The 71,250-nt window shown below is 44.9% G+C and overlaps 3 protein-coding genes and 3 pseudogenes across 3 annotated transcripts; 3 read left to right on the plus strand and 3 right to left on the minus strand.

Annotated features, from left to right (window-relative positions):
- Positions 1–867: 867 nt before the first annotated feature.
- On the minus strand, positions 868–3,827 carry LOC136578704 (perilipin-2-like; annotated as a pseudogene).
- A 2,272-nt stretch (positions 3,828–6,099) lies between these two features.
- On the plus strand, positions 6,100–12,414 carry LOC136578705 (perilipin-2-like). Its single transcript, XM_066578887.1, has 7 exons — positions 6,100–6,138; positions 7,051–7,246; positions 8,167–8,249; positions 8,383–8,635; positions 10,194–10,378; positions 11,723–11,857; positions 11,935–12,414. The coding sequence occupies exons 1-7, from the start codon at positions 6,100–6,102 to the stop codon at positions 12,310–12,312; spliced, it is 1,269 nt and encodes a 422-aa protein (XP_066434984.1). The 3' UTR covers positions 12,313–12,414.
- Positions 12,415–24,331: 11,917 nt separating this feature from the next.
- Positions 24,332–28,356, minus strand: LOC136578706 (perilipin-2-like; annotated as a pseudogene).
- A 1,038-nt stretch (positions 28,357–29,394) lies between these two features.
- Positions 29,395–36,007, plus strand: LOC136578462 (perilipin-2-like). Its single transcript, XM_066578553.1, has 7 exons — positions 29,395–29,418; positions 30,989–31,184; positions 31,734–31,816; positions 31,950–32,202; positions 33,784–33,968; positions 35,204–35,338; positions 35,414–36,007. The coding sequence occupies exons 1-7, from the start codon at positions 29,395–29,397 to the stop codon at positions 35,789–35,791; spliced, it is 1,254 nt and encodes a 417-aa protein (XP_066434650.1). The 3' UTR covers positions 35,792–36,007.
- A 25,357-nt stretch (positions 36,008–61,364) lies between these two features.
- Positions 61,365–67,545, minus strand: LOC136578707 (perilipin-2-like). Its single transcript, XM_066578888.1, has 6 exons — positions 67,516–67,545; positions 65,771–65,966; positions 65,139–65,225; positions 64,772–65,053; positions 63,112–63,296; positions 61,365–61,926 (listed from the first exon to the last, which is right to left on the minus strand). The coding sequence occupies exons 1-6, from the start codon at positions 67,543–67,545 to the stop codon at positions 61,774–61,776; spliced, it is 933 nt and encodes a 310-aa protein (XP_066434985.1). The 3' UTR covers positions 61,365–61,773.
- Positions 67,546–69,293: 1,748 nt separating this feature from the next.
- The window catches only part of LOC136578708 (perilipin-2-like), a 2,735-nt pseudogene continuing 778 nt past the window's right edge, over positions 69,294–71,250 (plus strand).

Raw genomic sequence — 71,250 nt, forward strand, 5'->3', positions numbered from 1 at the left:
CTGTTATGTAGCTTTTAATGTTCTGCCCAACAGAAATCGCTTTCTTCATTCTGCTTTGCTTAGATTCATTCAAAAACTGTAGGGTCAAAATACGCAGAACACCCGCAGAATGAATTCATTAACGGGTCTAGTTTTCAAAATAGGGTCATTTGTGGGCCAGTCAAGGGCTCTACCAGTGAGCAATGAGGCCTAAAATGCCTTCAAGCTAAATTTATGTTCTGAAAGCCACCAGCTGCTGCATTAATTTTGGGCCTGTTGTGCATACAGACATAGTAGGGCCACAAGGGGTATGTTTCTGAACATGGGAGGAAAATAATCTATTTTGGGGTGTAAATCATTTTCATGCAAAAAAAAAAAAAGCCTTTATAATGATGTATTTGCAAAAATATAAAACTGGGGTTAAAATACTCGTGACACCCTCTCAGTGAAGACATTAAGGGGTGTAGTTTTTAAAATGGGGTCATCATTGTGACAAGTTTTCGCAGTCTTGGCTTGGTGCAGGAAAACAGTGTTTCTCAATATGTTGACAAAGTTAAATTTCTATGTCTCCTAAATGGTTAAAAAAATAAGTTTCAAATATGCATCCAAAATAAAGTAAACAGATGTAATATATATATATATATATATATATATATATATATATATCTCTTATCAAAAAGGTGTGCAGTATTTTTGCACTATTTTGACATTTGCAATTGAAAACGTGAAAAAAAAATACGAGGGAAAAACTTTGAAAATAAATATGCCTAAAATGCTCAGATTAGTTGTATGTACACGGGTCAGACTAGTTGGTGCAGACATTTTATTAATGCAAAAGTGCACATGAATAGAGCGGTTACATGTCAGCGATGCAGGTTGTATCTGGGTAGAATATATGGCAGGGGGGGAAAAAAAAAAAAAAACAAAGACCCAAGAGTAAGACAAAGACCAGTGTTACAGCCCCCTGCTGTCATGTGTCCTGCTGCTGCTGTTACCGGCCCTCAGATGAAGGTGGAGAACAAGGAGTTGGAAGTGGAATGGTGATGGGCGATTGGGATTTGTCCATTTAAGCACGTTTCTTCACCTGAAGCCTTTTAATGGTCCTGGTTGGTAGAGTCTTCCCAATCAGATTCTTGCTCCTCTTCTCGGCTACCAGACAGTTGGAGGTTGAAGCCCCCTACCAGCCAGTTTAGGGAAGAGTTGTTCACCAAGAGATCCAGCACATCCTCCAGAGACCACTTCATGTTTATGAGCTACTCCTTAGTGCTGGTTAAGAGGCCAGCAGACATTTCTCTGAAGGAAGAGGCAGCATGGAAGGTCTGATAGACATCTGCAGCCATGGTGCACACACATTGAGATTCCTTCTGAAGAGTTTGTGGCAGACCTTGGACACTGGTGACCAGAGACAGACATGTGCTAGAGGAAAATAGACATGTGAAATTCCCAGGGTCCAGATGAGGCCAGCATACACTATAGGGGGATTAGCATTACCTCTGTGCTTTCATGGTCCCCACTAGCATCTTGTCCTATGCCTTTACTCCACTCCAGCCACTTATTGCACATCTTCTCCTGTGCAGTTTGGATTTTGCCTGGCATCATCCAAGTTTTTTAATGCATATTCAACCTTGAGGGAATAAGGTAATGTTATAATCACCATGTGTTCATATGAGAGATTGTGGAAGACAGCTGACATTATACAGATCATTTCAGTTACACCAATATGTATTTATCCCTTCACAATACGAGATATAGAAGCAGCTACAAACCTTCTCCAGGACTGACTCCTTTAAGTAAGAACATCCGTTACATTTTCTATAGGAGATATAGAAATATGGTGCCCTTAACATGCCATCTATGGAGGGACATCTATGGAGGGAAATGCTGCAGCATTTCTACAGAGCAAATTGATGCTGCTACCGTACATGAAAAGAGCATCTAATGCTAGATAGTCAAGCAAGAAAACCTCTGAACAACTGAGTCTATACAAGTGTGGAACTTTTTATGGTTAGGACTAGTCATTTTGTTTCAAGTGCAAGATATACAAATTCTTAACTGAAATCTAGACTGTATTACAGATGAATATACACACTTTTGCAGGAGTTTTGCTGACAAGGTTTCACTAGTTTTCAGACATCAAACAGATTCTTCGAGTAGATTTACTTACCAAGTCAACTGTGATCTGGAGCTGAGCAATGGCTTCCTGGCTTCTGCATTCATCATCCTTGTTCCGGGTCACAGCTTGTTGATAAGCACGTCTGCGGGCCTTGGTAGAGAGGGATCCCAGGCGGACATAGTAGCTGGCCTCATCTTGGGTCAACTCAATGTCTGCTTGTTTAGTTGCTTCCTCAGCTAAAATTAGGAGACATTACAGTTATGTCTATATAGATTCTTCAAGGGCTCCATCACTATACAGGTTTAGTTTTTCAATATAAGCATTTGTTAATAGTGGTGACAGTGAGGATGAGACCCTCCATCCATCGATCACCTACTTTGAGGCTCCATGTGCTGTAGGAGGGGCTTGGCGCTGCTCATAGCCAAAGAAGTGATGCTTCTCACACTTGTCTCTGCAATGTCACATACAAGTTTCAGATAGGTATGGTTGTCTTTTGTGGTCTCATAGGCAGAAGACACCAGATCATAAGTGGAGGTCACCAATGGGAGGTTCACCAACCTTACCAGCACATTCTAAGGGGGAACAAGACACACTGAAGTACAAGGAAGGGTTAAATGGAGTTTTCCAGAGAAATACTATTGATGAGGCATCATCAGGAGGAGTCATCACCAGTGGATCTGCCAGGGTCCATCACTCCGGACCCCTACCGATCAGCTGAGCAGGCGCAAGCTATCAGCACCCCAATAACAGAGGATGGAGGAAACCTCCGCCAATCTCCATTTAGGGGCCGGCACGGCTCGAATTCACTTATCCCATTGCTTACAGCATGCGCCTGTTCAGCTGATCAGTTGGGATCCCGAACAACCGACCCTGGCTTATCAATTAGTGATGTTCAATCCTGATGATAGGTCATCAAAACCGAGCCGATATACGTTCGTGAGAATGCAGCCTAAAAGCGTAGACCAGTCTAAATAACTACTTCCTTATATTTGATTAGATTTTATACAGTGGAATCTCCCAAGGTATAACCATCAAGATGAACATTCTGAGAAACCTGAAGATAAGCCAGAGTGTGTATGGCAGAGCTGACCACAAGGCCTGCAACAATCAGTATATGCCCAATATACCCATTTAATCCCTTCAAGACCAGACTTGCAACAAAACCAGTTGATGTATGGGAAAAAAAAAAGTTCTAAAGATTTCAAGTGGGTAGGAGGAGAAAAAAAAACAAAAAAAAAAAACCACGCACGTACGGCTTCCATTGCAGCCAATGGAAGCCATCTGTCCCGCGATATTCCACACTAGGCACTGCGGAGTATTGCAGGAATCTGCATTACTGCCCAGTGCGTCATGCTCTGCACTACAAGTGCACACTGACTCACCAGGTGAGACACTCACAGCAGATCCAGACAGGTGAGTATAAAGTCTCTGTGAGGCACCGGGTCTGATTCCACTGCAAGACCCGACCATGGGGATGAGGCCTAAGGTGCTTTCACAGAAACTGGAGTTACTCCTCAAGATGTACCACAAACAGCAGCAAATTCTGCAGATTACCTGTCAGCAGTATCAAAACCTAGTTAGACCTGCAGACTTTAGCATCCAATTCTGCAGATTTGAGTGCATCCTGCAGGATAATTCCATCCAGTGTGAAAGCACCTTCCAGAGAACAATAGAACGCTACCCCAGGAGTTTAAGGCTTTGCTTACAAAGTACTTACCTGTTGCTGCGGCTCCATTTCAGCCTTATTACTAGCATTAAGCAAGACAGTGTCAGACAGAAGACCTGATAACCTTCTGCAAGAAGCAGCCACCCAACAAGCAGCAAAAACCCTACAAACCACAGCCACCACAGCCACCACAGCCACCACAGCCACCACAGCCACCACAGCCACCACAGCCACCACAGCCACCACAGCTACCACAGCTACCACAGCTACCACAGCTACCACAGCTACCCTCAATCCCATATCTCCCCAGCCAAAAGCTTTTGCAGAAGGCAGGAATAACACCTCTTTGAGAGTTTAGGGACTTATAGGAGGCTAACCACACCCACTGGGTAATGGTCTTGTCAGGTGTGATGTCACTAGTGGGGCGGGGCCTCCCATTATTGTAGGACTCAACACATAACCGGAAGAATTTAAGGCTGAATTCAAACGACCATATATCGGCTCGGTTTTCATGCCCAGCTGATATACGGTATCCTCATCTGCAGGGGGCGGAGGATGGAAGAGCCAGGAGCAGGAACTGAGCTCCCGCCCCCTCTCTGCCTCCTCTCCGCCCCTCTGCACTATTTGCAATAAGGAGAGGCGGGATAGGGGTGGGGCTAATTCGCTGAGCGTAGCTCCGCCCCATCCCACCTCCTTTCATTGCAAATAGTGCAGAGGGGCGGAGAGGGGGTGGAGAGGAGGCAGAGAGGGGGCGAGAGCTCAGTTCCTGCTCCTGGCTCTTCCATCCTCCTCCCTGCAGATGAGGACACCGTATATCGGCTCGGCGTGAAAACTGAGCCAATATACGGTCGTCTGAATCCACCCTACGGCTAAGGGTACAAGAAATCCAACCTCGATGCAGTCGCAGCATTGCGGCAACCTATAACTGTCAAGTTCGAGAAAACTGCCTTACAAGATATGACGGATATGTCTGGAATGTGCAGTTACTTTGTACCCCACCAGTTACTGAATGGAGATGAGAAATATTGCAACTTAAAAAATGTGCATGTCATAAATGTCTCTAAATCCCGTAAGTCATGCCCACTTTTAAAGAGTAGCTGCAGCTTTCAGAAACATTTGATATGCCGTAGAGATATGTCGAAAGTTTTTTTCAGTGGGGTTTCAGCTGCTGAGACCCCTGCTGATCGCTAGAATGAGGGGGCTGCAGAGCTCCCCCATAGATAAATAGTTTTGATGTGTCAAGAGTTTCTGAAAAGTGTAGCTGCTCTTTAAAAACTGAAGTGCATGGCATAAATGGGGGGATTTATCAAATGAAAGCTGATTCACACATTTGGCGCAGCCTCACTGCAGAAGCTGGGCGTTATACAAAGTGTCTCCACATCTCTAGATGTATTTAACGATTGTGACATTTGATAAATTTGGTGCATTTTAAGCTGTAAAAGAGTAAAAAAGGCAGCCTTAGGGTGCATTCAGACGACCGTATATCGGCTGGGTATTGACGCCAGCCGATATACGGCGTGTCTCTCTGCAGGGGGAGGAGGCTGGAAGAGCTGGGAGCAGTGCCTTGAGCTCCCGCCCCCTCTCTGCCTCCTCTCCATCCCTCTCAGCCCCTCTGCACTATTTGCAATGAGAGGAGGCGGGACTAAGTTCTGGAAATTAGCTCCACCCTCATCCCGCCTCTCCTCATTGAAATAAGTGAAGGGGTAGAGAGGGGGTGGAGAGAAGGCAGAGAGTGGGCGGGAGCTCAGTGCACTGCTCCTGGCTCTTCCAGCCTCTTCCCTCTGCAGAGAGAGTAGCCGTATATCGTCCGGCGTGAATAAGAGGCCGATATACAGTCGTCTGAATAAGCCCTTAAACATCCTGTGATGATAAATTCCCCTTATGGATGTTTCGCACAGAACAGAACAGCGTTGTGGAATTTGTCCTCCTGATGAATATTCAGCACAAAATTTGCGCTGCTAACATGCAGATTTTGGTGCTGAAAATAGCAGAATCCTGACGGCAATTCTATATCGAAATTTGCAGTGCGCTGTGCAGAATATGTAGATGTGTATTTGCTGTGTACCGGATATTTTGCGCATGTGAAAAATACCCGGGGGGCATACGCCCGTGTGCATGAACCCTTATCTTGGGAGGCTCTTAGCCTTCCAATTGACTCCACCCATCTGATGACATCACACCTACTAGTAGCATCACCTAGTGGGTGTGGTTAACTGCCTATAAGTCCATGGACTTCCCAGGAGCAGTCATGCTTTTCTTCTCCTACGTCTCTTGGTTGGTGAGCGGTGCTAGAGTGTCAGCTCTTGTGTCTGGCTGCTTCTTGTAGGTTATTACTAGTAATATGGCTGAAATGGTGGAGCAGCAGCAGCAGCAGCAGCAGGTAAGTACTGAGTGTTCTGTAATGGGGTTATTACTGTCTGTCAGGCTTCTAACTGTCATGGAAACCCATAAGTACCCTGCAATCACACTGCAGGGTGTTGGTGGGTGTCAGAAAAAGCTTCCTCCCTCTATCATTTGCTTACATGCTGTAGTTGCTATTGTGGCATGTAAGGGGTTAAACTGCCAGGATGTGAGGCTTCTCTGCTCTTGGCAGTTAAGGTGCCTTCACACTTGCCATATTGCTGCCTTTTTCTATAATGCAAATCTCAACAAAACTTTATAGTGTTAAAAAAGCATTGTACAAAAATAGCGTTCGTTCGTTCTTAGCGTGTGTAGGTTTTCCTATTTATTTGGCCCTCATGTGGAAGAGCCCCAACAGATATGGATTTTTATGGTGTCCATGGTGCAGGAAAAGATGTGCTAACTTTAAAGACTTTCTTGTAATACCGGTAGTGGCTCATAGAATAAAGTCTTTAGTCTCACTACAGAAGGTGTAACTCTAAGCCATAAAAGCCTTGTATAACCATCAGTGCTAGAGAAGGTAGACAGCTCTTATGACTCTTATTTATGACTCCATCCAAAGGAATGGAGTTCATATTTGTGCATCTCAATGCACAAACCTATACGAGACTTGTGCTCGTTTAAGCCCCGTGGCCTTAGACAGTGTAATACACCAGTGTTGAACAAGCCAAACCAGTAGAACTGTTTCACATCACACTTGGCTTTGAGTTGAGTTTTGCTAACCTGAAAGGAGCAGTGTTCTACTGATCTGTAGTGGCCAACACATACCTGGGGTGTGTATAAATACTTACAACAATCTTCTGTATATACGGATGTTCTGTGCTATATACAAGTCGTCTGGTTGACGCTCTTAACCCCTCCCTGTACTTCAGTGTGTCTTGTTCCCCCTTAGAATGTGCTGGTAAGGTTGGTGAACCTCCCATTGGTGAGCTCCACTTATGATCTGGTGTCTTCTGCCTATGTGACCACCAAAGACAACCATCCCTACCTGAAATCTGTATGTGACGTCGCAGAGACAAGTGTGAGAAGCATCACTTCTGTGGCTATGAGCAGCGCCGAGCCCCTCCTACAGCGACTGGAGCCTCAAAGTAGGTGATCGATGGAAGGAGGGTCTTGCACTCAACAAGCTTTTACTTTCACTGATGGTCTAATCATGCAAAATCTGTTATCTTCAGCGATAGAAGTATTTCGTAACTCTAAGAGTGCCCACAGATGGAATCGTTACGCGTTTCCTGCTGCGGAAAACACGTGAAAATTCTGCAGCTATTAGTTTCTATTGAAGCTAATGGCTTTCTGCCTGCCAATGAGTATTTCTGTGACTGAGGAAAAAACACAGCTTTTTTTTCTTCTCCACAGGTTTATGCCTCGGGAGGTCTCCATTATAGAGACTGGAAATCCACGATCACTTTGTTTTTAATCGCAGTGTAAATCTGAGGGTGTATTCCTGCTTCGCTTGTGGGCATGAGCCCTTATACAGATTTATATGAGACTTTACGTTGGGGGGGGGGGGAGAGATATTTACCATTTCTGGTTGTCTATAAATGGAAAGGAATGGCAAGGCACATGTTCTACAGGAAGCTTAAAGAATGGCTGCAACACTGCACCGTCTGCCATGATATTGGCTTTGCTCTAAGGACTATTCAAACAGGTGGCTCTTCTGTCCGTGTACTACATAAACACATTATAGCCTATAAGGCTCCTCACATGGAGGATCTATGTTGGGGAGGAAAACATTGTTGAATGTCCTACTCTGGTCTAGATCACAGATTAGTAGGACTTGCAATATTCCCTGTCTCCACATAGAGACTGGGTGCTGCTAACTGGGGGTTGTCTGAGATTCACACATGTCTATCTGAATGTGGCCTTAGATGAGCAGTCTGTTCCCTCCAAGCTTAGAAGTAGCTTAATGTCCTTCAGACAGTCTGGTATTCCTGGTGCTCTGTGACTTGCTATGTACTAATGATGATGAGTAGTATCACAATGAAGGATAATGTTTCTCCCTCTTCAGTCGCTCTGGCTAACAACATGGCCTGTGCTGGCCTGGATAAGATGGAAGAGAAGCTGCCTATTCTCCATCAGCCTTCTGGAAAGGTGAGCTATTAAATCCCGGGGACCTTATAAATGTCCCATAAACTATCCTCCTCTGTAATAGTGGTGCAGTGTGAACAATAGCGGGGTGGGTTGCTGGGTTGGAGCTCATGGGTATAAATGTCTCTTCTGGCAGGTGGTGGCTAATGCCTCAGAAGCAGTTGTTGGGGCCAAGGATGCCGTCGTTCAGAGGATCACAGGAGTAGTGGATAAAACAAAGGGAGCTGTTCAGGATGGTGTGGAGAGGACTAAGGCTGTAGTAAATGGCAGCATTAGCAGAGTCCTGGGAAGTGGTGTAGTGGAGATGATGAGCGATCGTGTGGACGCTGCACTATCCAAGTCTGAATCTCTTCTGGAACAATACCTGCCGCCGACAGATGAAGAGTTGGGTAAGAGAATCCAGCTCAGTATAAAGACCTGGCGCTCTGTTGCATGTGACGTGCTCTTTGAAGCACGCTGAGAAATGCTGCTGATTGTAATGCAAGGTAAAAAATGCATGATATTGTGGTTTTGCTCTCCCCTCCCCTCATAGGGGTGACGTTTTATTCCCTGTGAAGTTCTATATCCTCTCAGCCTTTGTCCCAGTCGTCCAATCACAAGACAGAGATTTGAATGTCCTGCTTTTCTTACCTGCAGGGACTTGAATCTCTGCTACACCTGAACCCTCTTACTTCTCTGGTCCTGGTCATTCAACTTCAAACAGGTTCTCAAGTTTCCTCTTGACTTTTGGGACCCTAAAACCCCTAGGTCTCCAATTGTTTGTATATTCTAACCAGTTGAACTGATTAAGGGGTTTGGCCCAGAAAAGCATCTTTCCATGCTGGCCACGCACTTTTATTTTTTAAAAAGTACTGCAACGTTTACAATATTGATTTCACACTTGGAGCTTATTCAGACGACCATACTTTGGCTGGGTATTAACATCGGCCGATATACGGCGTCCCTTTCTGCAGGGGGAAGAGGATGGAAGAACCTGGAGCAGTTCACTGAGCTCCCATCCCCTCTCTGCCCCTCAGCACTACTTGCAATGGGAGAAGGCTGGACAGGTGTGGAGCTAAGTCTCCAAACTTAGCTCCACCCTGCCTTCTCTCATTGCAAAAAGTGCATAGGGGTGGAGAGGGGACGGGCTCCGTGCACTGCTCTTGCCTCTTCAAGCCTCCTCCCCCTGCAGAGAGGGATGCCATATATCAGCCGGCGTGAATACCTGGCCGACATGCAGTCGTCTGAATAAGCCCTTAGGGTGTTGCACCATTACCACCAGTTTTACTTATTTTTGGTCTTGTCCTCCTGTTCGCTCGCACCTATTCAGGTGGTGCGTCATCTGCTAGGCAGCCCCTTTACTTCTGTACCATCTGAATCCTCAGTCTTGCGTTTTTTTTTGTTTTTTTTACCTGTCACAAATATCTAGGTTTGGTCCACCTTTTTTCTTTACCCACATTCCTAAGAGCCCCTAGTCTCTTTGGTTCTTCCTCCCTCTGCAACTTTTTCCACTATTCTTCCCATGGACCTCTTTAGGCAATATGACCCAAAAGACACCCCAACTTCCTGTTCAATTATCTTTCCGCCTCCTGTTATGAGGTTAGCCTTTAGTTATGGAAGAGAGGAGGTGAGATTTATTAGGGTTCCCCACAAGCATTGGTAAATGGCTTGCACTTTTCTCAAAATTCTGTGTACTACAGTGGCCAATATTACAAAGTGTCACGACCTTAAGAATCTCTCCCTCTGGCTCCATTGAAGTAAGCTTTTATAAGGCACTTTTTAGCTTTTGGTTTTGAAGCCCAAGCTAATATAATCACAGCAGTGACTTTACATCCTTTCCACTACCAGCTCAACACTTTATTACCTGCAGCATGAAGGCTTGTACTGTGGAAACGCTACATGATCTATATAGTGATGGAGCCCTTGAAGAGCCTATCTAGATATAACTGTAATGTCTCCTTATTTCAGCTAAGGAAGCTTCAAAACTAGAAGGCTTTGAGTTGTCCCAAGATAAGGCCAGCTACTATGTCCGCCTAGGATCCCTCTCTACCAAGGCCAGCAGCCGCACTTATCAACAAGCTGTGACCAGGATCAAGGATGCCACATGCAGAGGCCAGGAAGCCATTGCTCAGCTGCAGATCACAGTTGACCTGGTGAGTAAATCTCTTTGAGGGATCTGTTATGGGTTTTAGTAAATGCTTTTGGCAGCAGTTTTAATCTGCTGATAGACCTCTTGTAGTGGCATGTAGAATCTATCCTGTAATATAAAGGTTCTTGTATTGTAATGAAAATTAGTAGTCCAAAATATATACAAGGAGGTCCACTTTTGCCTCAACCTATTTTTTTATTGTTTTGTAGAGGCATCTGTTAAATCTGTGAGCAACAATGCAGTGGTCTTAAGACATGCATAGAGAGCATGTTTAGAGGAACATATAGTGGGTGTAATGTGTTCTTGCTTACTGTCGTCCACTTTCTTTTTTTTTTTTTTTCTCTTGGCACTAAGTTTATGCATTAAAAGTGGTTGACACCCCTCCCCTATCTTTCAAATGCGAGCCCCAAAAACTGCTATAGAGGGAGGGGATATAGAGGTGTATTGAGTCTTGTACCAATTAAGTTAGAAAGTGTTTTTATTACATATTGTATTACCAACAAGTGGCCTAATGTCTTTATTGTGAGACAGTTGGTAGTGCTCTACGAAGGGTGGTCACATGGGATGTGGGGGCATTCTCTCTGGCTGCTATAAATGGAAACTGTGCTATTTTTGGGGAGTTCCATGGTACCAAGTGTTGTGTAGAAGCTTACACAAGTTCAACTGTTCCGATGCCTCAGTAGGCCCTCGAAGCCTGAACATAGTCGACCTCCAGTCACTCTTGTATCCTGGACTGACTCAGCTTGCAGCCATGTTTGGTGTTCTGCATACCTCATAGTGTATCTGCCATTCCCCACCCTGTTGGCTGCATCTGAGGGAGAAGTCAATGACATCAGCTTACTCCAGGCAAATCCTGGTGGGTTTGAAGTGGACCCATTATAAGGGAGATTTGATTAACTGCTTCACCTGCTTATATCTCCATTATGTAAACAAGTTGGGCAAAGAGGCAATTATTGCTATATTACCAACCCCAGTTAGCCAACTTTGACTCTGAGACTTATTCTGATTACCAGTGGTTCCCAAGATTAATCTTTCAGATTACTAAACTGTTCTGGAGTTGTTCTGCTTAAATAAAATTGAGCTTTGTGTATAATCCAGGGAGCTATGACACTGGGACAAGTAAGTATAACTTTTGCATCCCCCAGACTTAGCGGGGTCACCTACTTTCAGATCACAAGCTTAGTTTATAGGGCTCTGAAGGATAACTGTCTACTTCTAAAACTCTCATATTGTGAGAAATACATACGGGTGTAACTGATACACATTTATGAATTCGTATAATGACTGCATCTTCCACAGTCTCTGCACTGACCACATGGTGAATATAACATTACCATATTCTCTCAAGGTTGAATACACAAGAAGGCACATGGATGGTGCCAGTCAGAAAATCCATATTGCACAGGAGAAGATCTACAATAAGTGGCTGGAGTGGAGTAAAGGCACAGGACAAGATGCTAGTGGAGACCCTGAAGGCACTGAGGTAATGCCAACATACACTATAGGGGGATTGGCATCATCTGGACCCTGGGAATCTCACATGTCTATTTCTCCCTCTAGCACATGGAATCCCGCACTCTGGCTATTGCCCGCAATCTCAGTCACCAGCTACAAACCACATGCCTGTCTCTGGTCACCAGTGTCCAAGGTCTGCCACAAACCCTTCAGAAGAAAGCTCAAGATGTGAGTGCCATGGCTGCAGATGTCTATCAGACCTTCCATGCTGCCTCTTCCTTCAGAGAAATGTCTGCTGGCCTTTTAACCACCACTAAGGAGCAGCTCACAAACATGAAGGGGTCTCTGGAGGATGTGCTGGATCTCTTGGTGAACAACTCTCCCGTAAACTGGCTGATAGCAGGCTTTAACCCCCAACTGGCTGGTAGTCAAGAAGAGGAGCAAGGATCTTATGGGGAAGAGTCTACCAACCAGGAGCATTAAAAGCTTCAGGTGAAGAAACGCTGTAATTAAATGGACAAACTCCAACTCCTTGTTCTCTCCTTCATCCGAGGGCTGGTAATGGCAGCACCAGGACACATGACAGTGGAGGAGATCTGTCTGTAATTATTGTCTCTTTACAAAAAATATAACCTTCATTGATGTATAACCACTATGTAAACCTACTGTTGTGCACTTTTGTATTAAAATGTCTGCATGAACTCTTCAGTCTTGCTGATTTGTGTACATACAGCGGTTCAAAAAAAATGTCAGATACTAACTTTGTGCTTAATGTGGTTCATTAAGAGAAACAGTATATAAAATAATCGGCCTGGTCAGGGCCCAACTTGGTTTTATAGAGGGTGTTGGTGAACTCCACCCCGTGGGAAACTCCTGAGACAGCTGTGGTCTGTGTGATTGCTACAATATAGCTTTCACTTGATTTGAAAAGATATATATATTTTTTTCTTCCCTTCTCGTATTTCCTATAGAGGACAGGAACCTGTTTTGTGAAGGAAATGAATAGTCCAGCCATGGGGACCAGATTTTTAGAAATTTTTCGTGTTTGTCAGATAAGATGGAGGTTAGTTTTTCATTTGTTAGGTTCTAGTCTACGTTTAACTTCGGTGAAGTCTAGTGAGGTTTTACGCCACGAATGTGCGATTTACTTGCTTTGTAGCTAGGAAGGATATTAGTTTTCTGGAGTCAGAAGGAATGTTTATGCATTTATTTAGGAGAGCCTCCCAAGGGTCTTTATGGATGTTGTGGTTTCTAACTGAGTATATTAGAGAGTAGACTCTAATCCAAAGCCTTTTCACCCTAGGACAGGTCCACCAGACGTGAAGCATGTCTCCTGAGGCTGAACATCCGCGAAAGCAGTTGGGAGATCGTCCGGGGATTGCATGGGCAATGCAATCTGGGGTTAGATACCAGCAGCGCAGGACTTTAAAGGATGTTTCCATCATTAGTATATTTCTGGCACTGCTGTTGGTGGCATCCCATATCTGGGCCCATTCTTCCTCAGAGGGTTTTTCCGAGATCCTTCCCAGCGAGTTACGTATGGGAGTTGTGTTCGGAAGGAGTGTACTAGGTCTGAGTAGATCGTTGATATGAGACCTTTCGCGTGTGGGTTTTTATAGCAGTGTCTTTCAAATGGTGTTAGAGTTAGTGGGGAGCTTACATTTTTGAGGAGAGTGGAAATAAAGTGCTTTATTTGCAAGTATCAGAAGATTTCTGATGGTATTTTGTGTCTTTCTTGTAATGAGGAAAGAAATTGGTCCATTTGCTGTGTATAGTTGGTATAACTTGGTGAGACCTGACTTTGTCCAGTTTGCAAATGATTGTGGCGACTCCCTGCCTGGTAGAAACATAGGGTTGCGTATTAATGGCGCAAGGGGTAAATGAGGAGATATCAATTTTCCTGAGTATCTTATGGAGTCCCAATGTGAAGAATGATTATCGGGTTATTGATTGTGGGCCTATATTTGGGTGAGGTCCATAGTAGGAAGTCTATTGTGAGGGGATGTATTTCCGTGGCCTCCAGGGATACCCATAGTGGCGTGTTATGAGTAGAATGTAGAAGAGCCATTTGGGCCACCTGGGCAGACTGATAATATTTAAGGTAGTTTGGGACTCCCAGACCTCCTCTCCGTCTGTCTATATAGGGTGGATCGTGATACACTCGGGATTGTTCCGTTCCACACAAATCGGAGGGATATTAGTTGGAGAGTCTTTAGTAGGTGTCCAGGTACTCGGATCGGGAGTGCTCGACAGTAATATAGTAGTTTAGGAAGGAGTCATTTTTGATGCATTAACTCTTCCTATCCAAGAAATGTGATATAGCGACTCCAGCTTTCCAGAAGTACTCATCTTACGGAGGAGAGGGATATAGTTTTGGCCATATAGAGGTGTGTAGTCGTTTGTTAATTGGATGCCCAAGGAGCCTGTTGCCCATTGGAAGGGGAAATTCCCCTGGAGTGGGTTTAGTGTTTCGGGGGGTAATGTAAGATTGTATGCTTTTGATTTTGTTTGGTTGATGGTTAGGCCTGATATTGACCTGAATCTTGACAGCTCCCACATAAGGTTAGGTAAGGAGACATGGGGGGAGGTTATGAGCATGAACAGGTCATCTGCAAATATTGAGAGTTTGTGATGCACTGAGGCTATTTCAATTCCCTTTATGTTTGGGTTGTTTTGGATTTTGATGGCTAGTGGTTCCATGGCCATAATAAAAAGTAACGGGGATAGTGGGCAACCCTGGCGAGTCCCCCGGTAGATCTGGAATGTATCCGAGCAGAAGCCTCGGTAGCGTACGGAGGCTTTAGGATGCGTATATAGTATCCGGATCCAGGAAAGGGAACCCGTCCGGGAGTCCCCAGTGTTCAAGGGCCGAGAATAGAAAGTCCCAGCTCAGGGTATCAAAAGCTTTATTGATATCAAGGGACAGGAGCACCACTGGGATTTTTCTAGTCTTACAGAGGTGCGTGAGGAGTTATTGTTCTGATACTGTCAGGGGCTTGTCGACCTGCGACAAATCCTACCTGGTCTCCTCCTATCAATGAGGGGAGGGCTGTGTTCAGGCGTTCTGCAAGGATTTTCATAAGAAGTTTTACGTCGACATTAATTAAAGATATGGGGCGGTAGTTTTGTATGTCTAGTGGGTCTTTATCTGCTTTCGGTATCATGGATATTGTGGCCAGTAGGGCTGTTTGGCTGATGTGGTTGCCTTCTTTTATTGCATTGGAGTAATTTACTAGGTGGGGAGTTAGGATTGGGGCAAATTTCTTATAGTATGGGGCAGAGAAGCCATCTGGGCCCGGTCGTTTGCTGCTCCAAGTGTTTTGATGACGTTTGTCACTTTTTCTTGGGTGATCTCAGAGGCTAGGTACTCGAGTGTTCTCTCTAGTCTGGGGAAGGATATTTCTTGTAAGAAGTGATTTCTTCTTGTGGGATGATGTGGTATTGGGAGTAAAGCTGCTTTAGGAACTTTTGAAATGCTCTCGTTATAGTGAGTGGGTTGGCGGTTATTTTTTGGCTTGTGCGTAATTTGTAGAATGAGGTTGTGTCTGGGTGTGAGCGTAGTCTACGTGCTAGTAGTGTTGTGGGTTTGTTATTAAAAGCATAAAATCGTTGGCGAGACCAGCGTAGTTTTCTTTCTATAATTTCAGTGAGACAAAGGTCTAGTTTGGTTTTAGCGCGTAAGTGCCTGAAGGTTTTTTAGTTGGGTGTTTTTTGGCAGTTTCTTCTAATTAAGAAACTTGTTCCAGTTTTTGTTGTTGTGCTAAACGTCTTCGTTTACGTCGTGCTGCTATTTGTATCAAATGACCTCGTATGACTACTTTGTGGGCCTCCCAGAGGGAGACAGGAGAGGAGGCGGAAGGGCTATTTGTTTGGAAGTATTCTTCCATTTGTGGCCTTAGTAAGTTTATTGTTTCGGGCATTGAGATAAGGGAGTCATTAAGGATCCAGGATGTATTTGTAGGTTTATTCATTAGGGAATTACAAGTAATGGACATTGGGCTGTGATCTGACCATGGGACAAAGTATTTTTGATTATGGTATTTGGGGTATAAATGTGTCAGGAACCAAGATATGGTCTATTCTGTAAAGTGAGTGTGGGGCTGAAAAGTGTGTAGTCTTTTGTGGTTGGATTCACTTCTCTTCAAATATCCACAAGACTGTTTTGTTGAAGGAGAGATTTCAAGTTCTGAGAAATGGAGAGTGAGCTGGGAGGGTGGTGGCGTTCCTGTCCAGATTCGGGTCAACTATACAGTTTGAGTCTCCACAGAGAATAACAGTGCCTATTTTAATGTTTTCCACTATTTCAAATAGTTTTGTGAAAAATTGGATTTGCCTCGAATTTGGGGCGTAATAGGAAACTATAGTTGTTGGTACATCTTGAATAGAGCCCGTTACGATTAGGTAACAGCCTTCGGGGTCCGTGGTTGTTGAGGAATGCGAGAAAGGAACTGATCTGTTAAAGCAGATAGTTACACCTTTAGTTTTTAGTTGGCGTGTTTGCTGAATAAAATGTTGGATACTGGGGGGGTAGGTAGCGTGGTGTTTGAACTGGTGGAGAAATGGGTTTCCTGTAAGCAGATATTGGGTTTTATCTTTAATATATTAATGACTGGTTAGAGCAATTTACACTGTAAAATATTTGCAGATGGCACAAAACTATGCAAAGTAATTAACACAATGTGGTAAGAGACAGACTGCAGTTTTAAATGCATGTGGATAAGTTGGAGGTTTGAACAGAAAGTAATAGGCGTAACACTGATAAAGGTAAGGTTAGGCACATGAGCAGAGGAAATACATGTCACCATTACACACTAAATGGGAAACCATTGGGTAACACGGACATGGGGATTCCAGTTAACTCTTAAGCTTAACTAGAGCAAACCATGTCAGGCAGCTGCTGCCAGGGCAAAGGGGATCGTAGGGTGCATCAAAAGAGATCTAAGGGCACATGACTAACATTGTTCTTCCTCTCTACAAGTTACTGGTCAGACCACCTTCAAATAATGTGTACAATTTTGGGCACCAGTACTCAAGGACATATCAGAGCTTGAGTGGGTTCAAAGGCAGACCGAGTAGTACATTTGGATATACTATAATAACTAGAGAGGTGATGAAAATGGTTATTCAGTTTAGTAAAATGCTAAAAAGGACACTATAAATCTCAGAGCCCAAGAGATCTCTCACATGTCCCTTCAGAAAGATAGGTGATTCAGGGATTATTTTGATTGCCAGACTTGGACTTGTGAAGGAAACTTTTTTCCCTCCAAAGAGAAAAATTGGCTTCTACTTCATTAGCTTTGTCTTCCTCTGGATCAACATGGTGGGGGCTAATGGGCTTCACTGGATGGGCATTTTTTTTTTCAGCCAAATATATTGTGTTAATGGTACATGTTGCATGTGTTTTTTTTATTTATTTTTTTTTGGTGCATTTAAAGTTGTTAGGTGTGACCAGACTAATATCACTTGGGCCGTCTTGCATGTCAAAGACAACAGTGTGCAGAAGAGAAAATTGAACAGACCCATGAACTTTGTTAAACCTTTCACAAAGATGAAATATTTCTGCAGGACACTCAAAAGAGCAGAAAGTTTTGCACCAAAATCTGAATGTATACATATGGGCTATGAAGCAGGAATCTGCAGCTTAAGCTGCATCTTTAGGGCACATTTACATGTGGAAATTATGCAGAATTTGCACTACCAAAAATTACACAGCAATTTTTGCATACAAAATGGTCATACTCTGCACCTTATCAAGTCCACTTTACAAAAATTGCAAAATAATAAATCCTCAGGGGAAACCCCTGTTTTGTACAAGGCTAGGAAAACCTTATGGAGTCTTGCATATAATCTTTGTAGAATCCACTCTGGAATGCTGTATTGTTTAACACTGCTTCAGAGCTCTCTCTACCTCATAGGTACCATGATGCGAGCAGAGCTGTGTTCCCAGAGACACCAGGTTCTGCTTGGAGTAAGCCTCTGGAGTGGCCAGAGGCTCCTCCAGAATAGCAACACATTAATGGTCCTGTCCCATCTGCCTATATGCTTCCAGGAAACCTAGAAAGTACCTTGTATGTTGGAAAAAAACCTTTTACCCTTAAAGGGGTTGTCCCGCGGCAGCAAGTGGGTCTATACACTTCTGTATGGCCATATTAATGCACTTTGTAATGTACATTGTGCATTAATTATGAGCCATACAGAAGTTATAAAAAGTTTTTTACTTACCTGCTCCGTTGCTAGCGTCCTCGTTCCCATGGAGCCGACTAATTTTCGCCCTCCGATGGCCAAATTAGCCGCGCTTGCGCAGTCCGGGTCTTCTGCTCTCTTCAATGGAGCCGCTCGTGCAGAATGCCGGCTCCGTGTAGCTCCGCCCCGTCACGTGCCGATTCCAGCCAATCAGGAGGCTGGAATCGGCAATGGACCGCACAGAAGAGCTGCGGTCCACGGAGGAAGAGGATCCCGGCGGCCATCTTCACCGGTAAGTATAGAAGTCAAAGTGAAAAAAAAAAAAAAAACGTTTCGGCGTGGGACAACCCCTTTAAGCTTAATAGCTTAGCATCAGCAGGCTGCTTATTGGCTGTATGTAATGCCCCTACTGATTGGTCAAGGGGTGTATGTGGAGCTGAGAGCAGGAAACTACACAGTGAGCCTCTATGCTGAGGGAGAGGAGAGTGAGTGCAGGAAAGCAGGAAGTGAAGGAGGAGTTGGAGAAGAGTCTGCTGAGAAGGACGTGTAAGAGGAGGTCAGCAGAGCGAGCAGCTAGGATTCATCAGTTCCCTAGCGTGACAGCAGTGAGGAGGAGAAAAGCTGGGACCCAGTCCACTTAAACAGTGAGTTACACCCAAAACCCAGTGAAGTAAAAAGCAGGGATATTCAAAGGTCCACAAAAATCTTAATCTTAAAAATGCATCAACAACTTTACAATAATTCCAACAGTGGGAATTTCTGTGTCATCTCTAGTTTTCATAGAGAGAACATTGAAGATTGAACTGTTTGTTCAGGATTCAATTGTATTACACAGTGTTGTCTACTGCAACATTAATTGCTCTGCTCAAGACTGCCATTGTTTTATTCTGTTGATTACTTAAGAGCTTCATTAAACTGTGTGCACTTCACATTTACTACTAAAAGCTACCAGGATCTGCGTTTCCTGACACCTGACTCTTACAGTTCTGGGTGAAGTCCTGGCGTCACGTCATAAACTACTGTTCTGAGCCTCGTGTGGGGCAGAGTGTAAGCTTTCGCCTACGACCTGAAGGTTGCAAGTTCGATCCCTGGTGATTCAGGTAGCCGGCTCAAGGTTGCACTGTGCCTTCCATCCTTTCGAGGTCAGAAAAATGAGAACCCAGCTTGGTGAGGGGGTAATAAATAATTACCTGAACGCGCTGTGGATTAAGTTGGTGCTATATAAATACCAAGATTTATTTATTTTAAGACTGTATCTATTATTTGCACTACTGTGCGGTGACTGAGCAGGCACCTTGCTGCCATTGTTGGGAGACATTACAGAGCCACCTGTGACACCCATCTTATAGTCCCCATGCTCTCCCCTCCTTTGCCCATCTGGTTCAGGTGCTGCACCTCCACTAACTCCCTTGACTCTTGCATCAGCTGATAGAACCAAAATCTCCTGGGCTAGAATGGTATGATGGTTATTACCATTGCTTTCCTCAATACCCTTGGCATCATGAAAACTGAAGGTAATATGTAGGCCAACCTGAATTTCCAAAGGATGGACAGAGAATCGATTGCTAGGGGGTTGTCCCCCCTAGTATAAGAAGCAAAATCTCTCCACCTTGATGTTGAGCTGGATCATCATCAGGTCAAAGTCATATATATCCCATCTAAGGATGATTTGATGAAAATTTTCTAGGTTCAGAGCCCACTCTCTCGTGAAATAGAGAGAGACCTTGACTCAGTTTGTCTGTTACTACATTCCATGTCCCTCGAATGTGCATTGCTGTAAGGTGGGTTAAATTCTTCTCTGCTTGGGGGGCATGGCCTAGCTGAGCACCAGTATGGCCGCATAATCCGGAGCTCAGGGAAGCCAGGCTTTTACCAGCGACTTCAAAGCTCCTTCAGCGGCTGAAATCTCCTGCGCTGACGGTCCCTCTCTGCTGCCGCTGCAAGTCCACCCGTGCTCTGCCTGGCCGCTTGGAGACTTTCTTCTCAGCGCACAGCCGAACTCATAAGATGGCGCCAGGATCTCCTGCTCCGTATAGAACCACGGGGCGAGAGAAAGGAGATAGCCTGACATCTGATGCTTCCTCACAGCTTGAAAGGAGGTCAGGATAGGGAGATACTTCCCTAGGAGCTCTCACTTGCATGCTGCAAAGCTCAGGGAAAGGCTCTGCACACGCAGAAACATTCTCTGCTTTCACCCTCCAATAGTCCACTCAAACAGTGCGCCAAGCTGTTCAAAAGCCCATCGTTGTGGAGAGAAGCTCTCTCGAACAGCGCTGATATATTATGTATACAGAAGACCCATTTCGCTGCTTCCGCCTGTCCGAAAATATCAAATAAAAAATCTTCTAACATCTACCTGGCATGTGCACTCAACAAAAAAGCGGGAGTTATGATTGCATTTAGAGACTCTCCTCTGCTGGAAGTGTCTTTTCAAGAATTAGATCCTAAAAGGTAGATTCATAATACTAGCAGGAAAATTAAATTCAGTTCCGTTCACACTGTTCAATTTATATGCACCCAACAAGGCACAAATCAGATTTTTAAATAAGACCCTTAAAAAAACTGCAGAGGCACGAAATGGGTAAACTCAGGGTGTGTGGCGATTTTAATCTTATTCCAGACAGAATGATGGACTCGTCAGGTGGAGTCTCTAGAGATGCCCCTTCCTTGCTCCCCTGGATCCAGAGGGAGGCACTTTACAACACCTTCCAATGTTTAAATGCTTCAGCAAAAGAATACACCCTTTACTCCCTGTTCAACAAGATGCTTTCACGAATTGACTTGGTGCTGGTAGACAGATGCTCCCTCCCCTTTGTAAAAGATGCCAAAATTATTACAGCTGCTTGTTCTGACCACTCCTCAATTTTGGCGATCTTTTCGTGGGGGAAGTTTTGGAGGGGAAGCTAGGCCTTGGAGAAACAATCTCTTTTTGATGGGTATTTTTCAATATTCAAAACAAATCTCCGAAGCGTTAATAGAATACTTTGACTTTACGCTACTCCGGAAATATCTCCTCTTATAGTATGGAATGCCCATAAAGCTTTTATTAGGGGGTGCTTACTAAACTGAGTGCTAAACATAAAATGGAGAAGGCAGCGCAAATTACAGAGATTCTCTCACGCATTACAAACTCAAAAGCAGGGCTTAGACATTCTCCTTCAGATCTCAACCATGAAAAACTTTTCAGCCTGAGACAAAAAACTACGCTCCCTTCTCATGGAAAATTTTGATAAATCTTTAAGAGCTTCTCATATTAAATATTATGCAGCAATGAATAAACCCTCCTGACTAATGGCCAACTTACTCAAAAAGAAAATTGTTAAAGCAAAAATCCCTTATATGACCAACCCGATGGGCCGAGGTGAGAAAGTGTCTCACCCTAAACAGATAGAGATTTTCTGCCAATTTAAACTGTATAACCTTAATGAAGATGTTAATACACCTCAACCAACCCATCATGGGATTTTGGCCTTTCTCCGAGACTTAAATCTCCCCTCTATTTCAGAGGCCCAAAGTAACTTCCTAAACGAATCCATATTGGAGGTCAGAAATTTTAAACATTATCAAAACTATTAAACTGCAAAAATCCCCGGGACCGGATGGTTTCTCCAATGATTATTATAGGTTTTTTGCCAAGGTTCTTACACCACATATGACCCTCGCTTTTAATCAGGGAATGGCCCAAGCCGAACTCCCTTTAGAAAAGGTAGAGGCCAAAGTGGGCAGCGTCGCTAAACCTGGCAAGGACCCTACCTCCCCAGCAAACTTTCGACCAATATCGCTATTAAACTGCAACACAAAAATATCTTCAAAAGTTATAGCACAACACCTCCTTACAATACTCCCAGGCCAAGTTGGATTCATTAAGGGAAGACAAGCTCCAGATGGTATGCAAAGGGTTTTAAACCCTGTCTATTTTATTAGCCCTAGACGCTGAGAATGTATTTGACAGGCTACATTGGGGTTTCGCTTCCTCAGTGCTGGAAAAATTCGGCTTTACGGGAAAGATTATCAAAGCAATAAAAAAGATCTTTATTCTAACCCTACAGCCAAAATTTTGATAGTAAAGGGATCTGATAAGGTACCAGCTATCACAAATGGCACCTGGCAGGGTTGTCCTTTTTCTCCGCTCATTTTTGTATTGGTAATAAACCCTACTGCCCACTCTCCTCTACAACAGAAAATATTTAATCCCCCTGTGTCACTTCCCATTAGAGCCACCCTGGATGGGTCAAATTTATAAAAACTCTGACAAAGCCACGACTTCTATCATAAAACAAATCCCTATAGAAATGCTAGAATACTTTATCCCAGAACTCAAACTCTCTCCTGGTCCAAAAACGGTCTAAAGTAGAGATGAGCAAGCATACTCGGCTAAGGGCAATTGCCCAAGCAAGCATAGCCCTTAGTGAGTACCTGCCCGCTCGAGAGACAAGGTTCAGGTGCCGGCGCGGGGGAGTGGTGAGTAGCGGCAGTCAGTAGGTGGGGGTGGGGAGAAAGGAGGGAGGGAGCTCTCCCCTCCGTTCCTCCCCGCAGCTCCCTGCACGCCGCCGGCACCCGAACCTTTTCTCTCGAGCGGGCAGGTACTCGCTAAGGGCAATGGTCGCTCGAGTAATTGCCCTTAGTGAGTATACTCGCTCATCACTAGTCTAAAGCATATCTCATCCCTCTTTCATGAAGACAATATGAAGCCTTTTGAAGCTTTAGTAAATTAATTCACAATTTAATTGAAGTGACTTGTTCAAATATCTGCAAATACGCTTGTTTCTCCAGTTGTTCCATCTACAGGATATCGAAATTCCAGAAGCACTATCGCAAAGTCTACTCAAATTCCAGAAAATTAGTAAATCCAAAAGAAATACCCCCTCCCCCCCCAAAAAAAGACATGGGAGGAGAGATACCCAGTTTTACTACCCCATGTACCCATCCCAACTGGGCCTCTGTAATTACCCCTGTCTTCAGATGTACCATAAAGCTTATATTATTACTTTTATCTAAGATTTAGGAAATGTCAAAAAGGGTGAAGGGGGGGGGGGGGGATTATTTTTAGGGAGTCCTTTGTTTTTCACACAAAAGTGAGCAATGGGGCCTGGAATTTATTCAGTTGTGCCCTGAAGTCCAACCAGTTTTCCGGCTGTTATAGGCATAGCCATGTGTCCTATAAGTGGATTACTGCCACAAGGGTAGGTTTCTGAACACAGAGCACACAGGAGTATCCATTTTGTGGTGAAAGGCTTCATTCCTATGTGTGTGTTGTACAAATAAAAAAGTTTCAATTGACACAACTTCCCAAAAAATGAAGATCATAACTTTTTTCATTCTGCTTTGCTTAGATTCATTCAAAAACTGTAGGGTCAAAATACGCAGAACACCCACAGAATGAATTCATTAACGGGTCTAGTTTTCAAAATGGGGTCATTTGTGGGCCAGTCAAGGGCTCTACCAGTGAGCAATGGGGCCTAAAAGGCCTTCAAGCTAAATTTATGTTCTGAAAGCCACCGGCTGCTGCTTTAATTTTGGGCCCCATTGTGCATACAGACATAGTAGGGCCACAATGGATATGTTTCTGAACATGGGGAGGGAAAGAAGCCATTGTGGGGGTGTAAATCCTCATTTTCATGTACACCATTGAGGAAAAAACATGCCTTTAAAAATTATGTATTTGCAAAAAAATATATAAAACTATGGTTAAAATACTCATGACACCCTCTCAGTGAATACATTAAGGGGTGTAGTTTTTAAAATGCGGTCATTTGTGGGGGGCATCATTCTGACACCTATGAGTTTTCGCAATCTTGGCTTGGTACAGGAAAACAAAAAGTGTTTCTTAAAATGTTGACAAAGTTAAATTTATAGGTCTCCTAAATGGTTAAAAAAAAATAAAAAAAAAAATATATATTTTATCAAAAAGGTGTACAGTATTTTTGCACATATTTTGACATTTGCAATTGAAAACAAAAATAAGAGGGAAAACTTTGAAAATTAATAAATATGCCTAAAATGCTCAGATTAGTTGTATGTACACGGGTCAGACTAGTTGGTGCAGACATTTTAGTAATGCAAAAGTGCACATGAATAAAGTGGTTACATGTCAGTGATGCAGCTTGGATCTGGGTAGAATATATGGAAGGGGGGAAAAAAAGGCAGAAAACCCAAGAATAAGACAAAGACCAGTGTTACAGCCCCTTGCTGTCATGTGTCCTGGTGCTGCTGTTACTGGCCCTCAGATGAAGTTGGAGAACAAGGAGTTGGAAGTGGAATGGCGATGTGCGGTTGGGATTTGTCCATTTAAGTACAATGTCTCTTCACCTGAAGCTTTTTAATGCTCCTGGTTGTTAGAGACTTCCCAAACAGATTCTTGCTCCTCTTCTCGGCTACCAGCCAGTTGGGGGTTGAAGCCTGCTACCAGCCAGTTTACGGGAGAGTTGTTCACCAAGAGATCCAGCATCTCCTCCAGAGACCCCTTCATGTTTATGAGCTGCTCCTTGGTGGTGGTTAAGAGGCCAGCAGACATTTCTCTGAAGGAAGAGGCAGCATGGAAGGTCTGATAGATATCTGCAGCCATGGCACTCACATCTTGAGCTTTCTTCTGAAGGGTTTGTGGCAGACCTTGGACACTGGTGACCAGAGACAGGCATGTGGTTTGTAGCTGGTGACTAAGATTGCAGGCAGTAGACAGAGTGCGGAATTCCATGTGCTAGAGAGAAATAGACATGTGAGATTCCCAGGGTCCAGATGATGCCAGCATACACTATAGGGGATTGGCATTACCTCAGTGCATTCAGGGTCTCCACTAGCATCTTGTCCTGTGCCTTTACTCCACTCCAGCCACCTATTGTAGATCTTCTCCTGTGTAGCCTGGGTTTTGACTGGCATCATCCAAGTTTTTTAATGCATATTCAACCTTGAGGGAATAAGGTAATGTTATAATCACCATGTGTTCATAGGAGAGATTGTGGAAGACAGCTGACATTATACAGATCATTTCAGTTACACCAATATGTATTTATCCCTTCACAATATGAGATATAGAAGCAGCTAGAAAACTCCAGAACAGATTCCTTTAAGCAAGAACATCTGTTATATTTTCTATAGGCGATATAGAAATATCATGCCCTTAGCATGCCTTCTATGGAGGGACATTGTAGAGATACTGCAGCATTTCTACAGAGCCAATTGATGCTGCCACATGAAAAGAGCATCTAATGCTAAATGAGCAAGCAAGAAAACCTCTGAACTATTAAGTCTATACAAGTGTGGAACTCTTTAATGTTTAGGACTAGTCATTTTGTTTCAAGTGCAAGATATACAAGTTCTTAACTGAAATCTAAACTGTATTACAGACGAATATACACACTTTTGCAGGAGTTTTGCTGACAAGGTTTCACTAGTTTTCAGACATCAGATTCCTCAAGTAGATTTACTCACCAAGTCAACTGTGATCTGGAGCTGAGCAATGGCTTCCTGGCTTCTGCATTCGTCATCCTTGTTCCGGGTCACAGCTTGTTGATAAGCACGTCTGCGGGCCTTGGTAGAGAGGGATCCCAGGCGGACATAGTAGCTGGCCTCATCTTGGGTCAACTCAATGTCTGCTTGTTTAGTTGCTTCCTCAGCTAAAATTAGGAGACATTACAGTTATGTCTATATAGATTCTTCAAGGGCTCCATCACTATACAGATTTATTCTTTCAATATAACCATTTGTTAATAGTGGCGACAGTGAGGATGAGACCCTCCATTTATAGACCACCTACTATGAGGCTCCAGTCGCCATAGGAGGGCCTTGGTGCTGCTCATAGCCACAGAAGTGATGCTTCTCACACTTGTCTCTGCGACGTCACATACAAGTTTCAGGTAGGGATGGTTGTCTTTGGTGGTCAAATAGGCAGAAGACACCAGATCATAAGTGGAGCTCACCAATGGGAGGTTCACCAACCTTTCCAGCACATTCTAAGGGGGAACAAGACACACTGAAGTATAAGGAAGGGTTAATTGGAGTTTGGAATTTTCCAGGGAAATACTATTGATGAGCCATCATCAGGATCAGTCATCACCAGTTGATCTGCCAGAGTCCGTCACTCCGGACCCCTACCGATCAGCTGTCTGGGTGCAAGCTATCAGCACCCCAATAACAGATGTTGGAGCAGAAGCCTCCGCACTTGTAACTGCAGGCACGGCTCGAATTGACTTATCCCATTGCTTACAGCATGCGCCTGCTCAGCTAATCAGTTGGGGTCCCAAACAACCGACCCTGGCTGATCAACTAGTGATGTCCAATCCTGATGATAGGTCATCAATGGTATGTCAGTGGAAAACCCATTTTAGGCTGTTTTCACGCCGAGCCGATATAAGTCCTCCCCATCTGCGGGGGGGGGGGGGGGGGAAGAATGGAAGAGCCAGGAGCAGGAACTGAGCTCCCGCCCCCTCTCTGCCTCCTCTCCGCCCCTCTGCACCATTTGCAATGAAAGTAGGTGGGATGGGGCGGAGCTACATTTTATGAATTAGCCCCACCCCTGTCCCACCTCTCCCCGTTGCAAATAGTGCAGAGCGGCGGAGAGGGGGCAGAGAGGGGGCGGGAGCTCAGTTTCTGCTCCTGGCTCTTCTATCCTCCCACCCCCACCCCCGCAGATGAGGACGATGTATATCGGCTCGGCGTGAAAACCGAGCCGATATGCGTTCGAGAGAATGCAGCCTAAAAGCTTAGACCAGTCTAAATAACTACTTCCTTATATTTGATTAGATTTTATACAGTGGAATCTCCCGAGGGATAACCATCGAGATGAATATTTTGAGATACCAGAAGATAAGTGAGAATGGCAGAGCTGACCAGAAGACCTGCAACAATCAGTATATGCCCAATATACCCATTTAACCCTTCAAGACCAGGCTTTCAACAAAACCATTAAATGTATGGGGAAAAAAAGTTCTAAAGACTTCAAGTGGGTAGAAGTCTAATTAATATATATATATATATATATGGCGGGGATAGTTTTTAACAACATTTACAGTGCAGTAAAAGGGACATATGAACTTCGCTCTATGTCAGTACAATTACAGTGATATAATATGTATATACTGTTTTTAAGCCTGTTTTTAAGAGCATCTTGCAGTCTCAGAGTAGTGGAATACTTTTACAAAGCGTAGAAATTCTGTATCAAAATCCACAAGTAGACATTTTGCTATTGGAGTGGAATCTCCAGCTGCGAATTAAGCGTCTTTCGGTGCATCTCGTGGATATATTCTGCTCGTCTGGAAGCACCGTGAGGGACCTTTTGCATGCATGGAGAGTTTCTGCAAGATGCAACCAGATCCGCAGTGCAAATGCAGATTTTCTTGCACTTTTTTAGCTGCCAGATTATGTCTTTTGTATGTTTGAAACCCACCAGACGTCCTTAGCTTTACAGCAATAATGTTTTCTACTGTGGAAGTTAATCTTACAGCTTTGAAGCAAAACCATGCAGATTTTAGCTTGTGCAGAATTCAAGCCCCACAGAAATAACAGTTGTCTGTATAGACCAATTCCATTCTGCATAAAAGGTCCCTTAGGGGCCAATGCCCATGGATGGATTATCGCTGCGGAATTCATGGTCAGACGCCGACGCAAATTCTGCAGTAACGACCATCTATAGACATGCTGTGTTAACAGATCCTCCCCTGCCTACAGCGATTTTGCGCTCTCGGGGGAGAATCACAGCAAGTTTCATTTTGTGAGGGGGGGGGGGGGGGGGGGAAGCACGTACGGCTTCCATTTCAGCCAATGCAAGCTGTCTGTCCAGCGATATTCCACTGCGGAGTATCGCAGGAATCTGCATCACAGCCCAGTGCGTCATGCTCTGCACTACAAACGCACACTGACTCGCCAGGCGAGACACTCACAGCAGATCCAGACATATGAATATAGGGTCTCCGTGGGGCGCCGAGTCTGATTCCACTGCGAGACCCAGCCATGGGGATGAGGCCTAAGGCGATTTCACAGAAGCTGGAGTTACCCCTCAAGATGCACCACAAACAGCAGCAAATTCTGCAGACTACCTGTCAGCAGCATCAAAACCTAGCTAGACTTGCAGACTTTGGCATCCAATTCTGCAGATTTGAATGCATCCTGCAGGAGAATTCCATCCAGTATGAAAGCACCTTCCAGTGTAGAATAGATCGCTACCCAAGGAGTGTAAGGCTTTTCTCACGAAGTACTTACCTGTTGTTGCGGCTCCATTTCAGCCTTATTACTAGCATTATGCAAGACACTGTCAGACAGAAGACCTGATAGCCTACCACAAGAAGCAGCCACCCAACATGCAGCAAAAACCCTACACACCACAGACACCACAGCCACCACCAACCCCATCTCTTCCCAACCAAAAGCTTTTCAAGAAGGCAGGAATGACAGCTCTTTGATCGTTCAGGGACTTATAGGAGGCTAACCACACCCACCAGGTAATGGTCTTGTCAGGTGTGATGTCACTAGTGGGGTGGGGCCTCCCAGGATTGTAGGACTCATAACAGGAAGAATTTAGGGCTAGGGGTACAAGAAATCGAACCTCGATGCAGTTGCAGCATTGTGGCAACCGATAACTGTCAAAACTGCCTTACAAGATATGACGGATATGTCTGGGATGTGCAGTTACTTTGTACCCCACCCGTTACTGAATGGAGATGAGAAATATTGCAACTTAAAAAAATGTGCATGTGATAAATGTCTCTAAGGGCTATTTCAGACAACCGTATATTGGCACAGTTTTCACGCCGAGCCGATATACGGTGTCCTTGTCTGCAGGGGGAGGAGGATGGAAGAGCCAGGAGCAGGAACTGAGCTCCCGCCCCCTCTCCGCCCCTCTCTACTATTTGCAATAGGAGGAGGCGGAGCTAAGTACCTGCGGTCGTCTGAATAAGCCCTTAAACATCCTGTGATGATATATTCCCTTTATGGATGTTTCACACAAAACTGAACAGCGTTGTGGAATTTGTCCTCTTGAGAAATATTCAGCACAAAGTTTGCGCTGCTAACATGCAGATTTTGGTGCTGAAAATAGGAGAATCCTGACGGCAATTCTACACCAACATTTGCAGTGCGCTGTGCAGAATATGTAGATGTGTATCTGCTGTGTACCGAATATTTTGCGCCTGTGAAAAATAGCCGGGGCGCATACGCCCGTGTGCATGTACCCTTATCTTGGGAGGCTCTTAGCCTTCCAATTGACTCCACCCATCTGATGACATCACACCTACTAGTAGCAGCACCTGGTGGGTGTGGTTAACTGCCTATAAGTCCACAGACTCCCCAGGAGCAGTCATGCTTTTCTTCTCCTACAGCTCTTGGTTGGTGAGCGGTGCCAGAGTGTCAGCTCTTGTGTCTGGCTGCTTCTTGTAGGTTATTACTAGTAATATGGCTGAAATGGTGGAGCAACAAGTAAGTACTGAGTGTTCTGTAATGGGGTTATTACTGACTGTCAGGCTTCTAACTGTCATGGAAACCCATTAGTACTCTGCAATTGCACTGCAGGGTGATGAGGGGTGTCAGAAAAAGCCCCCTCCCGCTGTCATTTGCTTACATGCTGTAGCTGGTATTGTGGCATGTAAGGGGTTAAACTGCCAGGATGTGAGGTTTCTCTGCTCTTGGCAGTTAAGGTGCCTTCACACTTGTGATATTGCTGTCTTTTTCTATAATGCAAATCTCAACAACACTTTATAATGTTAAAAAAGCATTGCACAAAAATAGAAAGTGTGTTTAGCGTGTGCGTGTGTGTGTTTTTCCTATTTATTTGGCCCTCATGTGGAAGAGCCCCAACAGATATGGATTTTTATGGTGTCCATGGTGCAGGAAAAGATGTGCTAACTTTAAAGGCTTTCATGTTATACCGGTAGTGGCTCATAAAGTCTTTAGTCTCACTACAGAAGGTATAACTCTAAGCTATAAAAGCCTTGTATAACCATCAGTGCTAGAGAGAGTAGACGGCTCTTATGGCTCCATTCAGGGGAATAGAGTTCATATTTGTGCATCTCCATGCACAAACCTATACGAGACTTGTGCTAGCGTAAGCCCCGTGGCCTTAGACAGTGTAATACACCAGTGTTGAACAAGCCAAACCAGAACTGTTTCACATCACACTTGGTTTTGGGTTGAGCTTTGCTAACCTGAAAGGAGTAGTGTTCTACTGATCTGTGGTGGTCAACCCAAATACCTGGGGTGTGTATAAATATTTACAACAGTCTTCTGTATATACGGATGTTCTGTGCTAGTAGAAATACAGATTATATACAAGTCTTCTGGTTAATGCTCTTAACTAGGTAATGGTCTTCTCAGGTGTGATGTCACTAGTGGGGCGGGGCCTCCCAGGATTGTAGGACTCAACACATAACAGGAAGAATTTAAGGCTAGGGGTACAAGAAATCCAACCTCGATGCAGTCACAGCATTGTGGCAACCGATAACTGTCAAAACTGCCTTACAAGATATGACGGATATGTCTGGGATGTGCAGTTACTTTGTACCCCACCAGTTACTGAATGGAGATGAGAAATATTGCAACTTAAAAAAATGTGCATGTCATAAATGCCCTTTAAGGGTGCATTCCCACGACCGTATATCGGCTCGGTTTTCACGCCGAGCCGATATACGTTGTCCTCGTGTGCAGGGGGGGTGGATGGAAGAGCCAGGAGCAGGCACTGAGCTCCTGCCCCCTCTCTGCCTCCTCTCCGCCCCTCTGCACTATGCACAATGAAAAGAGGCGGGACAGGGCTAAGTTCTGAGAATTAGCCCCGCCCCCGTTCCACCTCTCCCCATTGCAAATAGTGCAGAGGGGTGGAGAGGAGGCAACGAGGGGGCGGGAGCTCAGTTCCTGCTCCTGACTCTTCCATCCACCCCCCCCCCCCCCTGCACATGAGGGCGACGTATATCGGTGTTCATGGTGCAGAAAAAGATGTGCTAACTTAAAGACTTTAACCCTTCCCTGTACTTCAGTGTTTCCTGTTCCCCCTTAGAATGTGCTGGAAAGGTTGGTGAACCTCCCATTGGTGAGCTCCACTTATGATCTGGTGTCTACTGCCTATGGGACCACCAAAGACAACCATCCCTACCTGAAATCTGTATGTGACGTCGCAGAGACCAGTGTGAGAAGCATCACTTCTGTGGCTATGAGCAGCGCCGAGCCCCTCCTACAGCGACTGGAGCCTCAAAGTAGGTGATCGATGGAAGAAGGGTCTTGCCTTCAACAAGCTTTCACTGATCGTCTAATCATACATCTGTTATCTTAAGCGATAGAAGTATTTCCTAACTCTAAAAGAACCATTAAAGAATGACCAACACTGTACCGTCTGCCATGATATTGGCTTTGCTTTAAGGACTATTCAAACGGGTGGATTTTCTGTCCGTGTACTACATAAACACATTATAGCCTATAAGGCTCCTCACATGGATGATCTATGTTGGGGAGGAAAACCTTGTTGAATATCCTACTCTGGTCCAGGTCACAGATTAGTAGGACTTGCAATATCCACTGTCTCCACATACAGAACACACAGGTGTCTGGGTGCTGTTAACTGGGGTTGTCTAAGATTCACACATGTCCATCTGAATCTGGCCTTAGATGAGCAGTTTGTTCCCTCCAAGCTTAGAAGTAGCTTAATGTCCTTCAGACAGTCTGGTATTCCTGGTGCTCTGTGACTTGCTATGTACTAATGATGATTAGTAGTATCACAATGAAGGATAATCGTTCTCCCTCTTCAGTCGCTCTGGCTAACAACATGGCCTGTGCTGGCCTGGATAAGATGGAAGAGAAGCTGCCTATTCTCCATCAGCCTTCTGGAAAGGTGAGCTACTAAATCCTGGGGACCTTATAAATGTCCCATAAACTATCCTCCTCTGTAATAGTGGTGCAGTGTGAACAATAGCGGGGTGGGTTGCTGGGTTGGAGCTCATGGGTATAAATGTCTCTTCTGGCAGGTGGTGGCTAATGCCTCAGAAGCAGTTGTTGGGGCCAAGGATGCCGTCGTTCAGAGGATCACAGGAATAGTGGATAAAACCCAGGGAGCTGTTCAGGATGGTGTGGAGAGGACTAAGGCTGTAGTAAATGGCAGCATTAGCACAGTCCTGGGAAGCGGTGTAGGGGAGATGATGATCAATCGTGTGGACGCTGCACTATCCAAGTCTGAATCTCTTCTGGAACGATACCTGCCGCCGACAGACGAAGAATTGGGTAAGAGAATGCAGCCCATTATAAAGACCTGGCGCTCTGTTGCATGTGACGTGCTCTCCGCAGCACACTGAGAAATGCTGCTGATTGTAATGCAAGGTAAAAAATGCATGCTGTTGAGGTTTTGCTCCCCCCTCCCCTCATAGGAGTGACAGTTTATTCCCTGTGAAGTTCTATATCCTCTCAGCCTTTGTCCCAGTCGCCCAATCAAAAGGCAGAGATTTGAATGTCCTGCTTTTCTTACCTGCAGGGATTTAAATCTCTGCTACACCTGAACACTCTTACTTCTGTGGTCCTGGTCATTCAACTTCAAACAGGTTCTCACGTTTCCTCTTGACTTTTGGGACCCCAAAACCCCTAGGTCTCCAATTGTTTGTATATTTTAACCAGCTGAACTGATTAAGGGGTTTGGCCCAGAAAAGCATCTTCCCATGCTGGCCATGCATTTTTATATATATAAAAAAAAACAAAAAAAAAAACTGCAACGTTTACAATATTTATTTCACACTTGGGGCTTATTCAGATGACTATCGGCTGAGTATTTACACCAGCTGATATACGGCGTCCCCCTCTGCAGGGGGAGGAGGCTGGAAGGGCCAGGAGCAGTTCACTGAGCTCCTGCCCCCTCTCTGCCCCTCAGCACTATTTGCAATGGGAGGAGGCTTGAAGGGGTGGAGCTAAGTCTCAGAACTTGGCTCCACCCTGCCTTCTCTCATTGCAAATAGTGCAGAGGGGGTGGGATCTCGGTGCACTGCTTCTGGCTTTTCCAGCCTCCTCCCCCTGCAGAGAGGGATGCCATATATCAGCCGGGACGAATACCTGGCCGACACTGCTACCAAGTGTCACGACCTTAAAGGGGTTGTCCCGCGCCGAAACGTTTTTTTTTTTTCAATAGCCCCCCCGTTCGGCGCAAGACAAACCCGATGCAGGGGTAAAAAAAACAACCGTCCGGTACTTAGCCGAATCCCGGCGCTGCTGCGACTTCGTACTTACCTTGCTAAGATGGCCGCGGGGATATTCACCCTCGGTGGGCCGCAGGTCTTCTGTGCGGTCCATTGCCGATTCCAGCCTCCTGATTGGCTGGAATCGGCACACGTGACGGGGCGGAGCTACGAGGAGCCGCTCTCCGGCACGAGTGGCCCCATTCAGAAGAAAGAAGACCGGACTGCGCAAGCGCGTCTAATCGGGTGATTAGACGGCACCATGGAGACGGGGACGCTAGCAACGGAACAAGTAAGTGAATAACTTCTGTATGGCTCATAATTAATGCACAATGTACATTACAAAGTGCATTAATATGGCCATACAGAAGTGTATAACCCCACTTGCTTTCGCGGGACAACCCCTTTAAGGATCCCTGCCTCTGGCTCCATTGAACTAAGCTTTTATAAGGCACTTTTTAGCTTTGATCTTGAAGCCCAAGCGAATATAATCATAGCAGTGACCTTACATCCTTTCCACTACCAGCTCGACACTTTAACTGCAGCATGAAGGCTTGTACTGTAGAAACACTAAATGATCTGTATAGTGATGGAGCCCTTGAAGAGCCTATCTAGATATAACTGTAATGTCTCCTTATTTCAGCTAAGGAAGCTTCTAAACTAGAAGGCTTTGAGTTGTCCCAAGATAAGGCCAGCTACTATGCCCGCCTGGGATCCCTCTCTACCAAGGCCAGCAGCCGCACTTATCAACAAGCTGTGACCAAGATCAAGGATGCCACATGCAGAGGCCAGGAAGCCATTGCTCAGCTGCAGATCACAGTTGACCTGGTGAGTAAATCTCTTTGAGGGATCTGTTATGGGTTTTAGTAAATGCTTTTGGCAGCAGTTTTAATCTGCTGATAGACCTCTTGTAGTGGCATGTAGAATCTATCCTGTAATATAAAGGTTCTTGTATTGTAATGAAAATTAGTAGTTGAAAATATATAAAAGGTCTACTTGCCTTTTTTTTTTTTTTTTCTCGTGGCACTAAGTTTATGTATTAAAACTAGTTGACACCCCTTAACTTTCCAATGTGAGCCCCAAAAACTGCTATACAGGTATATTGAGTCTTGTACCAATTAATTTAGAAAATATTTTTATTGTATAATTTGTGGGTGGAATTGGATTACCAACAAGTGGCCTAATGTCTTTAGTGTGAGACAGGTGGTAGTGCTCTACGGAGGGTGGTCATATGGGATGTGGGGGCATTCTCTCTAGCTGCTATAAATGAAAACAGTGTGCTATTTTTGGGGAGTTCTTTGGTACCAAGTGTTGTGTAGATGCTTACACAAGCTCATCTGTTCCGATGCCTCAATAGGCCCTCAAAGCCTGAACATAGTCAACATTCAGTCACTCTTGTATCCTGGACTGACACAGCTTGCAGCCATGTTTGGTGGTCTGCATACCTCATAGTCTCTGTCATTCCCCACCCTGTTGGCTGCATCTGAGGGAGAAGTCAATGACCAGTTTACTCCAGGCAAAACCTGGTGGGTTTGGTGAAGTGAACCCATTATAAGGGAGTTTTGGTTAACTGAATCATCTGCTTAGATCTCCATTATGTAAACAAGTTAGGCAAAAAGGCAATTATTGCTCTATTAGTTACCAACCCCAGTTAGCTAACTCGGACTCTGAGACTTATTCTGATTACCAGTGGTTTCCCAAGAATAATCTTTCAGATTACTAAACTGTTCTGGAGTTGTTCCTTCTGCTTAAATAAAATTGAGCGTTGTGTATAATCCAGGGAGCTATGACACCGGGACGTGTTTAATCCCAGGGAGCTATGACACCGGGACAGGTAAGTATAACATTTGCATCCCCCAGACTCAGCGGGGTCACCTACTTTCAGATCACAAGCTTAGTTTATAGGGCTCTGAAGGATAACTGTCTACTTCTAAAACTCATATTGTGAGGAAAATACATACTGGTGTAACTGATACACATTTATGAAATCGTATAATGACTGCATCTTACACAATCTCTGCACTGACCACATGGTGAATATAACATTACCATATTCTCTCAAGGTTGAATACACAAGAAAGCACATGGATGATGCCAGTCACAAAATCCAGAATGCACAGGAGAAGATCTACAATAAGTGGCTGGAGTGGAGTAAAGGCACAGGACAAGATGCTAGTGGAGACACTGAATGCACTGAGGTAATGCCAATCCCCCTATAGTGTGTGTTGGCATCATCTGGACCCTGGGAATCTCACATGTCTATTTCTCTCTAGCACACAGAATCCCGCACTCTGGCTATTGCCCGCAATCTCAGTCACCAGCTACAAACCACATGTCTGTCTCTAGTCACCGGTGTCCAAGGTCTGCCACAAACCCTTCAGAAGAGAGCTCAAGATGTGAGTGCCATGGCTGCAGATGTCTATCAGACCTTCCATGCTGCCTCTTCCTTCAGAGAAATGTCTGCTGGCCTATTAACCACCACTAAGGAGCAGCTCGCAAACATGAAGGGGTTTCTGGAGGAGGTGCTGGATCTCTTGGTGAACAACTCTCCCCTAAACTGGCTGATAGGGGGCTTTAACCCCCAACTGGCTGGTAGCCGAGAAGAGGAGCAAGGATCTCGTGGGGAAGAGTCTACCAACCAGGAGCATTAAAAGCTTCAGGTGAAGAAACACTAATTAAATGGTCAAACTCCAACTCCTTGTTCTTGCCTTCATCCGAGGGCTGGTAATGGCAGCACCAGGACACATGACAGTGGAGGGGATCTGTCTGTAATTGTCTCTTTATAAAAAATATAACCTTCATTGATGTATAACCACTATGTAGACCTACTGTTCTTGTGCACTTTTGTATTAAAATGTCTGCATGAACACTTCAGTGTTGCTGATTTGTGTACATACAGCTGTTCAAAGAATGTCAAAGATATTAACCCTTTCCAATCCATGTCAGGCCTGCCCCAACATCATTTTCCTCCACGGCTCCAATGTCGGGACAGGCCCAACACTGCAGTGCAGGAGTGCATCTGCACCTGATCGTCAGGCACATCTGGTGCAGATGCACTGGTCCTCATCCTTCACACATTACATAGCGCTCAATTAGCCCTATGTAATGCACGGAGATTCTGCCCAGCGATCATGTAAATGCCGGGTGCCACCTGACACCAGTTGTCACATGATCACCGATCACCCCCACGGAGTAGTGACCACCTGCACCCTCCTGAACTCTGTCAGATGAGGAGGGTGAAGGAAACTTTTTTTTTTTTTTCCATTCTCCGCAGCTCCAATTTATTTGGAGCTGGGGAGAATGGATGAGAAAAATTAAAAAGGGTTAGCTATGTGGTTCAAACTGAGAACCTTTTAATATTCCTACTGGAACACAATTTTTCAATGAAGCAGATTTGATACAGGAGTACCTAAACCCAATAACCTAAGATTGTCATGACCTATCATATGGCCAGTTGGATGCTAGTGATTTGACAATTTCCATTTTACCCTGACTTGGAGGTATTATGGTGACAGTAACCCTTTTCTATCCTTAGGATTGGGGGGCTTGCATTTTCTACTGTAAAACAAAACTGTTTCAACAACTAAAACAAGAAAGTGGCAAAGAAGCTCTAAAAACCTATTAAAAAAGCAAAGGTGAAGACAGCCAAAAAGCAACACTTACCCAAAACTGTTCAATTACATAAATGGTAAAGATTAATACTAAATTTAATTCTAGCCAATAGACATGAGCAGAGTTGTGTTCCCAGAGACACTAGGTTCTGCATGGAGTAAGCCTCTGTAGTGGCCCAGGCTCCTCCAGAATAGCCGTACATTAAGGGCTCATGTCCACGGGGAAAATATGATTTAGGATCCGCAGCGGATCTCCCGCATGCGGATCCGCATCCCATAGGGATGCATTGACCACCCGCGGGTACATAAATACCCGCGGATCGTCAATAAAAGTGATTTTAAAAAAAATGGAGCATGAAAAAATCTGGACCATGCTCCATTTTCATGCGGGTCTCCCGCGGGGACGGCTCCCGCGGGCTTCTATTGAAGCCTATGGAAGCCGTCCGGATCCGCGGGAGACCTAAAATAGGAATTTAAAGCATTTCCTCACCCGCAGCGGGCCGCGAAACTCTGCTCTTCCTCACGGCCGCATCTCCCTTGCTTCGGCTCGGCGGATGTGCCCGGCGCATGCGCGCGGCACGTCGACGACGTGCCGTCGGCGTCAGGAATTCATCCGCCGTCCGAAAATGAAGATCCGGCCGTGAGGAACAGCTGACCTTCCCCACCCGCGCCGGATAGGTAAATGCTTTTAAATTGCTATTTTCGGCGCTCATGTCCGCGGGGCAGGAGGGACCCGCTGCAGATTCTACATATAGAATCTGCAGTGGATCTGATTTTCCCCGTGGACATGAGGCCTAATGGTCCTGTCACATCTACCTATATGCTTCCAGGAGACCTGGAAAGTACCATATGTCGGAAAAAAACTTGTTTTCCCCCTTAAGCTTAAAAGCTTGGCATTAGCTGGCTGTATGTCATGCCTCTACTGATTGGTCAAGGGGTGTATTTGGAGCTAAGAGCAGGAAACTACAAAGTGAGCCTCTATGCTGAGGGAGAGGAGAGAAACTGTGAGAACAAGACAGGAAGTGGAGGAGTTGAAGAGTCTGCTGAGAGACATATAAGAGGTCAGTAGAGCAAGCAGCTAGGATTCATCAGTTCCCTAGCTTGACAGCAGTGAGGAGTAAACAGCTGGGACCCAGTCCACTTAAACAGTGAGTTACCGAAAAAACCCAGTGAAGTCAAAGGTCCACAAAAATCTTAAAACTGCATCAACAACTTTCCAGGAATGCCAACAGTTGACTAGGCCTGTGGAAATTTGTGTCATCTCTAGTTTTCATAGAGAGCATTGAGGATAGAACTGTGTTCAGGATTCAACTGTATTACACTGTGTTGTCTACTGCAAGATTAATTGCTCTGCTCAAGACTGCCATTGTTTTATTCTGTTGATGACTTAAAAGCTTCATTAAACTGTGCACTTCACATTTACTACTAAAAGCTACCAGGACTCGTGTTAAGTTGTTTCCCGACAACTGACTTACAGTTCCGAGTGAAGTGCTGGTGTCACACTATAAACTACTAGTCATTATCAAGATGGTATCTATCTGCACTACTGTGCAGTGACCGAGCAAGCACTTTGCTGCCATTGTTGGGAGATATTACAGAGCCACCCATGACATCCATCTTGGTCTCACCTTCTTTTGCCCATCTGGTCCCTGTGGTCTTACCTTCTTTTGCCCATCTGGTTCAGGTGCTACTACACCACTAACTCCCTTGACTCGAGCATCAGCTGATAGAGCCAGAATGGTATGGTTATTACCATTGCTTTCCTCAATACCCTTGACATCATGAAAACTGAAGGAAATATGTAGGCCAGCCTGAATCTCCAAAGAATGGACAATCGATTATTAGGGGGTTATCCCCCTAGTATAAGAAGCAAAATCTCTCCACCTCGCTTTTGAGCTGGACCATCATCAGGTCAACCCTTGGATATGTTTCATCTAAGCATGATTTGATGACAATTTTCTAGGTTCAGAGCCCACTCTCTCCTGAAATAGAGAGAGACCTTGACTCAATCTGTTACTACATTCCACGTCCCTCGAATGTGCATTGCTGTAAGGTGGGTTAAATTCTTCTCTGCCTGGGGGGCATGGCCTAGCTGAGCACCAGTATGGCCGCATAAGCCGGAGCTCAGGGAAGCCAAGCTTTTACCAGCGACTGCAAAGCTCCTTCAGGAGCTGAAGTCTCCTGCGCTGACAGTCCCTCTCTGCTGCCGCCACAAGTATACCCGTACTCTGCCTGGCCGCTTGGAGACTTTCTTCTCAGCGCACGGCCGAACTCCTAAGATGGCGCTGGGATCTCCTGCTCCCCATAGAACCACGAGGCGAGAGAAAGTAGATAGCTTGACACCTGATGCTTCCTCATCACTTGACAGGAGGTCAGGACTGCGAGATACTCCCCTAGGAGCTCTTCCTTGCATGCTGCAAAGCTCAGCGTGTCTTCAGCAGGGAAAGTCGCTAGTAAGGAGAAGCAGCACACTGCTAAAATGGCGCTGGCTCTGCACATACAGGAACATTCTCTGCTTTCACCCTCCGATAGTGCACTCAAACAGTGCCCCAAGCTGTTCAAACACTCATCGTTGTGGAGAGAAGCTCTCTCAAACAGCGCTGATATGTATACAGAAGACCCATTTTACTGCTTCCGCCTATCCAAAAATATCAAATAAAAAATTTTCTAACATCTACCTGGCATGTGCACCCAACAAAAAAGCGGGAGTTATGATTGCATTTAGAGACTCTCTTCTGCTGGAAGTGTCTTTTCAAGAATTAGATCCTAAAGGTAGATTCATATTACTAGCAGGGAAATTAAATTCAGTTTCGTTCACCCTGTTCAATTTATATGCGCCCAACAAGGCACAAATTAGATTTTTAAATAAGACCCTTAAAGTGCAGAGGCACGAAATGGGTAAACTCCGGGTGTGTGGCGATTTTAATCTTATTCCAGACAGAATGATGGACTTGTCAGGTGGAGTCTCTAGAGGTGCCCCTTCTTTGCTCCCCTAGATCCAGACGGAGGCACTTTGACACCTTCTGATGTTTAAATGCACCTTTTACTCCCAGTTCCACAAGACGTTCTCACGCATTGACTTGGTGCTGGTGGACAGATGGTCCCTCCCCTTTGTAAAAGATGCCCAAATTAATACAGCCACTTGTTCTGACCACTCCTCGATTTTTGGCGACCTTTTCATGGGGGGGCTCTGGAAGGGGAGCTAGGCCTTCGAGAAGCAATCTCTTTTTGATGGGTATTCTTCAATATTCAAAACAAATCTCCCAAGCGTTAATAGAATACTTTGACTTTACGTTACTCCGGAAATATCTCCTCTTATGGTATGGAATGCCCATAAAGCTTTTATTATGGGGTGCTTACTAAACTGAGTGCTAAACATAAAAAGAAGGCAGCGCAAATTACAGAGATTCTCTCACGAATTACAAACTCAAAAGCAGGGCTTAGAGATTCTCCTTCGGATTTCAACCATGAAAGACTTTTCAGCCTGAGACAAAAACTACGCTCCCTTCTCATGGAAAATTTTGATAAATCTTTTAGAGCTTTTTGTATTAAATATTATGCAGCAATGAATAAACCCTCCCAACTAATGGCCAACTTACTCAAAAAGAAAATTGTTAAAGCAAAAATCCCTTATATGACCAACCCTATGGGCCGAGGTGAGAAAATTTCTCACCCTAGACAGATAGATATTTTCCTCCAATTTTATGAGAAACTGTACATCCTTAATGAAGATGTTAATACACCTCAACCAACCCACCATGGGATTTCAGCCTTAAACCTCCCCTCTATTTCAGAGGCCCAAAGTAACTTCCTAAACGAATTCATATCGAGTTCAGAAATTTTAGACACTTCTATCATAAAACAAATCCCTATAGAAATGCTAGAATACTTTATCCCAGAACTCAAACTCTCTCCTGGTCCCAAAAAAGGTCTAAAGTAGAGATGAGCAAGCATACTCGCTAAGGGCAATTGCCCTTGGTCCAAAAAAGGTCTAAAGCATGTCTCATCCCTGTTCAATTAAGACAATATTAAGCCTTTTGAGGCTTTAGTAAATGAATTCACAATTTCTAGAAGTGACTTGTTCAAATATCTGCAAATTCACTTGTTTTTCCAATTGTTCCATCTACAGGATATCAAAATTCCAGAAGCAGTATCTCAAATTCCAGAAAATTACTAAAGTCCAAAACTAGGGTCTTTTATGATTATCTGGCAGGTAACCTGAGGGCCAGGAAGAAATGCCATCTTCTCACTTGGCAAAGGGAACTGGGAAGGCCTATTTCATTGGAGAGTTGGAAAGAATCATTTAGGTAGGCCCATCAAGCTTCTAGCTATGCAAAAAAGGTTGAAACACATCTAAAAGTTCTGACAAGATGATATCTCACGCCTTTACAACTTAAAAACCGACATCTTTCTCCAGTGGCTTTATGTTGGAGAGCTTGTGGGCGGGAGGGATCCCTCTTGCACATCTTTTGGTCATGCCCACATATTAAGCTCTACTGGAGAGAAATTCTCTCCTTGATTGATAAAATCTCAGATCACAGAATTCCAAGATCTCTGGGGACAGCCCTTCTGCTCCTTGATCTAAAAATGATATATTCACCAGACTACTAATTAACCATATTCTAATGGGAGCAAAATTACTCCTTACTGGGCATTGGCGAACAGATGAGATACCAACAGCTAGGGAACTGATACAAATGATATCTGAACTCAGCATTTAGGAAAAGGTTCTAGCCCTACAAAATAATACATTAATAAAGTACGATGCTATGTGGAATCTGTGGAATGATATGTTTTCATCATAATGTCTTCTAAGTTTATTAATCTGGTTAATTTGAATTTATTTGTTTCCCATCCCGTATCTCCCCTCTTATTTTTCACTACCCTATTGTCCTTGGTCTCATGTGTAACTTGAGACTTTCAGTTTGATTTTGTTCTCTAAAAGTTGTATTACACAGTGTAACACATTATAACTCAATGGTGGTGAACAATGACAATTCTTTATATAGACTGTTTGATGCAGACACAACTCATTCATAGAATCATAGAATGGTAGAGTTGGAAGGGACCTCCAGGGTCATCGGGTCCAACCCCCTGCTCAGTGCAGGATTTACTAAATCATCCCAGACAGATATTTGTCAAGCATTTGTTTGAACACTTCCATTGAAGGAGAACTCACCACCTCGCGTGGTAACCTGTTCCACTCATTGATCACCCTCACCATCAGAAAGTTTTTTCTAATATCTAATTTGTGTCTCCTCCCTTTCAGTTTCATCCCATTGCTTCTAGTCTTTCTTGTGCAAATGAGAATAGGGCTGATCCCTCTGCACTGTGACAGCCCTTCAGATATTTGTAGACAGCTATTAAGTCTCCTCTCAGCCTTCTTTTTTGCCAGCTAAACATTCCCAGATCCTTTAACTGTTCTTCATAGGACATGATTTGCAGACCACTTACCATTTTGGTAACTCTTCTCTGAACTTGCTTCAGTTTGTCCATGTCTTTTTTAAAGTGGGTTCATTGCTCAATTTCATTTGTAATGCAAGTTACTGTGTGACATTATTAAAAACTGATTGATTAAAAAAAAACTTCTTTGCCTATCTTATGATCTTTCACACCTTGATTTGGTGGGGCTAAGATTTGGTGTCCCCCTGATTGTTGATATAGTGAACCGTAGTCATAATGTCTGACCTGACCCCCCCCCCCCCCTCCCGCTCGATTTGATGAGCAAAGTGAATTAGGGAAAGGTTGATTGCTTGAAGTTTTTTAGTATTGGAGAACAAATCACTTTCGAGGAATATCCAAAATCCCTTGTACTTTGTCCTCTTCCAGATGAGCACTCTAATCTAGTTGGGATGCATTTGTGGTTAATAGAGTCCAAAGAGGTTGGGCTGTAGACTTATCTATCAGGGTGCTCCAACAATGAAGGAAGATAGGGGTCTTGCAAGACAGGGTGCACTTCTTGTTCAATCTTTTGGAGGACCAGTTCCAATGGCTCAAGATCTCTTCCTGTAGAGAGTGTAAATGTCACTGGGCCCATGGCACTGCTTCTATGGTTGTAGCCATAAGACCTAGGGCTCTCATGAGGGTTTTGATTGTTTTGTTCTGGAAATGGTCAGAAATTTGGCAGCAGTTATCTCTCTCCTTACTTGAAGAGCTTAGTGATATGGGCATTATAGGATAAACCCCAGGCATCTTTTCTCTGTTTCTGACAGGGTGTCTGACTTGTCCAAATTTCTCACTCAGCCTAAGTCTTTGAGGAACTCCTGCTGCTATATGAAATCACTACAGTGAAGATATATGGAGTGGATGAGATGCCGTATGGAAATTCTTAGCTATTTCCTGTACTGACTGTCAACTAAAATAGAATGGACCTTTCTCTGGATACTTCTATTCTGCCATCTTTGCTTTATTTAGGGTATCGTTCACTTTAAAGACTCAAAGTCCGCTAGAGGTAGACTCTCAGCCTTCCCCCAAATCAACATCCTGGTCCCTTGACCGGATGGATCTCAGAAGTTTGTGAAACTTCTCTACTGGAAAATAACATTTTCCCTCAATGTCCTCATCTTCCGAGGATGAAGAATATGCTTCATCCAGGGTCAGGAGCTCTTTATCAGACAAGGGTATAGGCAAGGGTCTCTTTTTGCATTTTTGACATATGGGAAGCTGGGAAAGGAATCATTGGACTCTAGCATTGACTCTTGTATGAAATCTTCACTCAGATAACTACATTATTGATTGTTCATTACAGTGGGCAACATCTCTGTATTAATAAATAGATTTCATACCTGTCAGGGAGGGGTATGTCATATTGTCTGCAGCTAAGGAGTCTTTCTACCAACAGATTCATGGTCACCAGAGCTCTTGGCCAACATGAACATATAAAAGTATATGTAAGTATCATAATACAAACTATATAAAACATCCTGTTTTAGCAGTTTTCTTTCCTTGAAAAGTATGTTCTATCTCATATATATGTATTATACATACATTATATATACAGATATTAGGGAAGGCTAGCATGCAACTGTCCCATTCCCAGGACAGAAACACACTATAGTGTTGTTAAAGTACTCATAGGTAATGACCCACCCTTTTTTACTCACCTGTCTGGAATGCAGTGCGGGTCTTCTCCACCCCACCCCTCCGTCTTTGGCGCGCCAGCCAACGTGCCATTCCCCGTGTGTAGTGCTTTTATTTTCAAATGTCCTGCTTTCCTGCAGATCCGTGGCACATCCGCAATGTTAGCTGCGGATGTGCTGCAGATCGGACGGCTTCAATTGACTTCAAAGGAAGCTGTCTGTTTGGGAATCCACAGAGAATAGAGCATGCTGCATTTTTTTCTTGCTCGTGCGATTCGCATGCTTGAAAAAATGAAATCTACAGGTATTTAATTACCTGCGGATGCCCAATGACAATCTAAGGGGTATATTGAACTGCAGATCATCCACGATTCAATTATACCCGTGGACTTGAGACCTAAAGGCCGAATGTCCACGGATGGATTTTCACTGCGGAATTCGCATACAGATGCATGCCACAAATTTGTTACGGTATACTGCCCTTGATGCGCCAGCCTGGGTTGCCCTGATCTTACTCGCAACCCCTGTCCCTGCCTGCTTGCCTCCACTCCTTTTTCAGCGTCTGTTCCTATCAATAACATTGGGATCTTTTTTGATTGTGCGTATCTGACCGCATGAAGCAGTCTGTAGCAGTTTTCTTTTCCTTCCCTGCCTCTAATGAAACCTGTCTGTTCCCTATTTATCAGAGAAGGGATAAGGTCCTCCATTCTCTTAGATAAAAATTTGGCCCACAATTTTACGTCCAAATTAATTAAAGAAATGGGCCTGTAACTAGCACATGCTTCTGGATCCTTGTTGTCCTTATGGATGAGTATTATGTGGGCTTCCTGTGCTTGTGCGGGTAATCTACTTCCTTGTAGTAGGGAGTTAAATAGTTCTTTTAGTCTTGGGGCTAGTGATGTTTTGAAGGTTTTGTAATAAGCCGATGATAGACCATCAGGGCCTGGGGATTTACCCGAAGGACTCAAAGTGATTAAATCTTCAACTTCCTGATCTGTCGCTTGGGACAGCAGGGTCTGTGAGACCTCGTCCCCTAATTTTGGTAATTTGACTGTGCTCAAGAATAGATCAATTCTCTTTTTGAGGGCCAGTTGCTCGGTCGCTCCTTCCCCTCCTCTTAGATTGTATAGTTGCGAATAAAAGTGCTGGAATGCTTTAGCTATTTCCTGGGATGAGGTAACCTTGGTTCCTGTTTGGTTTTTGACCGAGCTAATGAAATACCGTGACCTTGATTTTTTGAGCATGGCTGTCATAAACCTGCTCCCCTTATTTCCATGCAAATACACAGTCTGCTTCAGGAAGAGGTGTCTCTGGTTGAACCTTACCTCCAATAGACGTTTAAGGTCTCGTCTCTTGGAAGTCAGTTCCTCCTGTACCTTTATGGTATGTGACAATTTTGATGTTTGCTCCAGTTATGCTATCTGCGATAGTAGGCTATCAATCTCCCTCTGTTGAAGTTTTTTCAATCTGGATCCCAGTGATATGAGGGCCCCCCTCATGGCGGCTTTATGAGCCTCCCATACCACGGGATATTCCATATCCTCAGTAGTGTTCACGTGGAAGTATTCTTCTATTAATTCAGTTAATTTGGCTCTCTCCGTCTCCGAGTCCAGCAAAGACTCATTTAATCGCCATCTCCATTCCCCGGGTCCTTCTGAGCCTATTTTAACATCTACGTGTGTGGGGGCGTGGTCTGAGATTGATATTATATCGATATTTGTTTTTACTACTTTTGTCAGGAGGCTCGAGGAGATAAAAACATAGTCTAACCTCTGATTGGATAGATGGACTTGTGAATAAAATGTGAAGTCCTTCGAGGAGGGGTTTAGCATTCGCCACGCGTCTACGGTGCCCAATTCTAGTAATGCTTTGTTCAATTTGTTTAGGTACCCCCACGAGACCTGGGATTTTCCTCTTGATGAGTCTAGGATAGGGTTCAGAGTTACGTTCCAGTCTCCCCCGACTATTATATACCCCTCTGCGAACTCCTTCAATATTTTAATCTGTTTGATTAACCACTCGGTTTGGTTGACGTTTGGGGCGTACATGTTGGCGATGGTTATTTTTACGTTATTAATTGTGCCTTTTAGTAGGAGGACCCTCCCCATCTCGTCTGAGTATTCCGCTGTATGGACAAAGTTAATGGATCTGTGGAAAAGTGTGGAGACACCCTTGGAGGCGGAGTGAGCATGTGAACTGTGGAAGGCCTGGGAGAATGGTTTACCTGGCAAGGCAATGCACTTTCCACCCTTAAAATGTGTCTCCTGTAGAAGGAGGATTTTGGTGTTGTACCTTTTCACAAGCTGTGCTATGTTGAATCTCTTCTGTGGCGTGTTGAGGCCCCGGACATTGAAGGACGTGATGCGAAGTGCTTCTGTGGACATTGCGTTCCAAGTCGGACGTGACAGCCGAAGGAAGTCTCGAATCCTGTTCAAGAGATACAGAGGTTATAGCAACAAAATACGTTAATGATACTGTCTCTATACTCTCCTATCAAGTCGTTCTAACCCTTTGTTATCTTGGCTCAATTTAGGTGGGGATTTAGCGTTTTCGTTTCAATGGGGAGTGATGAAATAAGCTGCTCTGTGAAAGAGACTGGGAGGAAGAGCAGGCAGGCGGGAAAGGGACTTGGAAAGGGAAAAAGGGAATAGGGAGGTGTAGAAAGTAAATATAACTAGTATACTTTACGGTCGAAAGTATAGCAACAAACACCCTCTAGCGAGGGCACGGACGTATGCGGTAAACTCTAGGCTACGTCCGTAAAAAACTTGGAGAGGTGCTTTTATTATAAAGTCCTCTTTAAACTTCTCTCTGCCTGGTCGGGTTGAGGCGCCCAGGCATCCTGATCCTTGATGGGTAACGTTTCAAGTTCCTTCTTCAGGTGCAAGTGGAATGGTTAGACCCGTAGCGGGCCTAAGCTTCTGTCAAACTTTTATGTTGCCCTGAATGCTGAACTGTACAAACCAACAGTGGGGGGGATGGTTAACAGCATAATGCTAGGTGAGGGGTCTTCTCCCCTCATTCATCCTTTTAAGCTGGGGTTCAAAGTCCACCTTGAGGACCTAGTTGTTCCTTCAGGTGTCGCCGTTTTCCCCATCTTCTTTGGTTCTTTTGTTTTGTTTGTTCTTTGGGGATTTTGCTTGTCCCGCTAGGCTCCACGTGTCAGGTAAAGCTAATTTGGGCATGCTGGGGAATTCCGGGAGCGGCAACCAGTTAGGGAGATCAATGGGTTCTAAGTCCAAATGTTGCCAGCACATCTGAAGGTCCTCAGGTGTGCGGATGTTGTGTCTCTTGCCCTTGTACGTTATTCCCAGCCCGAAGGGGAACAACCACGCATACCTGATATTCTTGGACCTCAAGACGTCCAAAAGGGGACGTAGTAGGCGTCTCTTAGCTAATGTTGTGGGGGACAAGTCCTGAAAGATCTGTATGTCCGCATCGGCGTATTTCAGGTTTCTGCTATTCCTTGCTGCTTCTAGGATGGCGGCGGCATCCAGGAAGGCCAGAAATTTACATATGATATCCCTCGGTGGGTCAGAGGCTGCAGGTTGTGGTCTCAGCGCCCTATGTGCTCTCTCGATTGCCATAGTGGCCGCTCTATCTGTACCCACTAGCGAGGAGAAGATTTCCTTCAGCACTTTCGGTATTGCCTCTGCCGCCCACGATTCTGGAATGCCTTTTATACGCACATTGCTGCGGCGGCTGCGGTTCTCCAGGTCTTCTTGGATGAGGAGCGTTTTGTTTAAATATGAGTGTTGGTCCTTCAGAATTTGCTCCATCTCTAGGGAATGTGATGTTATAGCTGCAGATGTGCACTCAAGGTCCTCTACCCGTCTCCCCAGCTGTCTCAAGTCCTCCTTGATCTCTGCTAAGTCGGCTCTCACAGGTTTCATAGCTTTGGCCATCAGTTCTTTCATAAATCCCCTGGAAATCTGGACCCCATCTTCATCCTCCGAGGAGGACTCATCCCCTCTCTCAGCCTCCGACATAGCGGCGGTGACCGGCGTCAACTTGCCTGCGGGACGGGGGGAGCGCGCGCTCTGTTCTTTCAGGTATTTCTGCATACCCGTCTGGCCCCGAGCTTGGCGAGGGGTCCCCATCTGTTCTCCACTCTTTTCTTTGCTTGTTTTACCCATTTTGGGTTAGTGTAGCTTCTGCAGGATGTCTGTATCGGCGCCTCTGTGATGGATCTTTCAGCCTAAGCTGCCATCACCTTTCGCGGTCAGGCTCTGCTCCAAGTCTTAAATTTATAAAGCCATCCCTCCCAACCCATGGGGGGGGGGGGGGCAGAGCTTTACAGGTAGGTGCTTGAGACACGTTTGTCCTCTTCGGATTACGTGACGCAATTTTTCTTTCTTTCGTGGTCTCCTAGTGGCCGAACGGTAGTAATGTCTCAGGCTCCTCAGCTTAATGGCCTTTTTTCTTTGATGTTCTGTATTGAGTCTTTATGCCACTGTATGGGGGAGGGTGTGCAAACCCCTTGTGCAAATTGCAGGCTGGGGGGTCACTGAGAAGGTTTGTGCAGATTTATTGCAGGCAGTTAGTTAGAGTCCACCAGACTGCAGGGGGTTAATGAAGGTCCCTGCTGTGTGAGCTTCCCCACTGCATAGGGCAGTTAATATGTCGGCTGCTGTTTAATGCAGTCTTCTGTCAGCTCACAGCGGTGTTTAAAGCAGCTGCTGGGGTCTCCTGGGGGATGTGATTTACTCACTGCGTGTGGTAAGCTGTTGCTTTGCTGCCGCTGATGCTCGAGCGCTCGTGGACCGGAAGTGAAGCTCCGCCGGTGTCAGCGCTTCAGGGGGGGACCGCAGCTCTCCGTGGTGAGCGCCTCGCCCGTACCACTGTTTCCCGGGCCCGTCTGGCGGTCAGCGGGGCCGAGCGGCACGACTCCAGCTAAGTAGGGGAGCTGTCTTATGTCCGCAAGGCGCTCTGCAGTTTTGCACGCTTCCGGTCGGGGCCGAAATTTAGCCCCCGGCTTTCTTCAGGCGCTAGGCCGCAATTGCCGACTGTCGCCCCGACGCTCATGGAGCTCGCTACTTGTTCCCGGTCCTGCGGGGGAGATGGTGGGGTGCGGGTAGAGGTGTTTGGAGGTCTGGAGAAGCTGGGGGAAGCTTCTAAGTCGTCCTTGACTGAGGAACCCTGGAGCAGCACGTCTGCTCAGCTTGTAGGTTAGGCCACGCCCCCCTTGGATAAAGTATTCTAGCATTTCTATAGGGATTTGTTTTATGATAGAAGTGTCTAAAATTTCTGAACTCGATATGAATTCGTTTAGGAAGTTACTTTGGGCCTCTGAAATAGAGGGGAGGTTTAAGTCTCGGAGAAAGGCTGAAATCCCATGGTGGGTTGGTTGAGGTGTATTAACATCTTCATTAAGGATGTACAGTTTCTCATAAAATGGGAGGAAAATATCTATCTGTCTAGGGTGAGAAATTTTCTCACCTCGGCCCATCGGGTTGGTCATATAAGGGATTTTTGCTTTAACAATTTTCTTTTTGAGTAAGTTGGCCATTAGTTGGGAGGGTTTATTCATTGCTGCATAATATTTAATACAAAAAGCTCTAAAAGATTTATCAAAATTTTCCATGAGAAGGGAGCGTAGTTTTTGTCTCAGGCTGAAAAGTCTTTCATGGTTGAAATCCGAAGGAGAATCTCTAAGCCCTGCTTTTGAGTTTGTAATTCGTGAGAGAATCTCCATAATTTGCGCTGCCTTCTTTTTATGTTTAGCACTCAGTTAGTAAGCACCCCATAATAAAAGCTTTATGGGCATTCCATACCATAAGAGGAGATATTTCCGGAGTAGCCTAAAGTCAAAGTATTCTATTAACGCTTGGGAGATTTGTTTTGAATATTGAGGAATACCCATCAAAAAGAGATTGCTTCTCGAAGGCCTAGCTCCCCTTCCAGAGCTCCCCCACGAAAAGGTCGCCAAAAATCGAAGAGTGGTCAGAACAAGTGGCTGTATTAATTTTGGCATCTTTTACAAAGGGGAGGGACCATCTGTCCACCAGCACCAAGTCAATGCGTGAGAACGTCTTGTGGAACTGGGAGTAAAAGGTGCATTTAAACATCAGGTGTCATAAAGTGCCTCCGTCTGGATCTAGGGGAGCAAAGAAGGGGCACCTCTAGAGACTCCACCTGACAAGTCCATCATTCTGTCTGGAATAAGATTAAAATCGCCACACACCATGAGTTTACCCATTTCGTGCCTCTGCACTTTAAGGGTCTTATTTAAAAATCTAATTTGTGCCTTGTTGGGCGCATATAAATTGAACAGGGTGAACGGAACTGAATTTAATTTCCCTGCTAGTAATATGAATCTACCTTTAGGATCTAATTCTTGAAAAGACACTTCCAGCAGAAGAGAGTCTCTAAATGCAATCATAACTCCCGCTTTTTTGTTGGGTGCACATGCCAGGTAGATGTTAGAAAATTTTTTTTTATATTTTTGGATAGGCGGAAGCAGCAAAATGGGTCTTCTGTATACATATCAGCGCTGTTTGAGAGAGCTTCTCTCCACAACGATGAGGGTTTGAACAGCTTGGGGCACTGTTTGAGTGCACTATCGGAGGGTGAAAGCAGAGAATGTTCCTGTATGTGCAGAGCCAGCGCCATTTTAGCAGTGTGCTGCTTCTCCTTACTAGCGACTTTCCCTGCTGAAGACACGCTGAGCTTTGCAGCATGCAAGGGAGAGCTCCTAGGGGAGTATCTCGCAGTCCTGACCTCCTTTCAAGTGATGAGGAAGCATCAGGTGTCAAGCTATCTACTTTCTCTCGCCTCGTGGTTCTATGGGGAGCAGGAGATCCCAGCGCCATCTTAGGAGTTCGGCCGTGCGCTGAGAAGAAAGTCTCCAAACGGCCAGGCAGAGTACGGGTATACTTGTGGCGGCAGCAGAGAGGGACCGTCAGCCCAGGAGACTTCAGCTCCTGAAGGAGCTTTGAAGTCGCTGGTAAAAGCTTGACTTCCCTGAGCTCCGGCTTATGCGGCCATACCGGTGCTCAGCTAGGCCATGCCCCCCAGGCAGAGAAGAATTTAACCCACCTTACAGCAATGCACATTCGAGGGACGTGGAATGTAGTAACAGATTGAGTCAAGGTCTCTCTCTATTTCAGGATAGAGTGGGCTCTGAACCTAGAAAATTGTCATCAAATCATGCTTAGATGAAACATATCCAAGGGTTGACCTGATGATGGTCCAGCTCAACATCAAGTTGGAAAGATTTTGCTTCTTATACTAGGGGGATAACCCCCTAGTAATCGATTCTGTCCATTCTTTGGAGATTCAGGTTGGCCTACATATTTCCTTCAGTTTTTATGATCAAGGGTATTGAGGAAAGCAATGGTAATAACCATACCATTCTGGCTCTATCAGCTGATGCTCGAGTCAAGGGAGTTAGTGGTGTAGTAGCACCTGAACCAGATGGGCAAAAGAAGGTTAGACCACAGGGACCAGATGGGCAAAAGAAGGGGAGACCAAGATGGATGTCATGGGTGGCTCTGTAATATCTCCCAACAATGGCAGCAAAGTGCTTGCTCGGTCACCGCACAGTAGTGCAGATAGATACCGTCTTGATAATGACTAGTAGTTTATTGTGTGACACCAGCACTTCACTCGGAACTGTAAGTCAGTTGTCGGAAAACGACTTAACACGAGTCTGTAAGGAGAATTTATGTGTTTATCAAAGAGAAGACGATCCCAGATCTCGTGCAGAAGTCTGGGCGCAGGAGAAATACACATCACACCAGCCTGTGCGGTATCAGATTATTTCTAATTTATTCTAAGGTGGTCAAGCTAATATATATCATAAATGACATCACAGCAAAAAGTATATACCTCCAAGATGAATAAGAATACATAATAGGCTAAAACAAAAGTAATTAACATAAGTTACACCTCCTTAAGTGTATCTATTACGTACAATAAGACCGTCATAAGTTCAGGAGAAAGGAATGCATGGGAAGCTCCTTACAGTCTACCCCGTCTTCCTGTGTACATTATCTATAAACATACATGGGTGATTTAGTAGACTGTCTTATCTTCTAATCTTTCTTCCTCAGAAGACATGCAGGCCTATAGAAGGGTTTCGTTTAACCCGTTCACTACTTATACTAGCAGCAGGCTATATCTTTCTAGTCTACAATGCAATATAGAATAATTAACTGATACATTGATCTACAATTTTCTTAACATTCCCCACTTTAGATCAATACATCAACACAGTATAATAGTAAATACACATATTAAATGACTCTACCACAGACCCCCTGGCTTCATCAGGCCCAAAACTTTATTGCCAGAAGATCCGGGTTCACACTTCAAAACTAAGTATGTAATTATTTCATATAAAAATATTTCATTGATGCAAATATATCTTTATAAAGTTCTTCCACCAATTGTACCCACAATTAGGCCCGCCTCCAAGAGAAGCTTGGCCTTGATTTATTATGAGATTGATGTTCCTTTCTCCATATATAAATGATTGTCCATCCTGATATAAAATCTTACTTATCGAAGTGTCCATCAGTTATTTAGAGCAATCCTCCGGTACAATCAGAACGCACTAGAATCAAAATGTCACACTTCAAAATCATCAAAGTAAAATGGCGCTTCCTTCATACAACTTTTACCCATCACTTGTCAGACAGAGGTGGTCACCTGACCCAGTAAGCCATCTTGTTCTTCGTCATCTTGTATATTTTGAAACATAGTTTTGGTGATGGAAGTGTTAATAATAAGGTTTTGTAACAGTCCTCGGATACATGGAATACAGCAGCAACCACAGAGTACTAGAATGGAGGCAAATACTGACATAGAGACTAATGTGGAGTATATGACTTGTGACCAGTGTCCGAACAAGTTTTCCAACCAGTCTGTGAATGGATCGTCTATGCCAGAGTTATCAGCTAGTTCATTTTATTATGCATTTAACCCTTCCAGTGCTCAGGTATCATCTGGTGCTGTGTTATTAGGAATGATAGTACAACAATATACTCAAATCATTTTACAAACTCTGCTAGTAACATAACAAGAGCCATTCTATTTTGCCATGCAATAAGTGTAAGGTGTGTCCTAGTTGTTCCTCTAGGCCCCTGATTGCATCTCTTGTATAATTAACAAATCTCTGTTGGTTATAATATATATATATATATATATATATATATATATATATATATATATATATATATAATTAATCCAGTCTACATTTTTATTCACTGTTACCCACCATACAAGAAGAGACTCAAACCCCCTGCAGCCATCCGATTTATCGTCCCATACTCGTCCGGTACCCCCCTTGGGACCCCAATGGGTCAGAGGAACCTTTTGGAGAGGTGTTCCTAGTTCTCCAGACACGGCCCTTGCTGTTGCCCTCGGAGGTCATGAGGTACATAGGCATTATCAGTTGTACCAAGCACAATCCCGTTAGGGGCTGTACCTGGCACCTGTTCTAGGCCCAGTCACCACACAACCATCACACGTCTGTGCGTGCCCTCTGTAGCTCAGGCCATATCCCAGAGACAGCGTGCCCTTACGGTTCTCCTCTCCGCACAGTATCCCTCAGGCAGTCTCCCGTAGTCTGCCTTGGTCCCATTACCAGGTAACACGAAGCAAGTATAACCCCAGGATCAGAGGCAACAGCAGGTATTTGGTCCCAGCTCACAGGTGGAAACAGCTAACTCAATGTATAACATGGATCACTTATCTGTGGGGGGTAGGTACAGTTAAGAAGCTTAATCACACATTTTACGTTCATCACAGCTTGAAGACTTGTCATTAACTTTTATCTATCGTGGGGTCAAGTCTTTCTATCTCATATAATTATTAATAACATTCTCTATACACAATATTTACTGCATAACAAAGATTCACACAACTACTACTACTCCAATCATCTGCAGTCGCTTGATCCTCCAACGTTAACAACCCCCCCTCAGGAATTTCTCTTATCAGGGAGAGGTGATGGAGTAAGATAAACAGAGCTTTAGTTGTGTCTGCCTCCTACAGCTCACTGCAGCATCCTTGTGATATCCTCCCCTTAATAGGGACACTCAGCTCTCACATTATCAACAACTTCATTATTATTATATCTTACATGACATTATCACATTGAAAACACCATTTAACAATCAAAATCACTGCAAACCAATCACAGAACTGACATGTACACAAATAACAGCAAGAATGGACGTTCCCTATTTACACAGGTTTAAACTCTTCATTACAAGTCTATTCATTTCAAGCAAGCAGAGCATGGCTAGAGTCAGTCACACTCCCTCCTCCCTTTTTCTCACTGAACTCTAAAGCTGAAAGGTGGGGGTGAGGGTGAAAGAAGCATTCCCATGTAACAGAGGATGTAACCATTTGTGAGCTGACCCCACCGCACAGAGCAGCACTCAGGCCATTGCCATCTTCATCTAATACTACTGTAAACTTTCATTCCCTCACTGTCTGATCCCAGGACTGTCTGCATCATGTAATCATCCCTTCTGTCCGGCTGCCTACTATCCCTGATCCTTGTCAGTACTACCGTTACCCATAGCAACCTGTCGCCTCACTACCGTCACCCATAGCAACCTGTCGCCTCACTACCGTCACCTATAGCAACCTGTCCCCTCACTACCGTCACCCATAGCAACCTGTCCCCTCACTACCGTCACCCATAGCAACCTGTCCCCTCACTACCGTCACCCATAGCAACCTGTCCCCTCACTACCGTCACCCATAGCAACCTGTCCCCTCACTGCCGTCACCCATAGCAACCTGTCCCCTCACTGCCGTCACCCATAGCAACCTGTCGCCTCACTACCTGACACTTATCTGAAGGAGACCGTACATATTCCTCGCTATCCCGCAGTATCACCCTGAGCCTATCTTATAGCACACACTTAATAAGATAGACAACATATCATCAGCACACAGAGGACAGTGATGGAGGCTGCTGACTATTCCTATGCAGTTCAGAGAAGGCACTAATCACTGGTGTTGTGTACTACAAGTGCAAGCATTGGGATGCCAGGTAGAAGGTACAGCTATGGGATGTAAGGAGCCAAAATGGCACCTGGGCGGCGGCTGAAGGTCTTACAGCAGGTACTAAAATGGCCGCAGGCCATGACTAGCACTAAGATGGCCGCCAGGGACGTGGCCTGACTAGGAGTACGATCAAGCCAGGCAAGCATCTAGCCACGCCTTACCCCTTTGTGTGCAATGCCAACAAGTCCCTCATCTGACACACATCTATAATAATCTTTGTGTATAATGCCAACATATCCCGCAGTGCTTACATAGACGGGGGATACAGAAAGACAGAAGGACAAACATTACAGAACCGCGGTTACATAGTAATCAGCTGATGCGAACAGTAGGGGTGAGGGTCCGGCTCCAACGAGCTTACATACTACAGGCAATGGGGTGATACAGAAGGTAAAGGGGCTGGAGAGGTGTACGGTATGGCGGGGTGGAGATGTGCACGGTATGGCGAAGTAGAGAGTGAGAGATGCTATACACATAGACAATGGTCAGACATTTAGCCGTGTGACGGCAGAAACTGTGTGACTGCAGGAGCGGTTTATGACGGCTAGCAGGGATTGCAGTCAGTAGGTCAGGGAGCAGATCTACCAGTATGGCGCTCGTCACTCCTTCTATAGAAGTTACACCCAGAGCTCTCCCAGCATCCCCCATGTGTCGGACGGCGCCCCCTCCTGGTCTTATACTCCCTTCTGCATTGTTTAGCACAAATAATACAAGACAAAAAATTTTTTTTAGAGTAGTTTGTAAACCCCTAGGCTGTGAACACTGTCCATATGAGTGCTACCATCCCCCCTGTTGATACATGACACAGGCCATGGCTCAAAACTGCTGCACATCTGAAGAACAATTTAGGTAAGATAGCTTTTTTTTTTTAACGGAGATGTACAGTCCCATCTACAAAGAGTGTATTCAGCATCTACAAGAGATACATCCTGCAGATCTGGTCTGAGTAACACCTCATGTGCCATCTCTTCTAGACAGTTGTGTGGAGGACCGTCTGAAGAAATAGGCAGTAAGGTAGATGGATGGAGCGTAGCACATCCCTAGGTTGTCAGGTGTGGCTGAGAGCAGTAGTGTCCTGCAGGGGGATGTCTAGAAGGACTAAGATATGAGTATAACTAACTGCGTGCAGTACTCAGTGTGTGGGGGAACAGCACTATAGTGGCAGAAGGTCTGACTACCACTTGTACACAGGCTGGGAGCGCTCGGCCACTGGATCTAGTCTGCAGAGTAGTATGCCAGCGGTCTGCTTCCCACCATGTTCCTGAGTTAACACAGAGGTGATATATCCTTCTCCTGAGTCAACAGTTAGCACAAAGGGCTTGCTGTAGTTCAGCAGCCCCCCAGACTGATGTGCCCACCAGAGTCTGTTTTAACCTGACAAAGGCTTCCTCAGAGGCCCATCTCACTGGATCCGGTCAACTGCAGCCAGAAGTTCATCACAGATGAGTCTGGTAAGAAGCGCTGTTAGAGATGCAGAATTTGGGATCCAGGAGCTGTAGAAGTTTGTCTGTTACGATCGTGTGGGCAGGCAAAGCACGGAACCCACATGATCATGACCAAAGGGGACACATACTGGTACTACCAGGGTCACACGGGACTCACACCGGTTTCAGGCAACTGACCCTGTGCTACAAGGGAGGATGACAGTGGCCCTACCTAAGCGGGGACATTGCCCTAAAAAGGGCAGCCCAGCGGTCTTCAGATCTGGGCCCTAGCTGATCCTAGGAGCCACACACCAGAACAGGATGCATTCACATGCCACATGACAGACCCAGAATACACTGCATACAACATGCAACCACTAGTAACAGATTGGAAGCTGAATATAAATACCAGGTATTAGTTGACATGTTGTACAATATGTTGAAACTAGCAGGCCACTTCACGGCTCCTGGTTATACTGCTAGTCCCTACACTAACCAGGCGTCCAGCAGAACCGGACAGAGTTCACACAGCACGCTGCAACAGGACAGGACACAGATTGCAGGACACACAGCAAGCTAACACAAAACTGACAGAATATAAACGTACAAACGGACATGAACCAAGTCACACTGCAAACCTCACCAGACAAGCATTCATGACCGCTCACCTAAGGGGCCATATAGACTGACCAGGGGATTGGCTAGCAGACAGCACCACACCCAGCCAGCTCAATCATTAACCCTGAGAGTGCTGTGCTGCTGGAAACACAATAGAACAACATATCTCAGCAGCACACGTAACATTGTCATTCCCAAAGAGGACATCATTTGCTCATAGTTTTGGGACCTCCAGAATTGCTTGCCTACCTTCATCTGACAGGTTATACCCCAAATATTTAACCGTTTGCTGACCGTATTGGAGTTTCTACCTGTTTACTTTATGGCCTTACTCATAAAGAAACCTCAAGAGTGCGACTGTGTCCCCCCCACAATTCTCTCCACTGTCTGCTGCTGGCTACCAACATACAGTAGTAGCTGACTACCTCTAAGAGGCTGGAACTGGGCTAAGTGTGCTGACATAGCCTGGGAGACAATTGTTGGAGATTCACAGCAGCCCCGAGGTACTCTGGTGAAGGTATACCTAATTCTATCATAATATCTCATCACAACACATTTACTGGACATATTCAAGACTATATAATCTGACATTCACAGGCTTATTTGTCTCTAGGTCTGTTATAACTGGTTCAGAGAGGGATTCCCTGTGGGTCCGGCCATTAACCCCTCTTACCAGGATATGGCTATTACTACATTTAACATTGGCTACATATTGGGATGTATTAATGTCCTGGTGGCTCCTTAGCCCACCAGGAAAGTAATCATCCGCCCATTCACCTGGAGATTTATCTCAGGCAGTAGAAATTGCCATGAGATCCTCCAAGTGTTGTACATCGACCCCTCCTAGTCATTTTTCCCCAAGGTGGCGGAGAACATTGTTTCTCAGGGCACTCTCGGGCAAAATCACTAGACTTCCCATAATTCCAACACACATTTAAATCCCTGAGCTGCATCCCACCTCTGCTTCTTCCTGTCTCTACTTTCACATCCTCTCGCTGTCCAATGACCTCTCTGACTTTCTTGAACCATCGTATCACATTCTTCTCCCCATATAAAAAAAAACTCACTTTCTCACCCTTTTCTTTGTAACACTTTTCTGCATGTCTTGCATATTGCAAAACATCCTGCAAGGATCCCATCCTCAGGGTAACCATGTATCTCATTATATAACCTCCTATTCCCTTCTGATTATACTATGGAAGGGGTCTACCATCTCCTCCCCTCCCATTCTAATTTCCTTCTACAGAACTCCAATCTGGCCATAGAATTCTTCTATCTGCTCTCTCTATTTTTCATTCAATTGGAACTCCCCATTAACCCTTTGAATTGTTCATCAAACTGTCGGGGGTCTATTTTTATATGGGCGTGACAGTTTGGGGCTTCTTTTAACCAGACTTCAGCAGCGGATAATCCGTATTTCTGCTGATCTTTTAGCTGATTTTGTCCGTATTTTATCACATAATTCTTTACAACTAGGACTTTTAATTTATTTATTTCACTCATCTCAGTCACTCACACATTCGCTTCATGCAATATAAGACAGCAATACAAATAGTACATTATGTTAGTAGGCGGCCACCCTCTTCATATTCTTAGTTACTCTATAACACAATATCAAAGAGAAAGTAATAGAAAGATAAGAAGTAAAGTTCCTGGACACCCGTGTCCCATGACGTCATCTAACCACTTTTTACGTGTCGCACGGAGTTAATTCTTTCCTGTAGCCTTCTCACAATGGCTATGGTCTCACATAGACTACTGCTATTGTCCCTTGACAACCCATTCGTCTATACTTGCCTCTCATTTACAATACACATTGTAAATTCTACTAACACTAAAGTATACAGAGGAAGAAGAAGAGAGAAGAAAAGTTTAACCATTGTTATACTTACTACACGTTATCTGGGAGGCTTCCAAATTCTCCGGCTAGTTCGGAAAAACGTCACTGTTTCAGACAGGATGCCCGACTGGCCTCTAATTACGTCTAAGCAAGACGGAGGTCTTTTAGTGATCGGAGAGTACTTCAGACCCACCTTTTCACAGCCAGGCTGTCCTCTCCCTCTGCAGTGAGTCTTTCCGGCTCGAAGGACCAAAAATGTAAGGAGAATTTATGTGTTTATCAAAGAGAAGACGATCCCAGATCTCGTGCAGAAGTCTGGGCCCAGGAGAAATACACATCACACCAGCCTGTGCGGTATCAGATTATTTCTAATTTATTCTAAGGTGGTCAAGCTAATATATATCATAAATGACATCACAGCAAAAAGTATATACCTCCAAGATGAATAAGAATACATAATAGGCTAAAACAAAAGTAATTAACATAAGTTACACCTCCTTAAGTGTATCTATTACGTACAATAAGACCGTCATAAGTTCAGGAGAAAGGAATGCATGGGAAGCTCCTTACAGTCTACCCCGTCTTCCTGTGTACATTATCTATAAACATACATGGGTGATTTAGTAGACTGTCTTATCTTCTAATCTTTCTTCCTCAGAAGACATGCAGGCCTATAGAAGGGTTTCGTTTAACCCTTTCACTACTTATACTAGCAGCAGGCTATATCTTTCTAGTCTACAATGCAATATAGAATAATTAACTGATACATTGATCTACAATTTTCTTAACAGAGTCCTGGTAGCTTTTGGTAGTAAATGTGAAGTGCACAGTTTAATGAAGCTTTTAAGTAATCAACAGAATAAAACAATGGCAGTCTTGAGCAGAGCAATTAATCTTGCAGTAGACAACACGGTGTAATACAGTTGAATCCTGAACACAGTTCTATCAATGCCTTCTATGAAAACTAGAGATGACACAAATTTCCACAGGCCTAGTCAACTGTTGGCATTCCTGGAAAGTTGTTGATGCAGTTTAAAGATTTTTGTGGACCTTTGACATCACTGGGTATTTTTATGTAACTCACTGTTTAAGTGGACTGGGTCCCAGCTTTTTACTCCTCACTGCTGTCAAGCTAGGGAACTGATGAATCCTAGCTGCTTGCTCTACTGACCGCTTATATGTCTCTCAGCAGACTCTTCAACTCCTCCACTTCCTGTCTTGTTCTCACAGTTTCTCTCCCTCAGCATAGAGGCTCACTGTGTAGTTTCCTGCTCTTAGCTCCAAATACACCCCTTGACCAATCAGTAGAGGCATGACATACAGCCAGCTAATGCCAAGCTTTTAAGCTTAAGGGGGAAAACAAGTTTTTTCCCAACATAAGGTACTTTCCAGGTCTCCTGGAAGCATATAGGTAGATGTGACAGGACCATTAATGTACGGCTATTCTGGAGGAGCCCCTGGGCCACTACAGAGGCTTACTCCATGCAGAATCTAGTGTCTCTGGGAACACAGCTCTGCTCATGTCTATTGGCTAGAATTAAATTTAGTATTAATCTTTACCATTTATGTAATTGAACAGTTTTGGGTAAGTTTTGCTTTTTGGCTGTCTTCACCTTTGCTTTTTTTAATAGGTTTTTAGAGCTTCTTTGCCGCTTTCTTGTTTTAGTTGTTGAAAGTTTTGTTTTACAGCAGAAAATGCAAGCCCCCCAATCCTAAGGATAGAAAAGGGTTACTGTCACCATAATACCTCCAAGTCAGGGTAAAATGGAAATTGTCAAATCACTAGCATCCAAGTGGCCATATGGTAGGTCATGACAATCTTAGGTTATTGGGTTTAGGTACTTATGTATCAAATCTGCTTAATTGAAAAATTGTGTTCCAGTAGGAATTTTAAAAGGTTCTCAGTTAGAACCACATGGAGCACAAAGCTAACCCTTTCCAATTTCTCATCCATTCTCCCCAGCTCCAAATAAATTGGAGCTACGGAGAATAGAAGAGAAAAAAAAAAAAAAAAAAGTTTCCTTCACCCTCATCTGACAGAGTTCAGGAGGGTGCAGGTGGTCACTACTCCGTGGGGGTGATCGGTGATCATGTGACAACTGGTGTCAGGTGGCACCCGGCATTTACGTGATCGCTGGGCGGAACCTCCGTGCATTATATAGGGCTAATTGAGCGCTATGTAATGTGTGAAGGATAAGGACCAGTGCATCTGCACCAGATGTGTCTGACGATCAGGTGCAGATGCACTCCTGCAGTGTTGGGCCTGTCCCGACATTGGAGCCGTGGAGGAAAATGATGTCGGGGCAGACCTGACATTGATTGGAAAGGGTTAATATCTTTGACATTCTTTGAACCGCTGTATGTACACAAATCAGCAACACTGAAGAGTTCATGCAGACGTTTTAATACAAAAGTGCACAAGAACAGTAGGTCTACATAGTGGTTATACATCAATGAAGGTTATATTTTTTTATAAAGAGACAATAATTACAGACAGATCCCCTCCACTGTCATGTGTCCTGGTGCTGCCATTACCAGCCCTCGGATGAAGGCAAGAACAAGGAGTTGGTCCATTTAATTACAGCGTTTCTTCACCTGAAGCTTTTAATGCTCCTGGTTGGTAGACTCTTCCCCATGAGATCTGTGCTCCTCTTCTCGACTACCAGCCAGTTGGGGGTTAAAGCCCGCTATCAGCCAGTTTAGGGGAGAGTTGTTCACCAAGAGATCCAGCACCTCCTCCAGAGACCCCTTCATGTTTGTGAGCTGCTCCTTAGTGGTGGTTAAGAGGCCAGCAGACATTTCTCTGAAGGAAGAGGCAGCATGGAAGGTCTGATAGACATCTGCAGCCATGGCACTCACATCTTGAGCTTTCTTCTGAAGGGTTTGTGGCAGACCTTGGACACTGGTGACCAGAGACAGGCATGTGGTTTGTAGCTGGTGACTGAGATTGCGGGCAATAGCCAGAGTGCGGGATTCCGTGTGCTAGAGAGAAATAGACATATGAGATTCCCAGGGTCCAGATGATGCCAACATACACTATAGGGGGATTGGCATTACCTCAGTGCATTCAGGGTCCCCACTAGCATCTTGTCCTGTGCCTTTACTCCATTCCAGCCACTTATTGTAGATCTCCTGTGCATTCTGGATTTTCTGACTGGCATCATCCATGTGCTTTCTTGTGTATTCAACCTTGAGAGAATAGGGTAATGTTATATTCACCATGTGGAAGATAGTCATTATACGATTTCATAAGTGTGTATCAGTTACACCTGTATGTATTTTCCTCACAATATGAGAGTTTTAGAAGTAGACAGTTATCCTTCAGAGCCCTATAAACTAAGCTTGTGATCTGAAAGTAGGTGACCCCACTGAGTCTGGGGGATGCAAATGTTATACTTGTCCCAGTGTCATAGCTCCCTGGATTATACACAAAGCTCAATTTTATTTAAGCAGAAGGAACAACTCCAGAACAGTTTAGTAATCTGAAAGATTATTCTTGGGAAACCACTGGTAATCAGAATAAGTCTCAGAGTCCGAGTTAGCTAACTGGGGTTGGTAACTAATAGAGCAAAAATTGCCTTTTTGCCTAACTTGTTTATATAATGGAGATCTAAGCAGATGAATCAGTTAACCAAAACTCCCTTATAATGGGTTCACTTCACCAAACCCACCAGGTTTTGCCTGGAGTAAACTGGTCATTGACTTCTCCCTCAGATGCAGCCAACAGGGTGGGGAATGGCAGAGACTATGAGGTATGCAGACCACCAAACATGGCTGCAAGCTGTGTCAGTCCAGGATACAAGAGTGACTGGATGTTGACTATGTTCAGGCTTTGAGGGCCTATTGAGGCATCGGAACAGATGAGCTTGTGTAAGCATCTACACACAGCACTTGGTACCAAAGAACTCCCCAAAAATAGCACACTGTTTTCATTTATAGCAGCTAGAGAGAATGCCCCCCCCATCCCATGCGACCACCCTCCGTAGAGCACTACCACCTGTCTCACACTAAAGACATTAGGCCACTTGTTGGTATTACAATTCCACCCACCCCCAAAATATATAATAAACACTTTCTAAATTAATTGGTACAAGACTCAATATACCTCTATAGCAGTTTTCGGGGCTCACATTGGAAAGTTAGGGGGTGTCAACTATTTTTAATACATAAACTTAGTGTCACGAGAAAAAAAAAAAAAAAGGCAAAAAGTAGACCTTGTATATATTTTCAACTACTAATTTTCATTACAATACAAGAACCTTTATATTACAGGATAAATTCTACATGCCACTACAAGAGGTCTATCATCAGATTAAAACTGCTGCCAAAAGCATTTACTAAAACCCATAACAGATCCCTCAAAGAGATACTCACCAGGTCAACTGTGATCTGCAGCTGAGCAATGGCTTCCTGGCCTCTGCATGTGGCATCCTTGATCTGGGTCACAGCTTGTTGATAAGTGCGGCTGCTGGCCTTGGTAGAGAGGGATCCCAGGCGGACATAGTAGCTGGCCTTATCTTGGGACAACTCAAAGCCTTCTAGTTTAGAAGCTTCCATAGCTGAAATAAGGAGACATTACAGTTATATCTAGAGATAGGCTCTTCAAGGGCTCCATCACTATACAGATCATGTAGCGTTTCCACAGTACAAGCCTTCATGCTGCAGGTAATAAAGTGTTGAGCTGGTAGTCGAAAGGATGTAAAGTCACTGCTGTGATTATATTAGCTTGGGCTTCAAAACCAAAAGCTAAAAAGTGCCTTATAAAAGCTTAGTTCAATGGAGCCAGAGGGAGGGATTCTTAAGGTCGTGACACTTGGTAGCAGTGGCCACCAAAGTAACACAATTTTGAGAAGTGCAAACCATTATTTACCAATGATTGTGGGAACCCTAACAAATCTCCCCTCTCTTCCATTACTAAAAGCTAACTTCACATAACAGGCAGTGGAAAGAAAATTGAACAGGCAGTTGGGGTGACTTCTGGGTCATATTGCCTAAAGAGGAATGTGGGGAAAGAAAAAAAGGTGGACAAAACCAATATATTTGTGACAGGTAAGGAAAAAGTGCAAGACTGAGGATTCAGATGGTACAGAAATAAGGGGCCGCCTACCAGATGACGCACCACTTGAATAGGCGCAAGTGAACAGGTGGAGAAGAGAAAAAAAAAAGTAAAACTGGTGGTAATGGTGCACCACCCTAAGGGCTTATTCAGACGAGTGTATGTCGGCCAGGTATTCGTCCCGGCTGATATGGCGTCCCTCTCTGCAGGGGGAGGAGGCTGGAAAAGCCAGAAGCAGCGCACCGAGATCCCACCCCCTCTGCACTATTTGCAATGAGAGAAGGCAGGGTGGAGCCAAGTTCTGAGACTTAGCTCCACCCCTTCAAGCCTCCTCCCATTGCAAATAGTGCTGAGGGGCAAAGAGGGGGCAGGAGCTCAGTGAACTGCTCCTGGCCCTTCCAGCCTCCTCCCCCTGCAGAGGGGGACGCCGTATATCAGCTGGTGTAAATACTCAGCCGATAGTCATCTGAATAAGCCCCAAGTGTGAAATAAATATTTTAAAAAAAAATGCTGCAACGTTTACAATATGTAAAAGTGCGTGGCCAGCATGGGGAAGATGCTTTTCTGGGCCAAACCCCTTAATCAGTTCAGCTGGTTAAAATATACAAACAATTGGAGACCTAGGGGTTTGGGGGTCCCAAAAGTCAAGAGGAAACGTGAGAACCTGTTTGAAGTTGAATGACCAGGACCACAGAAGTAAGAGGGTTCAGGTGTAGCAGAGATTTAAATCCCTGCAGGTAAGAAAAGCAGGACATTCAAATCTCTGCCTTTTGATTGGCGACTGGGACAAAGGCTGAGAGGATATAGAACTTTACAGGGAATAAACCGTCACTCCTATGAGGGGAGGGGGGAGCAAAACCACAACAGCATGCATTTTTTTACCTTGCATTACAATCAGCAGCATTTCTCAGTGTGCTGCGGAGAGCACGTCACATGCAACAGAGCGCCAGGTCTTTATACTGGGCTGGATTCTCTTACCCAACTCTTCGTCTGTCGGTGGCAGGTATTGTTCCAGAAGAGATTCAGACTTGGATAGCGCAGCGTCCACACGATTGCTCATCATCTCCACTACACTGCTTCCCAGGACTGTGCTAATGCTGCCATTTACTACAGCCTTAGTCCTCTCCACACCATCCTGAACAGCTCCCTGGGTTTTATCCACTATTCCTGTGATCCTCTGAAGAACGGCATCCTTGGCCCCAACAACTGCTTCTGAGGCATTAGCCACCACCTGCCAGAAGAGACATTTATACCCATGAGCTACAACCCAACAACCCACCCCACACTGCTATTACAGAGAAGGTTAGTTTATGGGACATTTATAAGGTCCCCAGGATTTAATAGCTTACCTTTCCAGAAGGCTGATGGAGAATAGGCAGCTTCTCTTCCATCTTATCCAGGCCAGCACAGGCCATGTTGTTAGCCACAGCGACTGAAGAGGGAGAAAGATTATCCTTCATTGTGATATGTACTAATGATGATTAGTACATAGCAAGTCACAGAGCACCTGGAATACCAGACTGTCTGAAGGACATTAAGCTACTTCTAAGCTTGGAGGGAACAAACTGCTCATCTAAGGCCAGATTCAGATGGCCATGTGTGAATCTCAGACAACCCCCAGTTAACAGCACCCAGACACCTGTGTGTTCTGTATGTGGAGACAGTGGATATTGAAAGTCCTACTAATCTGTGACCTGGACCAGAGTAGGATATTCAACAAGGTTTTCCTCCCCAACATAGATCATCCATGTGAGGAGCCTTATAGGCTATAATGTGTTTATGTAGTACACGGACAGAAAATCCACCCGTTTGAATAGTCCTTAAAGCAAAGCCAATATCATGGCAGACGGTACAGTGTTGCAGTCATTCTTTAATGGTTCTTTTAGAGTTAGGAAATACTTCTATCGCTTAAGATAACAGATGTTGTATGATTAGACGATCAGTGAAAGCAAGACCCTTCTTCCATCGATCACCTACTTTGAGGCTCCAGTCGCTGTAGGAGGGGCTCGGCGCTGCTCATAGCCACAGAAGTGATGCTTCTCACACTTGTCTCTGCGACGTCACATACAGATTTCAGGTAGGGATGGTTGTCTTTGGTGGTCCCATAGGCAGAAGACACCAGATCATAAGTGGAGCTCACCAATGGGAGGTTCACCAACCTTTCCAGCACATTCTAAGGGGGAACAGGAAACACTGAAGTACAGGGAAGGGTTAAAGTCTTTAAGTTAGCACATCTTTTTCTGCACCATGAACACCGATATACGTCATCCTCATGTGCAGGAGGGGGGGGGGTGGATGGAAGAGCCAGGAGCAGGAACTGAGCTCCCGCCCCCTCTTTGCCTCCTCTCCGCCCCTCTGCACTATTTGCAATGGGGAGAGGTGGAATGGGGGCGGGGCTAATTCTCAGACCTTAGCCCCGTCCTGCCTCTTTTCGTTGCACATAGTGCAGAGGGGCGGAGAGGAGGCAAAGAGGGGGCAGGAGCTCAGTGCCTGCTCCTGGCTCTTCCATCCTGCCCCCTGCACACGAGGACAATGTATATCGGCTCGCGTGAAAACAGAGCCGATATACGGTCGTGGGAATGCACCCTTAAAGGGCATTTATGACATGCACATTTTCTTAAGTTGCAGTATTTCTCATCTCCATTCAGTAACTGGTGGGGTACAAAGTAACTGCACATCCCAGACATATCCGTCATATCTTGTAAGGCAGTTTTGACAGTTATCGGTTGCCACAATGCTGCGACTGCATCGAGGTTGGATTTCTTGTACCCCTAGCCTTAAATTCTTCCTGTTATGTGTTGAGTCCTACAATCCTGGGAGGCCCCGTCCCACTAGTGACATCACACCTGACAAGACCATTACCCAGAAGACTTGTATATAATCTGTATTTCTACTAGCACAGAACACCCGTATATACAGAAGACTGTGGAAAATATTTATACACACCCCAGGTATTTGGGTTGACCACAGATCAGTAGAACACTACTTTCAGGTTAGCAAAGCTCAACCCAAAACCAAGTGTGATGTGAAACAGTTCTTCTGGTTTGGCTTGTTCAACACTGGTGTATTACACTGTCTAAGGCCATGGGGCTTAAGCGAGCACAAGTCTTGTATAGGTTTGTGCATTGAGATGCACAGATATGAACTCCATTCCTTTGAATGGAGCCATGAAAGCCATCTACTCTCCTTAGCACTAATGGTTATACAAGGCTTTTATGGCTTAGTTATACCTTCTGTAGTGAGACTAAAGACTTTATTCTATGAGCCACTACCGGTATAACATGAAAGTCTTTAAAGTTAGCACATCTTTTTCTGCACCATGGACACCATAAAAACCCACATCTGTTGGGGCTCTTCCACATGAGCGTCAAAAAAGATAAATAAAAAAAAAATAAGTGGGAGAACCCACACACTTGCTATTTTTGTGCAATGCTTTTTTAACATTATAAAGTCTTGAGATTCGTATTATATAAAAATGCAGCAATATCGCAAGTGTGAAGGCACCTTAACTGCCAAGAGCAGAGAAACCTCACATCCTGGCAGTTTAACCCCTTACATGCCACAATACCAGCTACAGCATGTAAGCAAATGACAGAGGGATGGGGCTTTTTCTGACACCCCTCATCACCCTGCAGTGTAATTGCAGAGTACTAATGGGTTTCCATGACAGTTAGAAGCCTGACAGTCAGTAAAATCCCCATTACAGAACACTCAGTACCTACCCGTTGCTGCTGCTCCACCATTTCAGCCATATTACTAGTAATAACCTACAAGAAGCAGCCAGACACAAGCGCTGACAATCTGGCCCCGCTCACCAGCCAAGAGCTGTAGGAGAAGAAAAGCATGACTGCTCCTGGGAAGTCCATGGACTTATAGGCAGTTAACCACACCCACCAGGTGATGCTACTAGTAGGTGTGATGTCATCAGATGGGTGGAGTCAATTGGAAGGCTAAGAGCCTCCCAAGATAAGGGTTCATGCACACGGGCGTATGCGCCCCGGCAATTTTTCACAGGCGCAAAATATTCGGTACACAGCAGATACACATCTACATATTCTGCACAGCTCACTGCAAATGTTGGTGTGGAATTGCCGTCAGGATTCTGCTATTTTCAGCACCAAAATCTGCATGTTAGCAGCGCAAACTTGGTGCTGAATATTTCTCAAGAGGACAAATTCCACAACGCTGTTCTGTTCTGTGCGAAACATCCATAAAGGGAATATATCATCACAGGATGTTTAAGGGCTTATTCAGACGACCGCAGGTACTTAGCTCCGCCCCCTCCTATTGCAAATAGTAGAGTGGGGCGGAGAGGGGGCGGGAGCTCAGTTCCTGCTCCTGGCTCTTCCATCCTCCTCCCCCTGCAGACAAGGACACCGTATATCGGCTCAGCGTGAAAACTGTGCCGATATACGGTCGTCTGAAATAGCCCTTAGAGACATTTATGACATGCACATTTTTTAAGTTGCAATATTTCTCATCTCCATTCAGTAACTGGTGGGGTACAAAGTAACTGCACATCCCAGACATATCCGTCATATCTTGTAAGGCAGTTTTGACAGTTATCGGTTGCCACAATGCTGCAACTGCATCGAGGTTCGATTTCTTGTGCCCTAAGGATGCGTTCACACGAGCGCATAAATGGCGCATTTTTGCGCCCAATCGTATAAACGTGACCATCTGAGGCAATGGTTTCCAATGTATTCGTTCGCACGGGCGATTTTACGGCGCGTAAAAACGGCAACCCGAAAAAAAACAGAACATATGCGACCGAAATACGCGCCAACGCATATTCGATGGCCGAAAAGATAGTTTGCAAAGTAGGAACAAACGATAATACGCTTTCTAGCTCTGGTCATGATCGCCGAAAAACGTTCTTTCCGGCGATTATACGCTGCGCTCGTGCGAACGTAAATACGCCTACGCTCGTGTGAACGCACCCTTAGGATGAAGTCACACGAACGTATATCGGCTCGGTTTTCACGCCGAGCCGATATACGTTCTCCTCGTGTGCATGGGGGGGGGAGGATGGAAGAGCCAAGTGCAGGAACTGAACTCCCGCCCCCTCTCCGCCTCCTCTCCGCTCCTCTGCACTATTTGTAATGGGAAGGGGCGGGGGCGGGGCTAGGTTTTCCGAATTAGCCCCGCCCCCATCCCACCTCTCCCCATTGCAAGTAGTGCAGAGGGGCGGAGAGGAGGCAGAGAGGGGGTGGGAGCTCAGTTCCTGCTCCTGGCTCTTCCATCCCCCCCCCCCCTGCACACGAGGACAACGTATATCGGCTCGGCGTGAAAACCGAGCCGATATACGTTCGTGTGACTTCACCCTTAGCCCTAAATTCTTCCTGTTATGAGTCCTACAATCCTGGGAGGTCCCATCCCACTAGTGACATCACACCTGACAAGACCATTACCCAGTGGGTGTGGTTATCCTCCTATAAGTCCCTGAACTATCAAAGAGCTGTCATTCCTGCCTTCTTGAAAAGCTTTTGGCTGGGAAGAGATGGGGTTGGTGGTGGCTGTGGTGGCTGTGGTGGCTGTGGTGGCTGTGGTGGCTGTGGTGTGTAGGGTTTTTGCTGCATGTTGGGTGGCTGCTTCTTGTGGTAGGCTATCAGGTCTTCTGTCTGACAGTGTCTTGCATAATGCTAGTAATAAGGCTGAAATGGAGCCGCAGCAACAGGTAAGTACTTTGTGAGAAAAGCCTTAGACTCCTGGGGTAGCGCTCTATTGTTCTCTGGAAGGTGCTTTCACACTGGCTGGAATTATCCTGCAGGATGCACTCAAATCTGCAGAATTGGATGCCAAAGTCTGCAAGTCTAGCTAGGTTTTGATGCTGCTGACAGGTAGTCTGCAGAATTTGCTGCTGTTTGTGGTGCATCTTGAGGGGTAACTCCAGCTTCTGTGAAATCGCCTTAGGCCTCATCCCCATGCCTGGGTCTTGCAGTGGAATCAGACTCGGCACCCCACGGAGACCCTATATTCATATGTCTGGATCTGCTGTGAGTGTCTCGCCTGGCGAGTTAGTGTGCGTTTGTAGTGCAGAGCATGATACTCCGCAGTGGAATATCGCTGGACAGACCGCTTCCATTGGCTGCAATGGAAGCCGTACGTGCTTCCCCCCCCCCCCCCCCCCTCCCAAAATGAAACTTGCTGTGATTCTCCCCCGAGAGCGCAAAATGACGACGACGTATATCGGCTCGGCGTGAAAACAGCCTAAAATGGGTTTTCCACTGACATACCATTGATGACCTATCATGAGTATTGGACATCACTAGTTGATCAGCCAGGGTCGGTTGTTTGGGACCCCAACTGATTAGCTGAGCAGGCGCATGCTGTAAGCAATGGGATAAGTCAATTCGAGCCGTGCCTGCAGTTACAAGTGCGGGCCCCTACACGGAAGTTGGCAGAGGCTTCTGCTCCAACATCTGTTATTGGGGTGCTGATAGCTTGCACCCGCTCAGCTGATCGGTAGGGGTCCGGAGTGATGGACTCTGGCAGATCAACTGGTGATGACTGATCCTGATGATGGCTCATCAATAGTATTTCCCTGGAAAATTCCAAACTCCAATTAACCCTTCCTTATACTTCAGTGTGTCTTGTTCCCCCTTAGAATGTGCTGGAAAGGTTGGTGAACCTCCCATTGGTGAGCTCCACTTATGATCTGGTGTCTTCTGCCTATTTGACCACCAAAGACAACCATCCCTACCTGAAACTTGTATGTGACGTCGCAGAGACAAGTGTTAGAAGCATCACTTCTGTGGCTATGAGCAGCACCAAGGCCCTCCTATGGCGACTGGAGCCTCAAAGTAGGTGGTCTATAAATGGAGGGTCTCATCCTCACTGTCGCCACTATTAACAAATGGTTATATTGAAAGAATAAATCTGTATAGTGATGGAGCCCTTGAAGAATCTATATAGACATAACTAATGTCTCCTAATTTTAGCTGAGGAAGCAACTAAACAAGAAGACATTGAGTTGTCTCAAGATAAGGACAGCTACTATGTCCGCCTGGGATTCCTCTCTACCAAGGCCCGCAGACGTGCTTATCTACAAGCTGTGATCCGGAACAAGGATGACGAATGCAGAAGCCAGGAAGCCATTGCTCAGCTCCAGATCACAGTTGACTTGGTGAGTAAATCTACTTGAGGGATCTGATGTCTGAAAACTAGTGAAACCTTGTCAGCAAAACTCTTTCGAAAGTGTGTATATTGGTCTGTAATACAGTTTAGATTTCAGTTAAGAATTTGTATATCTTGCACTTGAAACAAAATGACTAGTCCTAAACATTAAAGAGTTCCACACTAGTATAGACTCAATAGTTCAGAGGTTTTCTTGCTTGCTCATTTAGCATTAGATGCTCTTTTCATGTGGCAGCATCAATTGGCTCTGTAGAAATGCTGCAGTATCTCTACAATGTCCCTCCATACAAGGCATGCTAAGGGCACAATATTTCTATATC

This window comes from Eleutherodactylus coqui, chromosome 9 (genome assembly GCF_035609145.1).
Source record: "Eleutherodactylus coqui strain aEleCoq1 chromosome 9, aEleCoq1.hap1, whole genome shotgun sequence".
NCBI classification, from domain to species: Eukaryota; Metazoa; Chordata; class Amphibia; order Anura; family Eleutherodactylidae; genus Eleutherodactylus; species Eleutherodactylus coqui.

Bases quoted from the DNA above. Each gene is read 5' to 3' on its own strand.
- LOC136578705 (XM_066578887.1), top strand. From the start codon at position 6,100: ATGGCTGAAATGGTGGAGCAGCAGCAGCAGCAGCAGCAG. The intron at 10,379-11,722 runs GTGAGTAAATCT...TATTCTCTCAAG, and splicing joins TGCAGATCACAGTTGACCTG to GTTGAATACACAAGAAGGCA. The intron at 11,858-11,934 runs GTAATGCCAACA...TTCTCCCTCTAG, and splicing joins GAGACCCTGAAGGCACTGAG to CACATGGAATCCCGCACTCT.
- LOC136578462 (XM_066578553.1), top strand. From the start codon at position 29,395: ATGGCTGAAATGGTGGAGCAACAA. The intron at 31,185-31,733 runs GTAGGTGATCGA...CTCCCTCTTCAG, and splicing joins ACAGCGACTGGAGCCTCAAA to TCGCTCTGGCTAACAACATG. The intron at 33,969-35,203 runs GTGAGTAAATCT...TATTCTCTCAAG, and splicing joins TGCAGATCACAGTTGACCTG to GTTGAATACACAAGAAAGCA.
- LOC136578707 (XM_066578888.1), bottom strand. From the start codon at position 67,545: ATGGCTGAAATGGTGGAGCAGCAGCAACGG. The intron at 65,967-67,515 runs GTAGGTACTGAG...GTTCCCCCTTAG, and splicing joins TGGTGGAGCAGCAGCAACGG to AATGTGCTGGAAAGGTTGGT. The intron at 63,297-64,771 runs GTAAGAGAATCC...TCCTTATTTCAG, and splicing joins ACCGACAGACGAAGAGTTGG to CTATGGAAGCTTCTAAACTA.